The sequence below is a fragment of the Erpetoichthys calabaricus genome, chromosome 5 (assembly GCF_900747795.2).
Source record: "Erpetoichthys calabaricus chromosome 5, fErpCal1.3, whole genome shotgun sequence".
NCBI classification, from domain to species: Eukaryota; Metazoa; Chordata; class Cladistia; order Polypteriformes; family Polypteridae; genus Erpetoichthys; species Erpetoichthys calabaricus.
In genome coordinates this window covers 174,917,642-174,989,730 of record NC_041398.2, presented here as the reverse complement: position 1 = coordinate 174,989,730, position 72,089 = coordinate 174,917,642, and positions in this window count along the sequence as shown.

Here is a 72,089-nt window from a genome sequence, read left to right as displayed (position 1 = left end):
ATAAACTGTATTTCTTGTCCTTTATATAACCCCTTAAGAGAAGTGCTATATTTATGGCATAACATTTCTTTTATAATACTGTTTCCTGTTTTGTACCCAGCTGGATCATAATATATATATAGGACATTGTTTTTTTGTCTTTTACTTGAAATTCACACAGCTCCTCAAAATAAAAATGAAAAATATATATTCAAAAAAAGTCACGTACATCCTAAACAAACAGGACGATCAATCAAGTTGTGGTCATCTAAGGTATCAACATCTGCCATGTCCTGTTAGCAACTAGGTGTAACCAATCATGTTAAAAGTTTTCTGAATTAGTAATGAATTCCTTTTAAAGAATAGTGACCTAATCAATGGATTGTATAAATAGAGCGCAGAGGACACTTTTGTCTTTGCAAAAACACTGATATGATGCTTTTTGCTTCTTCTGAGATTTAGATAAAGAATAACGATTGACGCTTTCTCCTGCCTGTGTTTTATTGCTTAAATCGGGGCATTCCAGTGGGGGGTTTTTGTATTCAGATTTTTCTTCCACAAAGACTTTGCTCAAGGGCCCAACGGAGTAGGATCCATTCCAGGATTTGACCTTCCAGTTACCAGTGGAGATCCTCAGGATCAGACTCCTCATTACACCACATATGATGTTAGAAGTTTATTCAAACAGACACAATTAGAAAGAAATTAAATAAAAGGTTGCAATGTAATATGCACAAAAAGGTCAATACTTACTGACAGGTCGACAAACCAACATGGATAGCTAAACAATTTAAGGAAGTGGCTGGTGATGTTCAAAATTATGCATTGTTTTATACTATGGGTAACAAGACTAAAAATGCAGTCATGTCTTTTACTTTCAAGAAAAACAATAGAGGAAATCATACCACATCTTGCTAAATGTGGAAAATTGTTTGTCCCAAACAAAAATACCACACATGAAAGAAGTGTTTCTTTTATATTATCCAAAATCCTGTCAGAAATCTGTGGAGGACAAACTTATTGTGACAACAGAATAAAGAGCTTTCTAGGGATGCTACAGATGCATTATCTTGGAGATAACCGAGTAAATCTAGGAAATGTGTAGCACGTTGTACACAATGTAGCTGATGTTTCAGTTTCACTAAGGACATTTCATAACTGCACTGTTAATCGGGATAAGGTGACATTTCTTTTGATCTACCAGATGTTTGCAATCCTGAGGGGAGCTAGTGCTTATCCAGTCAATATCAGGCATAATTTGGGAAAGAACCTTGTTCTAAATACGTGTATATCTTACAAATACCCACACATTTTTTATACATGACTAATTTAGAGTTCTCAATCAACCTTACATGCTTGTCAATAAAATGTTAAAACATGCAAAAAGTCCCTAAACAGACACAAGGAATGGACATAGACAGATACCCAGTAGATAAATCCTCTGAGTTGCAAAACTGCAGTGGTAACCACTGTGCAACCATATCAACTTTATCTTAGCTGATCCTTTTAATGCTTACCAATGCAAACCATATGTAACTGAACACGATACAGTATATTTAAAAATGTATATTTGTGATTCTGAGGCTGTTCCCAATATTTATTTTAATATTTATGCTCCAAATGTATCTTTAGAGAAGATCATTATATAGTAGTGCATTGAATTAAACTGTTACTGTAAATTGGTGAACATGTAATTTTATGTCATTGGTCTCTTGATCAGATTTCTTACGACTAGCTATACCCAAATGGCCAATTCAATCCTATTAAAGGAAACAGGCCATCTTGTAGAAAACAGAGATATACTGACCCATATGGCCCTAGTGTATGTCATCTAATGTCATTGATGAAGTGCTTTGAATCACAACATGCTGTGATACATCTGTAGCTGTGAATAAAAATGTTCCCATACTATGTTTCACCAGATTCTCTAATGATTATTCACAGCAAACTGTCTAATGGTCTGTTACGTAGAAGTCATCTTTATTTGCTATTAAAATTTAATTAGTGTAGAAAAAAGAGTGTTTTATATAAGAATGGCTATCCCTAAAATTGAAAATGTGGTATACTTAACTTTATGACACATGTCCTTTATGTTGTCTTGCTCATTAAATCACCAGTGTATAGTAACTCCTTATTTTTCTGTTTTAACATGTAAAAAGCAGGTTGGGACTGTCACTTTCAGTTCCTGCAAACAAACCCTTATCTGCTCTCTTTCTAAACTATATATTACAAATCTATGAGCTTTCTGGAATTAATCCAGATTGTCATTTAAAATGCATGAAATACTTGGCGACTAATGACAAAATGGCAAGATCAACAACACATCATCAGTTTTATTAATGGTCTTGATTTAAAGACCCATTTTCATTGTTTTGTTTCCTGAACACAGGGCAGATGTACTTGGACATGCATAACCAACCATATTCTAATTATAGGACATGCTTGAACTTTAATGATTTGCCAGGGAATAAGCAGCCTACTGCAGGTTTTCACTAAGAAATGATGAGAAACATTTGCCTGGAGGAGAGTTTTCTTATTAAGGACAGCTATTTACTAGCTGGTCATATGGTATTTCAACTGCATAGGTCATTTTATAACACATTTGAAAACATTTAATTAACAAGTAAAGTGATCTTCTATTTTAAATGACCAAATATGCAACATATATCTGTGTTTAAAGAATAAACTGGCATAAGTTTCTACAAGCTTTAAACAAAAAAAACAGCAGCTTACCTCTCAATTTTGCAAGGCTGACGAGATTAGCTGAAAATCAGATTCTGAGCCTTGTAGTGTCTCTAGGAGATTAATAGCATACACTGAAAAAAATATGTTTCAATGCTTGAGTACCCCAACTTACAGTCGACAAAACAATAGGACATTGTAGTAAATATGTGCCTGTGGACCCTTTTAGACTGTATCACAGGTGAATAGTCCATGTGTTTTTCTTTTTACTTCAAATCAGATATGACAAATATCAACATGTCAGGCTCTAATTGGTGCTGGCCATTACAAGTACTTCACTGAGGTATCAAAAATGCCCTAAATCACCACAAATTAATTTAAAATACACACTCTATTAGCAATTGAAGCATATGCTACATGTGTATACTGTTTGAGTCAGGTAAATTCAGAGACATTGACAGTTTTCACTTCAGTGAAGGGATAAGTGAAGGTTTATAAAAGAATGGTAGCTTTAGAAAAATAAACACAGTATTAAAATACGAATGGAATTTAAATGTCTCTTTTTTAGGAATTGAGACAGCTTAAAGAATGTTTGTACTTGAACATTACATTGTATTTGACTGTCTTGCACAGGCCTACAGTAGTTATAGTGATATCAGGTTGGACACATTAGGACATTAGACCAATAATGATAAGAACAGGCTATTCACCTAATTTCTCTAAAATAACATTAAGTCAAATTCTGAACATCCATAAAGTCCTCCTGTCTTATTTTGTGCAGTAGTTCCCAGTGTGAGCAAAACGTTTCAGATGTTTGTGCAAAACTTCCCTTTAAGAAGGTCCCATTAGTAGCCTTGTGCTCTTGTTGAAGAGCTCAAGTTAAAATAACAGTTTGGATCCATTGTACCGATTACTTTGATACTTCAGACATGTCACATCTTACCTCCTTTAGCTTAAACTGAAAAAATTAAACTCATTTAGTCTGCCTTCATAGCTCATGCTTTGTGGTCTTGGTCACATAGTATGGTAGGTAGACTTAGTTGAAATTTCACTGTGCTTTATTTTTATACAAGACCACAAAATGGGACACCTTAAGGTGTCTTTTTAAAATATAAAGAAACATTTGTACTAATTTATTTACTGACATGTATATCCTTCACTGGTAAATTCCCAGCAGAACTACTTAGCCCTTTGCATCCTGCAGCTATATATATCAAAAAGGCCTTGCAGAGCGAGTGTAGATGCCATTAGGATTAAAACTTTTTAATATATTTTCATTAATGCCATTCATATATGTTAGCTATTTTATGCCATGTACTTTATGAAATCTTTTTTGAGAGAGCTGAGGAATGATATAATTTAGCATTAATGTAATCCATTTTCTATATTATGTTGTTTATGTTTGGTTATACCATCCAAATACAGTGCATCCGGAAAGTATTCACAGTGCATCACTTTTTCCACATTTTGTTATGTTACAGCCTTATTCCAAAATGGATTAAATTCATTTTTTCCTCAGAATTCTACACACAACACCCCATAATGACAATGTGAAAAAAGTTTACTTGAGGTTTTTGCAAATTTACTAAAAATAAAAAAACTGAGAAATCCCATGTACATAAGTATTCACAGCCTTTAATTAATACTTTGTCGATGCACCTTTGGCAGCAATTTCAGCCTGAAGTCTTTTTGAATATGATGCCACAAGTTTGGCACACCTCTCCTTGGCCAGTTTCGCCCATTCCTCTTTGCAGCACCTCTCAAGCTCCATCAGGTTGGATGGGAAGCGTCGGTGCACAGCCATTTTAAGATCCCTCCAGAGATGTTCAATCGGATTCAAGTCTGGGCTCTGGCTGGGCCACTCAAGGACATTCACAGAGTTGTCCTGAAGCCACTCCTTTGATACCTTGGCTGTGTGCTTAGGGTCGTTGTCCTGCTGAAAGATGAACCGTCGCCCCAGTCTGAGGTCAAGAGCGCTCTGGAACAGGTTTTCATCCAGGATTTCCTGACTAGTCTCCTAGTTCCTGCCGCTGAAAAACATCCCCACAGCATGATGCTGCCACCACCATGCTTCACCGTATGGATGGTGACAGGTTTTTCCCCAAATGTGACGCCTGGCATTCACACCAAAGAGTTCAATTTTTGTCTCATCAGACCAGAGAATTTTCTTTCTCATGGTCTGAGAGTCCTTCAGGTGCCTTTTGGCAAACTCCAGGCGGGCTGCCATGTGCCTTTTACTAAGGAGTGGCTTCCGTCTGGCCACTCTATCATACAGGCCTGATTGGTGGATTGCTGCAGAGATGGTTGTCCTTCTGGAAGGTTCTCCTCTCTCCACGGAGGACCTCTGGAGCTCTGACAGAGTGACCATCGGGTTCTTGGTCACCTCCCTGACTAAGGCCCTTCTCCCCCGATCGCTCAGTTTAAATGGCCGGCCAGCTCTAGGAAGAGTCCTGGTGGTTTCGAACTTCTTCCACTTACAGATGATGGAGGCCACTGTGCTCATTGGGACCTTCAAAGCAGCAGAAATTTTTCTGTAACCTTCCCCAGATTTGTGCCTCGAGACAATCCTGTCTCGGAGGTCTACAGACAATTCCTTTGACTTCATGCTTGGTTTGTGCTCTGACATGAACTGTCAACTGTGGGACCTTATATAGACAGGTGTGCGCCTTTCCAAATCATGTCCAATCGACTGAATTTACCACAGGTGGACTCCAATTAAGCTGCTGAAACATCTCAAGGATGATCAGGGGAAACAGGATGCACCTGAGCTCAATTTTGAGCTTCATGGCAAAGGCTGTGAATACTTATGTACATGTGATTTCTCAATTTTTGTATTTTTAATAAATTTGCAAAAATCTCAAGTAAACTTATTTCATGTTGTCATTATGTGGTGTTGTGTGTAGAATTCTGAGGAAAAAAATGAATTTAATCCATTTTGGAATAAGACTGTAACATAACAAAATGTGGAAAAAGTGATGCGCTGTGAATACTTTCCGGATGCACTGTATATTAATTAAATTATTCCTGGTGTATTATGAAGCAGTTGTTGCAAGAAAGTTGAAGTGATTTCTATCACCCTGCGGCAGAATATTATGGCAGTCTCTTTTCATTAGCAATGCTGATCACTTGTATTACAAGTAATGTTATAAGTTTAAGAACATTGGTTTGCTCAATTGAAAACATGTGAGAAGTTAATGATGATACATTCTGCCTTGACATGGACACTTCATCAAGAAAAAGCAATACTGGTCTTCAGTTGGATGTTCGTCGTCATTAAACATTTTCCACATCCGATCTCAAACTGCCTCTGTAGAAGAGGTGCTAAAAATCATGAAACACTACAACTCTTTCAAGTAAGTTTTGCAAACTTCTGCATGGGTGATACAGAAAATGAGTAGTCGAACATTTTTAGGGTGAAACCATTTGCAACACTATCTATCATTGTTCCTTTCTCTTAGGACAAATGACCCTAGATAAATCTGATTGCAAAAAGAAGGCAATGCTATATTGTTGTACACACTAGTGTTTCTTGTTAATTTTTGCAATTCAGAAACTAGTGCATGCAGAGATAGTTTTTATTTGCTGTTCAAATATTCTGAGAGTGAGAGAGATGCCAATAAAACTATTCCCATAAAATGAATGTGTTTGCAACTAGATGTTCCTGAAAATACACCTTACAACTTACACCATGCCCTCTGAAGATTGTTCACCCTGCATGTAGCAAGGATAATGAGTGAAATATATTCCTTACAGCGTATGAAAAAAATGAAATGACAGACCTGTTAATTAAAAAGAAATAGCTAATCTTTCATGCACTGTTACTCCTGTAAAATGTTCTCAACAAAAGTGAAAATCAAGGTCCATTTTATTATTTAATTTTCCCAGTACAATACTTTCATGTAACAGTGATAGTACCAAGGACACATGCAGTACGGTACTTTTACAGAATGTAAAAATATAGCTCTCTCCTGGACGTAGAGTACAGTAATCCCTCCTCCATCGTGGGGGTTGCGTTCCAGAGCCACCCGCGAAATAAGAAAATCCGCGAAGTAGAAACCATATGTTTATATGGTTATTTTTATATTGTCATGCTTGGGTCACAGATTTGTGCAGAAACACAGGAGGTTGTAGAGAGACAGGAACGTTATTCAAACACTGCAAACATACATTTGTCTCTTTTTCAAAAGTTTAAACTGTGCTCCATGACAAGACAGAGATGACAGTTCTGTCTCACAATTAAAAAAATGCAAACATATCTTCCTCTTCAAAGGAGTGTGTGTCAGGAGCACAGAATGTCACATAGATAGAGAAAACAATCTCTAGCAAACAAATCAATAGGGCTGTTTGGCTTTTAAGTATGCGAAGCACCGCAGCACAAAGCTGTTGAAGGCGGCAGCTCACACCCCCTCTGTCAGGAGCAGGGAGAGAGAGAGAGAGAGAGAGAGAGAGAGAGAGAGAGAGAGAGACAGAGTTTGTTTTTCAACCACAAATCAATACGTGCCCTTCGAGCTTTTAAGTAGGCGAAGCACCAGTGCAGCATGTCGTTTCAGGAAGCAGCTGCACAAAAGATAGCAACGTGAAGATAATCTTTCAGCATTTTTAGACAAGCGTCCGTATCGTCTAGGTGTGCGAACAGCCCCCCTGCTCAATCCCCATACGTCAGGATCACAGATAGTCAGCGCAAGAGAGAGAGAAAAGTAAGCAATCTAGCTTCTCAGCCATCTGCCAATAGCGTCCCTTGTATGAAATCAACTGGGCAAACCAACTGAGGAAGCATGTACCAGAAATTAAAAGACCCATTGTCCGCAGAAATCCGCGAACCAGCAAAAAATCCGCGATATATATTTAAATATGCTTACTTATAAAATCCGCGATGGAGTGAAGCCGCGAAAGGCGAAGCGCGATATAGCGAGGGATCACTGTATATCCATGTCCTGAAATGATGTGGTTCAATCACAACAATATGTATCTATAAAATCACAGTGTGGGAAGAATCTGTACAAATTAAACAGCTGCTTCAAAAGTTTAGAAAGAAAACATTACGTCTCTGAAAATCACAGTTCAGTCAAACATGACTTTTATTATCCATGAAGCAAAAAAGGCAAACTAAATGCTACACATTCCCTAGATTTACTTAGCTATCACCAAGATAAGGTTTATCATCTGTGGCACCCCTAGATAGCTCTTTATTCAATTTTCGCAAAAATCTTGTTCTCCACAGTTTCCTGACAGGTTTTTGGAAAATATAATAGAAGCACTTCTTTCATATGTGGTATTTTTGCTTGGTAAGGAAATTGGTTGAAATTGTAAAGAGGATCTTGAGAAAGAACAGACAAACCCTTAAGTAGTTGTTAGTATGAAGTTGTTTGGTGTACTGTAAGTAAAACATAATTATTCCATTTGTTCTAGGTTTGTCTTACCTAAAATAATCAACCTCTACGAAATATTCTTAAAACCTGATGCCCTATCTATGAATAAAGAGCTGTAGAGAGAAGAAGATGCAAGTCTACCACCACTTTGAATGTGTCCTGACTCCAAAACACATCTCTCTCAATCTAGAAAGACAAGGACCAAATGACACCATAGCAGCCGCCCCAGAGCCTTACACTTTTACACTCGTCTTACACTTTTAAAAGGTACACAGTCTTAAGCCCACTTCAAGTCTTCAAAAAATTCAAAAATCTGCAACAACAAAGAGTTGGTCCATTGTTCTTAAACTAGGAGAAGAACCCACGTTGGTACCTGAAATTCAGCTATCCGTATGCATGTCATCCCAGGGAGAATGAGCAGTGTAATCCCTCAGTTGGTGAAACACATTTCCACCTTTCTAAAATTTCTTAAAATCTGAAGGCACTGTTCCTGGTTTCTCTGCAATAATAGAGAACATGTGTTGAAAAAGTTACTCCCACAATATAAAATTGATTTTTTTAGCATTTCCAGTATTATCTCACTTTTTTCTAATGCAGTCCTAACAAGAGTTTTTGACACTGCCTCCTCCAAGGACTTCCTTAACGTTCTACATTCATCTCTCCAAAATATCCTCAGTTGAAGTTAATATTTTCCCAGTACTGCTTAAAACTGCTACGGTACTCCTATACTGCCTGATATTCTACACTGTATACCCTCCCTCTTTTCTATCATTTTATTTCAAAACACCTCTGAAGTCTTCTTACCTATAGTTTGCTCTTTACTTTGAGATTAACTGACAGCTGAAATTTTAAAGAATAGGGTTGTTTTAGTCTGATATACATGTGAAGTGAAATTGGTCATACCAGCACTAATTTACAATTCTTATTTGATCTTCACAGTTACCTAACTGATTCTTGTATATTTTATGTAAAATGATTCTATGTCCAAATTCATTTTCTGATTTTTGATAACTTTTACATTATATTGTGTCAAACATTTTTAGACAGACTTTGGTCACTGTTATATAATAATGATGTCTTATTAGTAATCTGGCACCTCCTTACATTATGGTATAGAAGATAGTTCTAAAAGGAGGGCTTAGACAGGAAAAATAGTCCAAAAATAAGATATCCATGATTTTTCTGCATAAATCCAAGACCAAGATTCACTACTCAACCAAGGCGTGGAGCTGGTATCCACAGGGGACCCTTTGTTGGTTTGATAACCCACATAGCCTGTTGGGGTTTAGCCCAACAAAGAAGATGGTGACCTAACATGTAGTTAAACACCTGTAGGACGAAGGGTATAAGTCAGGTGTGATGCCAGTTGCATTATTCAGAATGTGTTGAACATTTCCACACTTAATAGACTTTGGCAACCATATATCAGGATTGACAAAATGTTTTCATTAACTTGGTTCTGTTCAAGTTTATTTTTTATTAAAGGATTGCACAATCTCAGTCCTCATGAGATGCAAGGGCTATAGGTTTTCTTTCCAACCAGTTAATGACTTTAATACCAGTCTTCTTCCTAAACTCCTAGTTTAATCAGACGGCTTATTCTAGCTCCATCTGCTGTTTCAGAATTAATACTAATGTGACTTTTACTCTTTGACATTTAGAAAAATGTTTATGGCTGTTTCAACTTTTAGTGCACAGGAGTCTCTTTGTTTTCTCTTTTTCATGTTAATTTTCTTGCTTGTCGAAAATTTTAAGGACTTTATTGTTTCTTTTTATTACCCATAAGGCAATTATTCATGAGTTGCAAGTAACAAGGGAGACAACAGCGAATCAGCTAAATTAGGGCCATCCTGGTCTGTTTGTGTATTCACTGTTAAGTAGCTGAATTTATTAAAATACTAGAAACAAAAAGATGAAGGAATAAGGGGGATTGCAACCCCTTACTCATCTACTTACTTCATTATAAATTAAATATAAGCTTGATTTGTTAGCATTTCTGAAACAGAAAAATAACAGGTGTAGTGTGTGCAAACATCTCATTAAATTAAATGTTCCGTAAACCAAAAAACTGGTTTGTAATTGTAAAGTTGATTGTAATAAAAACCTGCAGCCACTTTAGGACAAGAGTTGATCAACACTGCTTTAGAACCAACACCACAAAATGCAGAGGGTTCATTCACGTGCAGTCTTGAAACCCAAAGAGGACATGCATTTATTCTGAAGGATGCACTTTTGTCTGTGTTGATCCTTTAGTTATATATACCCGTATATGTCTATTACTGATGAAGGCATAATTTTCTTATTAAATAATGAAGACTCAAAAGTAGAAAAAGACTAGGAAGTATGTAGGCAAATGTTTATCTTTCATAGGTCAACTTATCATCTTGCCTTTTAATGACATTGCTCAGGTTAATTTGTATGTTTGTCTGTTAGACTATTGAGCAATTACATCAAGGAAAAAATCAAGAATGTACTAGTTTTTAGGTCAATGTTTGCAATAAAGATTAAGCGAAGCCCTGACTTAGCCAACAACCATAACAAAGTTAAAAAAGTTTTAAGTAGTTTTGTTTCATTTATATTGTAATGAAGTCTAGTGCTTTTCAGACTGGTAAAAGACTGACACTAAATTCAACTGAACATGTGCTTAATTATAATTATAGCCCTCACTTACAAATGGCAAGCTCTTTTCTCAATATTCATTATCTGTGGAAGACAGTTTTCTCTACTGACACATCTGTTGTGCAAAGTAGTCAACACTACAGAATGCAAAATGAAGCCTTTTTTGCCAAAAATACCCTACCAAGAACAAACATTACTGAAAATATTTGAATAGTTCACACCACAACCCACATTTCGATATGTTTATTGAGGTAGTGGGCAGTATTTTTGGAATGTGATACCTAAAGAGCATTCCAGATTTTTCTGTTAGAATTAAGGAGCACTTAATTATGTCATTCTCAAATGATTTTCTGTCAAAACAACAACAAAAAAATCTTCCATACTTGTCATACTCTTCTGATTATGTCCTGTGTCATTGAATAGGAAATGGAAAACAATTCTTGATCTTGCATTACCACACTAACTGCTCCCCATATGGCCCAAACACAGGGAAAAAAATGGAACAAAATGTGAGGAAGTATATAGGAATATAAAGTATATGGTGCTAGTTTACAATTACAAATTAAAATTACAATAAAAAGCTCAGCGGTGCTGGTTATTAAAGATTGGCCGATAAAGATTTCCATCTGATTTAAAGACATATACATATAAATCTTGTAATACTCTGTAATTATATATTTTTATTATTCTACAAATTAATTATTGTTTATATTAGTCCTTCTACTTTAGAGTGTCACTAAATTGTTTTTCTTGCTATGTGTTATACTATTGCTCAGATATCACAAAAAATGATATTATGTTTAGTGATAAAAAATAAGTCATGTGGAGAGTCTGATTTTTTTTATATTTTACATACTGGTGATTTTAAATGCTGGCACATGGTAAGGAGCAGAACAGCTCAGTGTATCCATCATAATTTGGTGTCATACTTACACCTAAGTTAATATGAGGCATTGACTAAGCATCTGCTTAAATATGCAGTTCCTTCAAAGGAGTTACAGAATTACATTTTTAAAACTTAATTACAGAGAACCAATAGAATGCTTAATAATAATAATAATAATTCATTACATTTATATAGCTCTTTTCTCAGTACTCAAAGCGCTACCAACACAGGGAGGAACCGGGAAGCAAACCCACAATCTTACACTGTCTCCTTACTGCAAAGCAGCTTAAAGCCATTAGTTAAGTGAAACTAAAGCATATTCTAGGTTTAGAGCAGAGCACACATACAGTAGTTGCATACTAGCATCTCTGGTACAGCATGTCAGGGATCTGTAATGGTTCATGGTTTTTATTTAGGATTAGGATCTATAGATGTGGATGCGTGCTGGTAGAACGCACTGTTCAATGGGGAAGTTGGCTGATTGCTTGTTCAGGTGCAAACACAATCAGCTCAGTCATTCCTCATTGACACTCCTTATGTTATTATTGAAAGCACCCACATCCACAAAGTATAAAAAGGATCTGAGTAGGAGAGAAGGATAAAGAATGAAAGAAAAAGAAAGGTACTGCGGCCACAGGGTCATCTTAACAGCATCATAGGCCCCTGGGCAAGGTAGTGAGCTGGGGTTCCTGTTTTGACAGCAAAACAGAAACATACATAGGCATCACCAACATTATGGGCCCCAGTGTTCCTGGGGGCCTTGGCCAGTGCCCATTGTGCCCATATATTAAGAAAGCCCTGTCTGAGGGCAATGACAGGAATGGCGCTCCAGGGTCAGGTCACTCTTGAAAAGCATTCATAGGAGAAGGAGTGATTGTGTGCATTCAGGATCATCTTAATGATGCCACAAGATGGTGGTAGGATGAAAGGGCTGGATTTGAATGTCCCAGCTGTGACCAGCTGAGGTGGAATGAAGGCTGACCGTACTTGCCGGCAGCCTGAAAGACTGAGCTTGTACTAAGGAACTCTACATAAAGACACACTGAGTTGAATTGATAGCAGACTAAAACTACTAAATATAACATTAGGGTTATGCTACCTTTCTTAAAGACAAATGGGTGTGCAAGTACAAATTCTAACACAGAGCATTGCTTTGATGTTGCAGATTTTGCCATTACACTACCTTATCTTTTATTTGCCTTATATTGCTGTGTTTATGATTGAAATTCAAGGTTTGCTAGAGCCTAAGAAAATCATATTTAAGGATGTTAAGATTATTTAATAAAAGAAGTTTTTTTTATAATATTGCAGTAAATGCAAAAGTAGGCTCAGTCTTGTTAATGACTTTGCCCTTATCCCTTCAGAAATATTTTAATTCAGTATTGCACAGTATGGCAGGAGTTCATGCCTGCCTAAATGAGTGCATGCCATATTCTATGTTCAACTTGTAGAAACAGAGCAGATTATTCTTAATATGCATGTTGCTTCCCAAGACAGCAATCCACCGAGGCTTAAACCAGCCGGTAAACTTCAATGATATATACTGCCTGAGGCTTAATAGCTTACAGCCGTCCCCAGACATCATCCATAGCTGAAGCAGTACTGCACTGTACAAGTCAAAAATAAGTGCCTTTAGTTTTCTGCTAGAAAGCACAATAGATAGCTTGGTCAGGTGAAAAAAAAAACATTTTTTTACTTCAAAAATAATTAAGAGCACAGTTAAAATAACAACACAAAATCACAATTTTGTACCAGTCAACCAGATTATGGTGTCACTATTTTCTCACACTTCTCCAGTATAGGTATACCTGAAGTTTTGATGTTATTTCTCATTTTAATATTGCAATTATGTGAATAGAAGCTGTCAGTAGTTCATTCACTTTTTATGTGTCAGCTTACTATTTAAAAATACTGAGATGCTCAGGTGACAGAAGCAGAGAGGCAGTGAAGGTCAAATAAAATGAACCATTTTTTCATTTGCCCGTCCATTTTTTTTTTAAGGTCTTAAACAGCTCATATCATTTTATTTTCAAACCAACCTAATTCATTTCAGGGTTGCAGAGAAATGGATCCCATCCTGGCAGCACCAGGTGCAAAAAAGCTCAGTATAGGAAGCCAGTGATACTCACAGACGCATATACAGGCATAACACAGAATTTGACATTACCAAGTAACGTAACCTGTGTATCTTTTGAGCTTTGGGACGAAAGTCAGGACAGATAAAGGGAGAACACACAGGCAACATCCATGCATGGGATTCAAACTCAAAATGCTTGACCTGTGATGTGGCTAAGTTACTTACTTTCCCATTCATGCCATTTGACATGAAAAGCTACAATCCATAATCATAATCTGATTACATTATACATAATTGTTTATGTTTAATTTAAAAAGTAATAGATAATTCATTGTGGAGTATATGTCAGTTTTATTCGTGGTTTTGTCTAGTTTGGAGTTCATATGGTGGAAATTAATTAATTAGCCTTAACTTTAGGTTTTGTTTTGTGGATGTTGTTTTTCATGCTATTTTCTTCACATGTTGTCATGTTCCAATTTGCATTATCACAGGAGCCCACAATTAGTAACGTTACCAGTAGTTGGGTATTACTTTAGATATTGTATCTAATATATCCTGGTTGATATATCTGACCACAAAATTCTTAGTGGTAGCTTGTTTTCCCCCAATTATGATATACATCCATGTCCTCGTCCTTTGGTTTTGTACATTTGGTCTTGAGTCATTTCACGGTTAATTCTCTGCTCTCAATAATCCCCTGGTACCTGTATCATGTCCTTAACACATTGTAAAGAAAATATTACAATATAAACAGTTATTGTATTTTGTAGAGGGCACATGCTGTCTGGAAATGAGTTTTTGTTTTGTTATCTTACAGCTTAATCCTAACTCAAAAACATCTACATGTGATCTTCAAAATAGCTGGCAGAAGTAAACAATAGAACATTACAGAAAAAAAATTGCATTTGGCTTGAATTTCAAAGGAATAATCAGTGAAAACTAAGTTTTTTTTTTCAAATCTATTTCTTACCCCATACAACAAAAATGTTTAATCTCATGTTTCACAGAGAATGAAAATCACAAAATTTATGATACAATGGGCATCAATTAGGGTCAGCAATGCACAAAAAGGAAATGATATTAAAACATACAATGACAAATTTCAAATTACTCATGTCAAATAATTCATATGGAAGTTATCAAGTCATATGTTTTACAATGTGTTTTGGTAACATATTGTTAAATAAATACCATAAAACTGGAGAAGTACACGAAGAGGTAGAATGCCCATACAGGATTCCTGTTCTTGGAGGTCATTTCAGCGCATTGTTTTTTCAATAATTATGGTACCATCCTTACATCCTTGTACAGTCAACTTCAAGACAGTGTACATGAACTCTAATTGATGTTATATATTTGTTGTGGTGTGAAATTTTGCATACAAGTTGATAAATATTTTGTATGTCTTTATTTGTAACTTAGGCAAAGCAATGTAATATTAGTATTTCATTAGTGAGAAGCATTCCTGTTTACCCCCTAGGACTAAGTCAAGATAGTGAATTTTACAACAGGGTTGGGGGAAGTGCCTCAAACAAGTTTGGCAAGTGATTCTCTGCAGAACTCTCTCAATCCACCCCCACAGAAAAGCCAGACTGCCTAGCTGGCAAACTTCAGCTCTACAAATGGTTTTGGGGGCAGGTGTGAAAGGTATTCTCTGCCCCATTGATCTAAAGTATGGCTGTTCGGAATTGGCTTGTATGAGAAGACTTTAAGTACCACAACACCTTATTGGCTATAGGGGCTGGACAGAAAATCTATACATTTGCATGCTTTACCCCTCTCTCTCTTTTACAAATATCAATGAAGAAGCATCTCTCTGTCACACCATGAACTGAAAAGGACAACACAATGAAGAGCACAGCTCGGCAGTCATGTTGAGACAGGCATGCGGCCTGTTCTGAAGAAAGCTGACCACATATGGTGCCTTAACTAGTGACATTTTAAGTAACTAATAAGTCTGTGTGCCACCTGACACTACACGTCACCATTCATCAGGTTGTATGGTTGCCAATATTCAAATGCACATTGCATATTGTTATTATTTATGAATATTACCAATAATACATTATTTAAATTATATCTTAACCCCTGCTTGTCTTTTACTACACCTAATTGCCTGAGGTTATACATGTAAAAGGGAAGGTGGGGAGAAGTTATATGGTACAGTACCTTACAAACAGTGGTAAGTCTGTGAGATTTGAGGCATTCTGACAAAGGCTACATATTAATAATACAAAAGGGGTAAGTAGAGTAATATATCACTCTATCAAGACAAAACAATATTTTATCAATTATATTAAGTTACTGTTTACCAAAAAGGTTTGTGATCATTCTTCTTGTCACTATAGTTATTTTTGTAGCACACTATGCACAGTTAAATTTATTTTGGAAACACTTAGATCAGACACTTTCTTGGTGCATTTATTAGTTTATTACTTTGATATAAAAAGACTTTACTCGTTGCTAAGACTGCAATGACAACTTTAATACTGGGGCTACTTACAGTCACTTACTTCTGTGTAACAAATTCTAAGGTAAGTCTTTTTTCAAGTTCAAATAAACGATTAACGTTATGGCTATATTGTCTATTCTAAATTTTTACATTTATTTTTGACTGGACTATATTAGTAAGCAATATATTATTCTTGTGATTCCTGGCCTAAGTAACATCAAGAAATGTTAACACTTCAAAAAAAGAAAAAAAAAAACACACACACACAAAAAAGAGAGGGAGACCATAAAACAGGTGGTCCAAAATAACACTGCACTGATAGGAATTTTAATGTAGTTTGTCAAAGAATAAAAGAACTCAGAACAGGAAAGCCTAAAATAATCTTAATAAAGTAATGTCCAAAATAAAAATAAAACTAAATCAAATACTTAATACAAAGTCAAAATAGAAAAATCAAAAACAAGCAAACAAACAAGAAATCCAAAAGCATAAACATGATAAGGGAAACAGCAACCTGTCTAGGACATGCTTAGCTCTCAAATGGTCATCTGGTAGCTTCCCCATTATTTGATAACTGTGGTGCTGGGGAAGCTCCATTCCCCTGGGCACAACAAAAAAAAAAGGAAATAATACAATAAAATAAATATACAGTATATTTGTAAAGCAACTAGAAAATGTATTGAAAAACAATTACATAACTAAAGGAGATAATTAACAAAATAAGCAAAACAATTCACAAAAAACGACAAACATAATTATACAAAACTTAAGCCAGAAATGCAGCCCAAATAAAACTATAACCTTTTTTAGCTATTTATTTTTATTTAAATAATGTACAGTGCAGACTGTTTAGCTTTCTGTCTAAACATGCAAATACTGAATATCTAATTAATATTTTACACTCTGATCATAGTTTAAAATCTGATAGATATGTCACTTAACATTTATCTTCATTTCAAACTATATAACTTGTATACATTTACATTTCAGAAATACAAATAAATATCTGTAAAGTGCTACCTAAAGGATACCAAGATTTCCTCCTGCACACAATCACACTCAGTGAGGAGTTTGTATGTTCTCTCTCTGCCTTTGTAGGTTTTTCTCACACATCCCCTCAGACTCAAGTATGTTAGGTGAATTGGTAACAATTATAAATTGGGGTAAATGTGTTCTGTGTTTGGGTCTGTGATTAACACTGATGAATAAAATTAACATTTTTGTGAATACAATTTCTGCAGATAGGAAAATATAGTCAAGGCAAATTAAGGAATTAGATAAGAAAGGATTTCCTTCATTTTTATCAATTTATTCAATGTTTTTGGTGCTTTAAAGGAACTTTTTAATTGCAGCACCTCCTACTTATCTTTACAGAGTTTGGTCTGCTCTTTTGTTGTACTGTATGTGTGAATTTATTTATTTACAGTTTATGATGATTTACTATAATGTTATAATATAAACACAGTTTCTCGTGTTTTCTTTCTCAGTGAGGAGGATGGCTCCTTTAAGGTTTGTTTCAACCCATAAGGGCAACACATGGCTAATTATATGCGGTGTTGCGCTGCCAGTTCATAGGGCTCAGCATTATAAATCTGGTGGCAATACTTAGAATATTCTCATTATGGTCAGCTAATGTTCTCCTCAAATGAAAATACTGCAAGTGTGTAAATTTCAAGGAAAATCTTCAATCTCTTTGGGGAATTTGGGTCAGATATACATATATCAGATATATGTAGATATAAATATGCCTTATAAAAGTACTTGCCCATTTCTGGTTGCCTCTATTATAGCAATTTTTTACATTGAATGTTTCAGGTCTTCAACTAAAATTTAATAAATGAGAAAATAACATATTAATTTTACTTGTTTTCATCCATTGTGATGTGGGCTTGCTTTTGTATTTTGGTCATTGTCTTGCTAATTATGTTTCAGCTTCAGCTTATGGACTGATGACTAGATATTCCCTTTAAAAATTTCCTGATACAGAACAAAATACGTGTTCACTTCATTTCATGGTTACTACAAACCATACTATCACCACCATGTTTAACTTTTGGTATGAGATTCCTTTTTTCAGAATTCTGTGTTTCCTTACAGCAGGCAAAATAGGACCCATGTTCTCCAAAAAGTTTTACTTTTTTCTTATCTGTCCAAAAATGATTCTCCCAAAAACCTTGAGAATTAATGAGGCGCTTCCCTAGCAAATGAGATTTCACCTTTCTACTCTCCAGTGCTCTGATTGTCATGAACACTAACTTTCACTGAGGCAAAATAAGCCTGTAATTCCTTTTTTTTCTAGAATCATTTCTGGTTTTCCAGTTTTTGTTTTTGCTCTTGGATTGCTCTGCTTTTGGCAGGCCCATCATTCCTTGGAAAATTCACTTCTGTTGTAACTTTATGCCTTTAAGATATGATTATGGCTTTTGTAATGTTTTGATGGACTCACAGAGCTTTAAAAGATAGATAGATAGATAGATAGATAGATAGATAGATAGATAGATAGATAGATAGATAGATAGATAGATAGATAGATAGATAGATAGATAGATAGATAGATAGATAGATAGATAGATAGATACTTTATTAATCCCAATGGGAAATTCACATTTTCCAGAAGCAGCATACTGATACAATAAATAATATTAAATTAAAGATTGATAATAATGCAGGTGAAAAAAAGACAATAACTTTGTATAATGTTAAATGTTAACGTTTACCCCCCCGGGTGGAATTGAAGAGTCGCATAGTTTGGGGGAGGAACGATCTCCTCAATCTGTCAGTGGAGCAGGACAGTGACAGCAGTCTGTCGCTGAAGCTGCTCTACTGTCTGGAGATGATACTATTTAGTGGATGCAGTGGATTCTCCATAATTGATAGGAGCCTGCTGAGTGCCCTTCGCTCTGCCACAGATGTTAAACTGTCCAGCTCCATGCCAACAATAGAGCCTGCCTTCCTCACCAGTTTGTCCAGGCGTGAGGCGTCTTTCCTCTTAATGCTGCCTCCCCAGCACACCACCGCGTAGAAGAGGGCGCTCGCCACAACTGTCTGATAGAACATCTGCAGCATCTTATTGCAGATGTTGAAGGACGCCAGCCTTCTAAGGAAGTATAGTCGGCTCTGTCCTTTCTTGCACAGCGCATCAGTATTGGCAGTCCAGTCTAATTTATCATCCAGCTGCACTCCCAGGTATTTATAGGTCTGCACCATCTGCACACAGTCACCTTTGATGATCACGGGGTCCATGAGGGGTCTGGGCCTCCTAAAATCCACCACCAGCTCCTTGGTTTTGCTGGTCTTCAGTTGTAGGTGGTTTGAGTCGCACCATTTAACAAAGTCATTGATTAGGTCCCTGTACTCATCCTCCAGCCCATTCCTGATGCAGCTCATGATAGCAGTGTCATCAGCGAACTTTTGCACATGGCAGGACTCCGAGTTGTATTGGAAGTCCGATGTATATAGGCTGAACAGGACCGGAGAAAGTACAGTCCCTTGTGGCGCTCCTGTGTTGCTGACCACAATGTCAGACGTGCATTTCCCAAGACGCACATACTGAGGTCTATCTTTAAGATAGTCCACGATCCATGCCACTAGGTATGAATCTAATCCCATCTCTGTCAGCTTGTCCCTAAGGAGCAGAGGTTGGATTGTGTTGAAGGCACTAGAGAAGTCTAGAAACATAATTCTTACAGCACCACTGCCTCTGTCCAAGTGGGAGAGGGATTGGTGTAGCATATAGATGATGGCATCCTCCGCTCCCACCTTCTCCTGATATGCAAACTGCAGAGGGTCAAGGGCGTGTTGAACCTGTGGCCTAAGGTGGTGAAGCAGCAGCCTCTCAATGGTCTTCATCACATGTGATGTCAGAGCAACAGGCCGAAAGTCATTCAGCTCACTAGGATGTGATACCTTTGGGACTGGGGTGATACAAGATGTTTTCCAAAGCCTCGGGACTCTCCCCTGTTCCAGGCTCAGGTTGAAGATGCGCTGTAGAGGACCCCCCAGCTCCGATGCACAGACCTTCAGCAGTCGTGGCGATACTCCATCTGGACCGGCTGCTTTGCTGGCACGAAGTCTCCTCAGCTCTCTGCTCACTTGCGCTGTTGTAATTATGGCTGGGGATGTCTCTCCTATGCTGGTATCAGCAGAAGGATGTGTGGAGGGTGCAGTACCCCGAGGTGAGAGTGAGAGTGGGTTAGGGTGGTCAAACCTGTTAAAGAAGTTGTTCATTTGGTTTGCTCTCTTCACGTCTCTCTCGATGGTGGTACCCCGCTTTGAGCTGCAGCCAGTGATGATCTTCATCCCATCCCATACTTCCTTCATGCTGTTATTCTGCAACTTCTGCTCCAGCTTTCTCCTGCACTGCTCCTTCGCCACCCTGAGCTGGACTCGGAGTTCCTTCTGCACGCGCTTGGGCTCATGCTGATCACCGTCTTTAAAAGCCCTTTTCTTCTGGTTCAAAAGGCCCTTGATGTCACTTGTAATCCATGGCTTGATGATAGCATAGCAGCGTACTGTTCTTACTGGAACTACAATGTCCATACAGAAGTTGATGTAGTCAGTAGTGCAGTCAACAACTTCCTCAATGTTCTCACTATGAGATCCCTGCAGGATATCCCAGTCTGTAGTTCCAAAACATTCTCTCAGAGAATTCTCAGCCTCAGGAGATCACTTCCTGAATGATCATGTGGTTACAGGGAGGACTCTCACTTTTGGTTTGTAGTGAGGCTGAAGCAGAACCAGGTTATGATCTGCTTTCCCAAGCGCAGGTAGCGGGGTGGCGCTGTATGCGTCTTTAACGTTTGCATACAGTAAATCAATAGTCTTATTTCCCCGGGTGTTACAGTCCACATACTGGGAGAAGGCAGGTAATGTTTTGTCCAGCGTCACATGGTTAAAGTCTCCAGCGATTAGCACAAGCGCCTCAGGGTGCTGCGTTTGTAACTTAGCAACAGCAGAATGGATGATGTCACTCGCTGACTCCACGTCCGCCCGAGGAGGTATGTACACGATGACAACAATGACGTGTCCAAACTCTCTGGGCAAGTAATAGGGACGTAAACTTACGGCCAACAGTTCGATGTCCCTGCAGCAAGTGGATATTTTGACGTTAACATGTCCCGAGTTACACCACCGTGTATTAACATAGAGAGCGAGTCCTCCTCCTTTGTGCTTCCCACAGGTACTTGCATCTCTGTCCGCTCTAACTGTGCTAAACCCGGGTAGCTCCACGTTAGCATCTGGGATGTTAGTTGTGAGCCACGTTTCACAAAAACACAACAAACTGCATTCTTTGTAGGTTCTGACATTTTTCACCAGTGCAGCCAGTTCGTCAATCTTATTTGAGATTGAGTTCACATTCCCTAGAATCATAGAAGGCAACGAAGGCTTAAAACGCCACTTTCTCACAAGCCGCTTCATTTTTAGCTTAGTGCCCGCTCTGCTGCCACGATACTGCCTTCTTACCTCGTCGGGTAAATAGGGAACCACACTGGCACTGGCATTTGTTCTCAGCGCTCGAAGTTGAGTACTTGAATAGGCAAGTCTCGGCGTGTAAAAATCCATGCCCATGTTGTAAAAGTAAGTGTGTCCAGTAAACAAATCCACATAAAACAGTGATAGGAGTGATCAATAAATAAAAATAGAAAAATAAAAGTAGAAAAGTACACATACACATACAGTCGTACATGGAGCTGCTGAAAAGGCTGCCACTCTCGGCGACGCCGGATATAAAAGTAGCGTTGTAGCTTTTCAGACATAGATTTCAACATTTCTTTTATGCTTTGACTGACATTATGACATTTTTATATACAGGATGGCCCATATTTATGTGATTGAAAAGGTGTTATTGTTAGGAAATTACCAATGTTATTATCAAGTAACATAATGGAACATGAACATTAAGAACCTTAAATATTTTTTCATCGCATGTTCTCCATGGTGTGGTCCACCAATGCACCATCAATACACACCTGAAGACGAAGAGCAAAGATGTCACAGGCAGCCTGACACATCTGTACTGGTATCCTCTGAAATTTCTCTGTGACAGCTCCACGTAGCTCAGCCACATTGTGGATGTGATGTTGATACATCTTGTCTTTTAGGTATTCCCACAGGAAAAAGTCTGGTGGGGTCAAATCGGGAGACCGAGCCAGCCATTCCACAGGCCCGTGTTGGCCAATCCAGCGTTGCGGAAACGTTTTGTTCAACCATTGTCACACTGGTATGGCATTGTGTGGCAGAGCCCCATCTTGCTGCCACCACAGATCATCAATGTTCGTTCATCATAACTCTCATTCTCAGGCTACATAGTGATGCCATTTTCAATACTTTTCGCGCTGTACTTAAATGCTACAGCCTGTGAAACATCATAAACATAAATATGGGCCACCCTGTATATTATTTTTGAATGTAAAACTATACCGCTTACCTAATCCAATTATGATCAAATTATTATTATTCTTGCATAAAGGTGGATTAGTACAATACAGTATAATAAAATGCATTGGCTTACTCTGGAAACTCCTTTTTCCTTCACATTCACATTGTGGTGCTGATTAGACTGAATTAAATTAGTTTTAAGTGAGCATGGATGTGTGTGACATGTGCCCAGCAAAAGACTAACTCTCTGTCTAGAGATGTTTGCTGCTTTGACTCTCTGTTACCCTTTATCGGAATATATGGGGTTAAGAAAATGAATAAACTCATTGTGTTATATTAAAGTAGTATGCATTATGAAAACTTCTCAAATTATACATTTTATTACACACATATAACAATACTTAAGACCTAGAATGTAATAAAACACAATTTCTATTTAAGCTTAATATAGCATAGATACATGGAGATAGAATTGTCTGGTCATGATGCGTGCAATGTCTGGCTTAAAAAACATTAGGACGTATCAAATTCAATCACAAAATACAATTACTGACAAAAGACAGGATGAATGAATACTGTGCAGGTTAAATTTAAAACAATATTACTGGTGCATTTCACATGAAACAGGTTTATTACATCAATTGCTGAAGCCATACAAAACTCACTTTTAAAAAGTGATTGTTGAAAGACAAATATGGCATTCAAGCAATAATTCACTAAAGCTTTTTCAGCATGTCATGAACTGAAAAGATGAGACTATTAACACACTAAAAGATACTTTTTACACTTGTACCTAGTGATTTATTTGGATTTCTTCTACCTAAAATATTAATTTACAAAGGACAAAATGACAGTTATCATCTGAAACGTTGAGATGTGTGAAATGTTGCAAAGCAAAGTATTGTACATTGCACTGTGAGTCATACTATACAGTGTACTTGCCTCTTGTCTCTCAGCAGGATGTAAGGTTAACAAACTACTGCATTATACATTTTGACCAGTACCATTTGAGATTTTGTTTTCTTACATTTCTTTCTTGTAAGGTACTTGCAAAGAAAATAAAAGTAGTGGTGCCCATGAGTGACTGCCAATACTTATTAATGCAACTGAAATCTTGTAATGGCTAAAATTGACTTGTGCACTAATAATGCTTTGCTGCTGATAAGAACAAAAGCCTTTTGTAAACATTTTTCCTATAATGGACATTTTTTTCTACTATGTGAAACATAATCTTGACCATTTCACATCAACCAAAAGAAATTAAAAGTAGCAATTTTGATTATAATCTGAATAAACATAAGATGTACATTGTGCCTTAAAATGGTAAATGAAAATTTTTAAAAAAGTCTGTGGAGTTATGAATTTTTTAAAACAGCTACATAAAGGTTTAATTACTTGCCAACCACTGAAATTGAATTTAGCCAAATGCCAGCCCTGAAGATTACCAGTTATTGTAATTATCGAGAACCTGAAACTCACAGCACATATATACTGTATAAAGTAACATAATACGTGTACATGAAAGCTGAGTGAAATCATCAAAATGAAATTTCTTTAACCAGAAAGTTTTAAAGCAATGAAATTCTGCACTTGAAAATCAGTGAACAACTGTACACGTTACCAAATTTAAAGCAACCAATAGGAGAGAATATCTTGTTATGTTTGAACCTGTCTGTGACTGAGCTTGATTGTCTTCACAGCTCTAGTAATCCAACAAACATTACATTTTGTGAGCTTTTCTCTACTTCACAGCACTGATGCATTGGCTTGAATCATTTCACATAAGGAAACTCATCTTGTTATTCGCAAATACCGATATAGCAGCTTTCACAGCAATCAAATTGCAAAAACATTTTCTTGGGTTTTCAAAATTCATTCCTATATGATAGGAATAGGAATTAGTATGAACTAATATAATAATAACATAGCAGGTCCGTCCCACCGTACAAAACATTTCCCATTTTTTTCTAATTAACATGCATGATAATAAAGTTATGTGAAAAAGTCAAATTCAGTTTCTACCAAACATGTAGTTTTATGAAGAGGATTGTGATCAACAACACGCTTGGGTGGGCCAGGATGGAGCGTGGCTCCCTAAGTGGATGGGAGGCCAGCCCTATGCCATGACAAGGATTAGGGCAGAGATGCCAAAGCCAGAGTGGGTACACTGGCATTCCAGCTGGGTTCGACCCCAGGATAATACCCAGCCAACAGGCAACATAAAGGAACGATGGGGGAGAAAACCGGGCAGGAAGATGGGCTTCCCCGACACAATGGGAGACAACTCCTTAGGGCAATGTTACCCCAGCAGATACCCGCAAGCCACTCTGGATATTGTAGTTCCCTAGAACATACTTGTTAGGTTCCATAGGGGCTGCCAGGGGGTACCACAGAGATTCTACATCCCTGCTTTGTGGGACTTCAGTGTGACCTAGAAGTGCTTCCGTCTTAAATAAAAGAAGCCACTTGATCTCATCCAGGTGAGTCACAGTTGGGTGGAAGTGGGCAAAGCTTGCCTGGGAGGCAGAGACGAGGAGAGAAGAATTGAGACATTATGTGCAGATTTGTATTTATTGCACATCTGGAGCCTTGGTGGAAGGTATCTATGATAATAAACCATCTTTAGTTTAATGGGTCTTATGTCTGTGTTGTTGTATCTAGGGTTTTTGGGGGCTCACTGGTGCCCTCTGTTGTCCACAGAATATAACAGGCAATCCGTTAGTTCTCATCATGTCCTAAAATAAGATAGATCTAGCCTCAGGTGACAAAAAACATGAAATATTTTACTTTGTTATTATTTATTCAACAAATAAGTCAATGTGCCAAACCCATTTCTATAAACTAAGCAATCCCATCATTCAGCAGCCTGTATAAAAACATTGATAAAGCATATGTTGAAATGATCATTTTCTATTTAGTTCTAGTCTCTTGGGTCAATTCGGAAGAACTTTGAAATGCTCCTTCTTACAACATTGCTTTAGTTCCTTGATGCAGTGGTCATTTCTATATGTTAAAACGTTCCAGAATGAAGTGCATCTAAGAAAATTAAAATTCACTTTGAACTCAGCATTGTCTGTAAACACTGCTGCGCATTGTAAACCTGTGGGGATAAAAATCATTTCAAAAAACTTGATTTACTAAGTAACTTTGTGGTAACAGAACCTCTGTAATGAAAAGCCAAAAACACTTCTGTCCCATGTGGTTCTCTTCTGTTGGCCCCTGTTGACTTGAGAAGCCCACGTTTGATCTTTGATAGACTCCCCTGGTCTGAATCACTTCATCTTCTTCTTTGTTCATTTTAACTTTTTCTTAAAAGAAACACTGAATCCAAAAATGATTTTTTATATGTTACTTACTCCACATGGTTTGTAGTGATGTGTGAGAAAATATTTTATCTTATGTTTTCATGGTGAACGGAGATAATGTTTTTGATAAAACAGCAAACAATATCAAAAATGTTCATGAAAAACTTTCACGTTACTCATGTCCACATGTCAAGTTGTTCAGTCATATGCTCACAATGTGCAAAACACATGCATTTCTTATTGAAATAGTGTTAAACAAATTACTCTGGAAAATGAAGGTAGTGCACATATATGAAGTCCCTTCACACAAGGTCATGCTTTTAAATGGAAGACGGGTGCTTTTGACAAATGAATGAGGAGAAAAGAATGTTGTTACCACCATTCTCCACAAAATGATGAGATTAAAGTTTTTTATTGGTCATTGCTACAAACTACAAAGGGTAAATAACATATAAAAAAATCACATTTGGGTGGAGTATTCCTTTAAGGCCATCCTGTCTTCTGATTGTCTGAAATGAATAGCATGTGCTCCAGCTTTCTGTGGGTTCTTATTTCCCTACATCGTCTTGTGCTTACATTGTGCTTGTGTTCCCCTAAATGATCTATTGTGAAGGTTTTGTTCTTACATTATCTCCAACCAGTGGTTTAACTGGAGCCAACTTCCCAAAGAACGACTTTACTTTGAAATGAATCAATTGCAATGAATGGACAATGTATTCTGAAACCCACACATTGAAACATGACTCAGATCACTTTGACAGCAATTAATTTATTAGATAAATTTCCAGAGATTGCTGGATAATAACTTCAATGTTTTTTTAACATTAGCATAGTGACAGTAGCAGCAATATTTTGAACTAGCCACCTCTCAAATCAGGTGTCTGTGGAAATATTTCATGCTAATAAAATGATGCTGACCTTTAAAAAATAGACGCAAAGACATATTATAAGAACAGGAAAATCTTGATATCTGTATTTTGCATGAGCATACATTTTGATTACATTTTGAAATAAATGACACTAGGTCAACTGATGTTGCTAATACCCTGTTTGTGGTTATGTGGTTGTGTGAGGCAGAGAATGTGCTGTGGTAGCTAAAGCTTCAATCTACACCTCTGACTGCAGCTTTGAACGAGTTATTTAACCTGCCAACGATTCTGTTGCAGAAACATGGAAACAACTGTACTGTACCTGCAAAGCATCTCGGTTTGACATTCACTACAAATCAATGTGGATTAAAGTGTCAGATAAATAAATATATATTTGAGTATGAATTGACATTTTACCTAGGGCTGGTTTCTTCTTGTACACTTTGTGCAGGGTTATGCAACCAGCTTCCGAAAACAGATTGATTGATGATAGTGACAGAGTTGTGAACTCACACATAAAATTGAGCTTTTCAAGGTCATTTACATTAATTAATCCCAGCATCACATAAACTAATGAAACAAGATTTTACCAATTATGAGCCATATACATGCATAACATGTTCTTATCACTTGTTGCTTGAGTACACACTACAATGGACCTCAGTAACACTTGTTTATATGTACAACATATACAAAAGGCAGTCTTAAAGTAATATTACATATAGAAAACACTTTCTTATATGATTTAAAATGTATTAACCTAGGATAAACAATTTAAATAAAAATGTTGGAATTGTGCTGCATATTGTCTGTTTAACAGCTACATATATAATTCATATATTTACTTGGTGTTTTAAAATGTTTAGATCAAAGAGTAAAATTTAAATAATTAACAACATAGCATTCGTGTGCTATAAGTTAGTATAAACATAATATAACTCAATCTAGTAGGCCATAAGAATGTTGTAATGGCAAAAAACCAAACAGGGAACATTAATATTTCTTCTTCTAATGTCAGAGCCCATGCTTTCTTATTACATTTAATAAGACTGCTTTCTATCAGATGTGCCCAATAGAGGGCATCCTAGAGCCCCAAACTTCAGACACAAGTGCACAAACACAGTCAAGGGTACAAATGTATGTGCATTTTATTTCACAGGCTCTCCCTCCAACACCAATAATCACAAGTATAATCCAATACAGTATTCCCTCTACTCCCCTTCAGGCAAGCCTTGTTCTCTATCTCCCGAATACAACTCCCCAAGTGGGGCAAGACACTTGCTTTTATTTTGGACCCTGGAGCACTTCCATTGCTGCAGCACCGCATAACGGAAGCACTTTCGGGTCACATGGATGCTGCCCATAAACAGGGAGGTTGTCTCCTGACAGCATCTCCTGGCAGCACCCAAGGACCCTGACAGGGTTGCCCTTCCATATTATATATCATAGGCAACCCTGCGGGTGTCCAAACCACAACCTGGTCAGAGGAACACTGCCACTTCCCATTCTGGGGGTTGAATTGCCTGTTCATTAATTCTTCCCATTATGGAAAGGAAATGTAAGGTTTTCTCAGCCGGGTGGAGGCTCCATTCTTGCACTCTTTCCCAGTCATTAGGGGCTTTTCCTTAAACCCAGTTGGAACCCCAGTCCATCCACTCCTGCACTTACACAGCCAAAATGTTTAGGCCTTAACCACAGAGGAAAAACAACAAAACACAGGATGGCTTCAGCCTTTTTGCAATTCTTCTTGCTTAGTTTCTGCTGTGCTGTGACTTTTTTCTTTTAGATTTCTTTCAGTCACTCCTCCGTTGTCTTCCCTTTGTGTTCCTCAGGTGCTGCCACCTTTCCTTTTTTATCATATTCCATTCCTTCACAAACTTTGTTCATAATAACAGCACCTGCATTATGTCAGAAGGTATGAGGGACAGAACAACATTGCAGCGAGCTAGAAGGTGTCTTTAAATAATATCAACTTAAAATTCTTAAATTGTTTCAATCATCACAACAGAAACATATTCCTGATAATTAATGTTATAGGAATGTAGCCTGCAGGAATAAACACATTCATACTACTTACCCCATTACCTGAATATTTACTTATATTTCAACAAAAATGTATTTCTATAGGGTTGATTTTTGACCAAACTTATTAAAGGTATAAGCACATAAGCTAAGGGATTCAGTTCAATTTGAGCTTTTGGTAGGATGGGATTCACAAGCATTTATTTTTTTTGCTCTTTCACTGTGTTTTAAACAAACAACTAGAATTGTTATATTTACTGTATCTCACATGTATACTATTTCTTAGAATCCTGTCAATAGTTTAGACAGGAATCAAGTTTTAAACACTCCAAAACTTAAAAACTGAAACTATTACCTTCAATATTAGTGTTTTTTGTTTGTTTTTTAAGTTGGTCACAGTGGTTAACAATACTGCCTCATGGTTACAATATATTGGAATATGATCCTGAACATAGCAGTTGCCTTTTTGGATTTTACACATTCTCCCTGTGTGTGTGTGCAGATTTTTCTAATGTACTGTAGTTTTCCTGTCATATTCCCAAAAACAAGTATGATATATTACTTGGCAATTCGGAATTGTCCCCATCTGGGTGTGCGTGCGCATGTGTGATAAAGGTCCACAGCTGACGGCCATCATCCTAACCCCTTTGATCCTGGACTGGGTTAAGAACTGAGAATATTATGCTATTTTGCTTTGTTTTTCTTAAAAGTTAGCATAACCATGCATTTGCATACTCTGCACTTCACCATACTTTCCATGCAGCCACTTCAAAGCATTGTGATTGCAATCAATTTCCATCTATAAGTGTGCTACACAAAATGATTATCATATGTGCATTCAGTGATTTTAATCACATTAAAGAAATGAATGAAAGACTTGATAGGGCTGCCCTTTGAATATCTCTGACACTGGGGCTCTGAACAAGAGCAGTAAAGGTCCCAGATTTCATCAAACGTCCTATAGACACTATAGCAAATTCTAACTACAAAGGATTACTGAGGGAATGTTGCTAAAGTTTCCATTACCCAATTTGCTGTCAAAAAAATAATGACTAAATTATTATTGATATGTTTCAGCTAGAGTTCATCCCCTGCCTGGGGTTTATAATTCTTGTTTTACATCTTTTTTGTTCATTTCTGAGTCTTTTATTTATGTTACAGATGTTCTTGTTAATTATTTGCTTTATTTCCTGTGCCTTTGTTATGTTCCATGTATTTTGTAGGTGGTGCCTCTAAGAGGCGGAGCTGCCTGCCCATGACCACAAGGGACTGCCCTTAGCCATGTAAAGGCTGAGATAATCCCACAGTCCTTTGTGGTTCATTTGAATGTGCTTGATGAGTTCTTCTTTTCATTATTTGCTTTATGTTTACTGGTTTTTTGAGACTTCTGCTACTGTTTTGATGATTATGATTTCAGTTTTTTGCATTGGGACTTGTTTACTGAAGATTGCCTTTTAGGCAATACATTTTTTGCAGTTTTTGTTTAATAGATTCTCTTTAATAAAGAATACGTACTCCCTCTTGTGAGACATATTTTAAGATATTTGAGTTTGTGTTTTGTATTTTGGACTTTACAATTCTCCATTTTGAAGCCTAGCAGGCCTGAAACCTCCCAAGTTTCCTGGGGTCAGGCTTCCCTAGGGCAAGACCTGTTTTTTTTGCAAGCCAGTTAGGTTTTTGGGTTGTTTTCTGTGGGCCTCAGCTATTATTACTCTTTTGTTGTCAGAATTATAACAAATAAATAAATACTAACCTCCATAAAAGTAAACGTGAAGATACTGATTTACAAGCTTACTAGGTTGGGACCGTGCACTGATTACAGTATGGTGCAGCACCCACCACACGACGCACCACCTGGATTGAGACTCGAGTGCAGCCATGCAACTGGTGACATCTCAGCACCACACTGAAGAGTGTGAGGTTTTTTGTTTTTTTTTTACAGTGGCTGAAGTGCCATTCCTGCCACCAACTACAAGGTTTCCCCTGCAAGTTGGAGGACCTACTTGCAGGGCTGGATGCAGAATTACTTCATACCCAGGACGGAGCAATTGCAGGTTAAGGGCCTTACTCAAGTCACTTCGGGTATTTTACAGGATTCGAACCTTCTGATTGCCAGTGCAAATCCCTAGGCTCAGAGCCACCACTCCACCTGCAAGCTTACTGGAAAAACAATTGTCTGCTCTTGTGTATAAATAAATATAATAAATAAAAAATAAAGATAATTAAAAAAATAAATCTGTGTAGAACTTTTTCAATTTAAAAATTATGTAGAACTTCAATTTAGAAATATATTTTTCATATTTTTTATTTAGTACTAAGATTTTTTTAATACATATGAAAGGGTTAGAAATTTTATTTTACATGAGATATTGTAGTTCAATAAAAAGCTGACACATTTTCCAATTGACTAATTTTAAGTTGTGAATAAATAACCAAATAAAAAAAAAGAATCTCAGTATTTCTGGCACGTATGCTCTATCCTATATAAGCATGAACAGCAGAAAGCTTGTGTTCAAAGTACAGCTCCTGTATAGACAAGTGTTATCTTGCAGTCAGAGCTATCTCTAGGGGTAAGCAGAGCACAGGTCCAGTTTGGGGGGTTTGGCAGGATTTTGATGGATGATTATGAATAAGAACCTACATAACTGAACTGCACGGTTTGTTGATAATGCAGTCAGAAACTTCAGGTGGCTCACTTGCATCCTTCTTTTCAAGGTCACCATCTTCTTACAAACAGTGCAGTAATCATGACACTTTTGCATCTCAGTAACCATTTTGTACATGGTTTTAGGTTTTGTACTTTCTGTGTAAATAAGTGGCTATTAAACAATGATATATTTCATTATACACCATTTAAATATGCTGATTGGATACACATAATGCTGATGAAAATTAATCAGTAATCATCATCAATGTTTTAAAATTAAGAGGAGAAAAAACTAAGGTCAAAATATTTAAATGAACATGTGATGAGAAAAAAAAAAACATGTAACTAGCTAACATTTTTTTTAATATTGCAGAAAGTTTCAGATGGCTGGTTAGTAATTTGATTAATGAACCTTTCAAAGTGAGTATTGGAGGAAAAGCTGAATTATCAGCCACAATTTCTTTGGTCAAAAATGTTACTGGTAGAAGCATAATTTGCTATTTCAGTTATTAGTGACAAATACACAGCATTTTATTACTACAGATGTTTGTGATGCTCCATCTGTTGGAATGACAGAGACTTAGTAACCAGACGAACACACTGATACACAGATTCTTAAATGTTTTATCAAAGTGTTATTACATTATCATTACATTATCCATTACATGCAACATACCCATTCCCTTCTGAAACATGGGCAATATGGAGTCCACCTAACTGATATGCCTTTTGAAAGTGGTAGGAAAACTGGAGTACAGGGAAAAAAGATGCAAAGAGAGTGGACACAAAGAGAATAAGCAAATCCCACAAAGACAGTGATGGGCCTGAGTTTCAAACCCTATTTTAAAGAGCTCTGAAGCAGCCTTAACCACTCCATTACAGCAGTAAATATTTGTTGACAATAATAGGTAGCAATACTGTTTCAAATAAATGTAATACAAATCATAGCACTTACTTCATATGTTATGTATGCCTTAGGGTTAAATTTAGAATTGTACACAATCTACTACAATTAAAATAATCCAAATATGTACTGCAAATTTCCAAGTATTCACTATTTATTATGATATGTACATAGTACAGTGACTTTGTTATTTGCATGTCTGCTCAGATCACTTGACAGCAATAGGATACCATCAATATATATAGTGAATGAAGCATAAATGAAAGATAAAGATTTCGGGCACCCTCAGGCAAACCCTATCTATACTAATAAAAGGCAAAGCCCTCACTGTCTCACTGACTGACTGACTGACTGACTCATCACTAATTCTCCAACTTCCCGTGTAGATAGAAGGCTGAAATTTGGCAGGCTCATTCCTTACAGCTTACTTACAAAAGTTAGGCAGGTTTCATTTCGAAATTCAAAGTGTAACGGTCATAACTGGAACCTCTTTTTTGTCCATATACTGTAATGGACTGCAGCTCGCTGGCCGTGGGAGGCGGAGTTGCGTATCACGTCATCACGCCTCCCACGTAATCACGTGAACTGACTGTGAATGCAGTACGTACCCAAAGAACGCTGAAGAAAACATTCATTACACAATTGAGAAGGCAGCGAAACAATAAGAAGCGAAGCACAATGTAAACCTTAAGTTTAAATTAAGTTTATAGAAACGCTCCCGCTGCCGTTTGCAATACCATATTCGCGAGATACAAGTTTAATGAGAAGACACGAGGTATAAACGAGATTTGGATCACTTTGTAACGGAGTTAAAATTGCTGTAGCGAGAAACTTTGAAGTGCCAGGTCTTAGCTAACATTAAGATAAAGCCGTGGACATCGCAACATCACACAAGAGAGCAGCTCACGTGAACTGACTGAACGCAGCAGGAGTGATCACTTCGCTACTGTGTAAACAAAGCACGGTGTAAACTGTAAGTTTAAATTAAGTTTATAGAAACGCTCCCGCTGGCGTTTGCAATACCATATTCGCGAGATACAAGTTTAATGAGAAGACACGAGGTATAAACGAGACTTTGGATGACTTTGTAACGGAGTTACAGTAAAATTGCTGTAGCGAGAAACTTTTAAGTGCCGGGTCTTAGCTAACATTAAATAAAGCCGTGGGCATCGCAACATCACACAAGAGAGCGGCTCACGTGAACTGACTGAACGCAGCACGTCGGAAACAAAGCACCGTGTAAACCTAAAGTTTAAATTAAGTTCATAGACCTACAAAGGGTTGCCATTGATTTGAGGCAAAATTGCTTTTCTCCTAGACAACTATACGTTGCATTCTCAAGAGTGTGCTTGCACGGCTTGGTCATATTACAACCGGAGTTCTGAACTGACAACGTGGTATACAAAGAGAACTATAACAATCATAATATATATATATATATATATATATATATAAAATATATATGAAGATATGTATATATATGTGTATATATATATATATAGATATGTATATATATATATGTGTATATCTATGTAGATATGTATATATATATATGTAGATATGTAAATATATATGTATATATATGTGTCTGTGTGTATATATATATGTATGTGTATGTATGTATGTGTATATGTATATATATATATATATATGTATATATGTTTATGTGTGTCTGTGTGTGTATATATATATATATATATATATATATATATATATATATATATATATATATATATATGACAGCAACACTCATAACAATGACAACACAATTACATTGACAATCATGTTACGTTATTTTTAAAATGTTTCCTTTTCTTTTTCATACCCTCTTTAACACACTACTTCTCCGCTGCGAAGCGCGGGTATTTTGCTATATATTATAAAGCAAATCAACAACATGTGGCGTCAGAAACGTCTTTCCAGAAGTGAATCTATCATCAGACTGAAAAAAGATGGCGGTGCTGTCAGTTATGAAGGTGGTGAAGTGGAATAAGTGGATCCAGTGCCGGATTAACCAATAGGCACATGTAGCATATGCTACGGGCCCCGCAATTTCGGGGGCCCCCAAATGGTGGACCCAATATTTAATGAAAAAGTGTAGCACTGAAAAACTGGTCTTAAAAAATATTATCTTTACTTTTTTAAACTGTAAATTTCTTACACAACAAAACTTTAGGGGCCCAACACATAAAATTCACATAAATATTATAAGATTCTTATTATAATCGAGAGTAAAATAATTATTTAGTCTGGTTTGAACTGTTCAGAATCTAAACTTCAGATGATACAGACCAAAAGGGCCCCCAAATTTGAAATGTGCTACGGGCCCCCAAAGCTCTTAATCCGGCCCTGAGTGGGTCCAAGTTATATTGCAGTGCCAACCCGTGGTTTAGGGTGGAATTACAAATCAACAAACCCTGAAATTGTCTCCCAGGCATGTGGTAGTGATGATATATATATAAGACAAGTGACATCACTTCCTTGTTCCAGTCCTCTGAGCCCACCTCCACCACCTTGCTTGCCTCTTAACCAGCTCCATTGCCATCTTGACTTCATTCTAGGAGTAGACTTGCATCTGAAAAGACGAACCCCAAATCACATGTTAATTTGTGTTTGTTGTTTTGCTTTCAGTTATATGGGGCTTGCTCAGGAGTGCCCCAAACCATTATCTTTGCTTTGCCTTTCATTTACAATATATATGTATCGTGAGCAATCAGGCTGCAAGCTTGCTTTTTAGAGCTCATTCAATTATAAAGAAAACACACTTTCAGACAGATTGCAATTTAACAAATGCAGGAGGAGCTGCAAATTTGTACAAGTATCACATCTCATAGTAACAAAAACTTTAAAACTTGTTAATTCCATACACAATCAGTTCATTACCTAGTTGAGTTTTCTCAATTACAGACTGTGTATGGCATTTGTGACCCTACTACCTCCACAAACTTGATAGCACTGATGGAGACATCTTTGAATTTTTTTTAATTTCCAGGAACAGATGACAAGAGTCCAATGAGAGAACAACTTAGGTTTGCTGTGTGCCTTTAGTGCCCCCTCAAGTTAAAGAATAAAGTGTGTTTGAAGGCACTTTTCTATCCAATGTGCAAAGTAAATTTTCTAATGTAGTAGAGTTGCCACCAGGTTGGAGATTGCTTGGCCAGTTAACATTCTGTAGAGTTAATTTATTCTCTGCCATTTTAATGTGATTCTTCACAAAGGTATTTTCTACACATTTTAAAGAGTGTCCCTTATGTGTAGTTTAAATGATTGAAATATGATGTAAAGGTTACAAAAATGTTAAGAAATATTTCTTCATACAAAGAACCATAACAATATTAGTAAGCCTGTTGGGTTGAATAGCCTGTTCTTGTCAAAGTTGTTGCAACATTGGAACAGCTTGCCTATCACGGTCATGCACTTGCTGATCAGCAAATCTAAATAGGCCCATTGTGAGTGTGTGAGTTAGTTTGACCTACGATGGACTAGAGACCCATTTAGTCTTTAGTTTTTCGATCTGAATGACAATCATGGTATATACCAAAAAGACATTAAGGCATCTGCAGCTCTTCTAGGGGTCCTAATGCAATACAATGCAAACAGAATTAATTTAATATGCATACCACAAGTTTTTTCCCTCTTTGTGTATGGTGCTGCCTCCATGCTGTCTTTCTCCTTTGCCAGCCCCATACCACAACTGACACCACCACAGAGACAGGAAGTCTCTGAAACGGCTTTGCAGCCGGCTACTGATTTTGACAATTTCACTATATTTTCAGGTGCTGCAACACTCAGTTACAGTTCTGTTTATGTCCCTCAGTTTTCCTATGTTTTTTTCTATTAACGTTTGTTGTGTATGTTCTCATAAGTAGTTTGATTATTGTTTGAAGCTTTGTAAAAAGCTGCACTGATTCTTTGAAGTGGTTTGTAGCATGCTGTTGATTTGCTTATTTTCCGTTACCCTTTAATCTTGTTGTAGCCCATGAAAGAGAAATAAAGCTAACGAAATTAGGCTTGCAGTGTGGGGTAAGCTTTCCTCAAATGGATCAATCATTTGCTCAACGTGGAATACACTACTTCTTTGCCTGAAATGACTTGCACTTGCTGCCCATTCCAGTCTAATGCCGAGGGGGTGCCTGACCTGTGAAACTAGGGTTATATACGCTTAAGCAAGAAAACTTTTCTTTGAACATTAACAGCTAGCAAAAAGGAAAATTAAAAAGCTACAAATGCAGCAGCATTGAAATCCACGAAAAATCCTGCAATATGCTGAGGGAGGCAGTAAGCTGTGGCCGTTTTAGCTTGTCATTTGAAAATGAAAAAAGCAGCTTTCATTCATGACTAAAGGTGAATTCAGGACAGTGAATACCTTAACACTGTATTACATAAAGTAGGCTCAATTATTAAATGACACTATATGCAAAATAAAGTGATCCTAAAATAAAATAAACAATGCATCAGCACCAACTTGACATAGGTGTTTCATGTGCCCAATTCCTCCCAGGATAGACTCTGGTGTCCTGTGACCATGAATGCAGGCAGAAAAATTGGGTTGATGAAAAATTGTTTACGATTTGCAACTTTAAGACTATGTGAAGTTTCCAATGTCTTGATCTTTGTGTTAATGTTATATTTTAATTGTACTGTATTGATCTAAACTGGCCATGGTACACTTACAAACAGTATATTGCCTTGAAATTAGCAAGTGAATTCTGAATCGGACCAATACAAGAAATTGGAGCTCAAGTTCTGCCAAGTAAATCTCAACCAGTGCACTTTTCAACTAGCTTAAAAATTAATGTTCCTTTTACATTTAGTACTATTCACTTTTAATGGTTTGAAATTTGTTAATTGAGGCTGAAGTGGGCTACATGGTAGGAACCAGTTTGGGTTGAATAGCGACATCAGTGCACTTTTGAATATATGACAGGTTAACCTTATCAAATGTTACATGGTTTTTCACAAATGTAGAATTTTGTTCCCTTAAAAAGATTTTAAGTTGTGCCCTAAATCATTTGAGATGCCTTCACATAAAATGAATATTTCCTACAAACGCCCTGATTAGACCCTGGTCGTCATCATCACCAGTAACTTTCTTGCTTCCCACAGCAGCATGTTACCTCTTTTACTGCTTTCCCTCTGTAATTCTGCAGTGTTTTGCCCAGAATGTTGTCCACCTAAGAACACTTTGACCTTAATGTGCTCTAATTTTTAACATGCCTCTGTACTTGCTAATTAGTCAGGTTAATAAATTCAGTGTTTGCATTACTGCATTTTAACACATGTAACCTCCTGATAGTTTATATAGAAAATGAGATGTATTATAATATATAGTATATGAAAGGTCACCATTCAAGTAGAAATTTATGTTTAATCAGTGTAGAAATGCTACAGCTAATAGGAGTACCCTAGCATTTTCTCAAAATAACTTACAAATTGACTGTTAAATAGTCAAAGAGGAATCTAAAGAAATAGGTGCAGTTAGGAAGATTTTTTTGAAACATACATTAATATTTCAAGCAGAATAACAGCCAAAAAGAAAAGCTAATCATTTCTTTAGTTTTCTCACATTTTTAAAAATAGAGAGGGCTTCATGAATGAGAAAAGTTGTGTGAGACCAATTATTCTGAGATTTTCAACTGTTAATTTGTAGTAAAATGGGTAACTCCATTCTATTGTTTCACCGCAGACATGCCAGCAGGAATAATAGAATGTACGAGGTAATGCTGCGAGGTTTCAAAGAGAAGGAAAAAATCAATTTATTCAGAAATCTGTTGTAATTGGTTTAATGCATCGTGTTAGTGCAATCCTACTTCAAAAACGTATAAACAGGTCAAAAGAAAATAATCCATGCATTAAAATTTGAAAGTCTGCTGTCTTAAATTCATGTGCTTAACATGTGTCTTTTCAATTGATGTCAACCCTCTTTAAAAGTATACAGCATAATATATGGATTGCAGATAAAGTGAAGTTTGTCTGTTAGGGCTACTAGAATAACAGCAAAAAAAATTTTTCTAAAAATTAAATTTAACAACCTGAGTCCAAAATGTTACGAAAGCACAGAATTTCTTCATAAAAACAATATACGTAATTAATGGAGTTATTAGTATGAAAATTCTGGTGGGGCCATGCAGACCTAAGTGAGAGTTGGACGCTGTCATAACAGCCCGAGCCATCCTGAGAAGCCATGCAGACGTTGTGTACGTTGAGTGAGATAGGCAGACAGAGAGAAATGATCAAGCTCAGCTTTTGAGACCTGCTTCTCAGCCTAAACCCATTGGCTTTCAACATGGTCACTGTCAACCTTGCTCAGCTCACAGAGTTGGGGAAAGTGACCTCAGGTGGTGTTTCCCGGTGAATGTGTTGGAAGGGGATGTAACAGAAAAAGATCATTGGAACCAAATGGACATTGCTGTGGAAGAATGGTTATGTGAGGGACTGAGGGAAAACATGTCACTTTATAATGTATTAGGCAAGTGGCACCAGTGATAATAACATGTCAAAATCATACACAACTAAGATCTTTCAATGTATTTTCATATGGTACAACCACCATAGGACAGTTTTAAAAGATACTGTATCTTAACATCATAAAATACTCAACACATAAAACAGAGATGCAAATGAATATTCTTAAATTTCTAATGTTTGTTCAATGGGCAAACTGCTAAATCATACTGTAAGTAATCAAACATGATTCATAATAAAAAAAACAACTAACTCAAACTAGTGAGATATGCAAGCATCACAAAAAAAAAGAAAATCAATCAATGGTTTACTTAACAGGCTTCTACCCTTCTAGCCCCAAGGCTCATCTAAAAGGTCAAGCTGCAGATGTAAAGGTATGCCAAGAGCTCTGTAACATACATGAGTCTGCCCAAACAATCTTAAAACAGGCTAACGACCCCAGACACAAAGAAAATTTCACATACTTCAAAGAGAAATATTTTTCTAAACAAGAAATTGAGCATAACATGTCGACTAAGTTCAGTTTGCTGAAAACATTTTAACAATGTATTAAATTATTGAGGCAAGTTTACTACTTATTTAATTTTAGCACAACATAACCATCTGCTACGTGGATGTGGAAGACAGTTCCTCACTTACGCCAAGTTCAGAGATGCCTTTTTATATAATGCAGAATTAACAGATTCAGAATTTGCACAGACAAATTGTCCACATTGTCATGTATGCTCAATGAAGATTCCATAATAGTATTGTGATATCTTGTAATTAATGTGTAGGATGTTTACTATTTACTGTGTTTAGAGGAGCACACACCTCTTCGGGGTGGGTTGCTTATGACTACATAGGAACTATATGGGGAGACAGGAGGTGCGCATGCAGGAGGGGTAGAGACAGGAAGGAAGAAAGAAAGGGAGGGAGGAGTGTGGATATGTGTGGATGAGGACAGAGGATGAAGCTTGTAGAGTTAACAGGAAAAGTAATGAAAAGTGCAGTGTAAAAAAGGGTGTACAAATGGCATAGTGGCTTTTGTTGTTTTAGAGGTGTGCCTAGCGATCCAAACAGCGGGCGCTGGGGAAGGGTTTTCACCATTTTCTTGTTATTCAATAAGATTTCAGGCAGCTCTTTGTGTCTAACCCTTCTTAGTCACTACAATATGTATCTCTATTAACATTCTCAAAAATCAAGGTAAAAAACATGCTGCTCGTTGAGATTTGTTTTTCTTTTTCATAGAATCTGATCACTTCTTCTGATTCATTCATGTACTTTCATGATGAATACTTGTTCATTTATAGACAATTAACAAAAGCATTTTGTTCATTTTTTTTTAGAATAACACAACATGTACTGGTCTAAGGGCTATGTTCCTGACTGCCTAATTAATGTTATTAGAAATGTTAAGACAGGCAGTTTATTGTAGATAACATCATAACCTTAGCATTAAAGCAGTATTTCTTTAAAGATTCATCTAAAAGTACAAGATGGCGATTTTGTCAAATTTTAATGAATGAATATAGCATTTCTGCTTATTAAAAGCAGCCTCTCAGAAAAAGTTATTAAAACAGCTTTCTTCCCTTTGATTATTTTTTCCTCTGTTCATTAAAAACTTCATCCAGCTCACTCAAGCACAGTAGCTTTGATTGTTAAACAGTTTCGATTTAGCACTCTTACCCTTCTTTGCCTCATTTGGAAAATGCAGCCGGACATAAAACCAATCATTCCACAGCAGACAATAAGCAACGCTCTTGGACACAACCGCGGAGCTCTTTGAAAAGGTCAGACACTCCAGAGATGATACTTGGAAATACTGTTTTCTCTTTTTACTCATTTTTATTTTATGTGGAGCTTATAATGGAACTAACTACATGTCTAAAACAAAATTCTAGCTGGTTACAAAATATGTTTTTAACTTTACATGATCTTTAGCTTCTGAAATAAATTTACTCAGTGCCCTCTCTTTGTTCTCTACTTCACCTGTTCTCACAGAGCTGGGGAAGCTGGGGGATGCTAATAGTGGGTTTGCCTTTTATTGTTTTTATCTTTACCTTGTTGTAATTCTTAAAATGCATTATATTTAATAAAATATTCATCACAAAATATATTCAGTGTTGTATATAGTATGAAAAAAGAGCATTTGCACACATTGCATATTTCCAAAATAAGAATTTAAAGCAAAGCATATTTTACTCCTTTCAAAATTTAATATTTCCACATTTCTGGTTTCCTGTTAGATTATATTTTTAATTTAGTAAAATTTTATAGATAAAGTTAAGAATCTCCTACTAATTTCCTACTTATTTCAAATTTAGCTCTGTACCTGTCCTGCATTATATGGAAAACGTTTTAAAACCTGTTCCACTGCTCCTCGACTGTCTCCGCACTTAAAGGATTTTCCCAGTCTATCCTCTTTAGACTTTGCTGCATCTGCTCAAAATTTGCCTTGCCAAAGTTAAACGTAACAGTTTTAGTCTTTAAATCCACACTCTTCCAAAACACAGAGAATTGTATTATATTATGGCCACTTGGTCTTAATGGTTCAATCACCTCTACACTCTCAGTTCCATCCTGATTATTACAAAATATAAAATCCAGAATGGCTTTCCCCTTTGTTGATGTAATAACGTACTGTGTTAAAAACCAGTTACTGATTACTTCTAAAAACACCTGCTTTTGTGCTCCGCTATTTATAAGGTTATCCTAGTTAATATTTGGGTAGTTAAAGTCCCTCATGACTATGATATCTGCCCATAAACTTGACTTTTTAATATTACCGAAAAGGTGTGCATCGAAATTATTGTCTGCATTGGGCAGTCTATAACACACTCCTAAAATAAAGCATCTTTCACTAATGTTTTCCAGACAAAGCCACACGTCCTCACTAAGATGGGGAACATCGTCCAACTGAAGAGGACTTGCATTTAAATTCTGTGTGACAAAAACAACAACTCCACCTCCTTTTCTGTTTGGTCTATCCTTCCTTAAATGACTGTCCCTCTATGTTATATCATTTGTAAGGTTTCCGTTACTGCTATAATACCATAATTATATTAACATCAACTCGCTTTTGATACTTCTAGCATTAAAGCAAATTATTTTTAATGTGTTACTCATTTTATGGAAATGGAATTTTTCCATTCAAATGTTGGGCTTGAATTTACATTACTATGCATTTTTATTTTAACACTATTGTTTGCTCCTTCATGAACAGTTCCAAACCTGGCTTGTCCTAAACACCTCCACTCTAGTTTGGACTATCTTCAACTAACCAGCTCAGATGTAACCGGTCATGTTCCAAAAGAAGTTCCAATGCCCCATAAACACATACACTACTACCCTACACCAAGATGTGAGCCACAAATTAAGCCTTCTAATCTCCTCAGTCTTACCTGGACTGGCATATGTCACAGGCAGAACTTCGGAGAAGACTGTCTTGTCAGTTCTATTCCACAGCCTGGCAACAATGTCTTTAAATTTGGATTGTAGAACTGACAGACTACCCTTATGTATGCCATTTGTTCTAACATGGACAATGACAACTAGATCCACCCCCGCTCTGGCCCCGCTCCCACCTGTGCACCCAAAAGGCAACACATGTTGCAAGATTCTCTGTCTCTGGAACAAATCTGCACTTCAGTCTCACTAATGATTCAATCCCCATCTATCACTGCCTCTCTCTTTATAGGAATTGGTTTTGTGGTGGCCAATTGGGGCTCCTCATGCCTGCCTACCACCTCAGAATCTTCAGAGACACCATCCAACTCTGCAGGAACCTGAAAATGGTTTGACACTTCCAGTTCTGGGGTTGATGCCCCAAGACAGTGTGCACCCTTTATCTTATACTTTGTGACTGTGACCCATCTATCTCTAACTGTCTGGTCTGGAATCTCCTCCCACGCCACCTTAAGGGTGCACTCTATCTCTCTAAAGGACTTGTGGGTCAGGTCTGCCAATTCTCTACTACAATGCAGGTCAGTACAGACGACCCTGAGCTCGAGGTGCTTGATCAGCTGGGATCTCCTGCAGATGTAGCCCTTATAGAAGACTGGCTCGTCCAAGCCATACTCTAAAAAGTTCAACATCCAACAGAACTTGCATTGAACTGACCTCATTTATAAAATTTGACTTTAGATTACTAAAAGTGCTTGTTTTAAAAGTTTTTTTTAATTAAAATTAAATGATTTAACTTAAATCGTAAAAAAGTTTAAGCCAACAAAATGAAAGAACTGCTATAGTTATTTTACACCTTTTGACCACTTACTTCTGATGTAATATTCTCTGCCTCGACTGCCTGCTGTTTGTCATTCAGTTAAGTAAACTTTACTTTTCTTTGACTCCTCTCTTTAACTTTGTACTCCTCTTATTCCTTACTTAAAAGCTCTCTACTCGCACCATTTGTTTTTATTCATTATAATTAACCCCCATGCTGCCGCCGTCATTAACTGCTCTACTTTCCTGACTGCTAAGAACTGTTCAATCAAAAAAAACTCTCTTACTGAATATCTGCTGCTAGTGAATTTCTTACTGTCTTGTCTGCTCCCACTACCACTTGTGTTTGATCGGCACCTTCACAATAGCTGCCTGCCTATGTGCCGTTGAGCCCTTTCTCTTTTAAAGTCAGCCACTGCTCTTTTTTCCCTACTAAGGAGTCATAGTTTCTGTTACTTACTGTGATAGCTGTTATTTACTTACAGAGATGCCAGTGTCAGCTACAGCTGCTTACTGCCCTGCCTCGCCAACGCTAGTTTCAATACAAATAACAAGTAACTTTATCAAAGTTTCCCAAACTTCCCCAAACTCTCAGCTGCTTTTGCTCCTGTGTGGGTGAAAAAAACAAGTAAAAAAACGTTCTAAAGAGAAAAATTGCTTTAAAAATTCCAACAAGGCTCCTTACAGGGAAAAAATACAAAGTTTTTGAAAGCAAAAAGTTTTGTTTAATTAATCCTCACACCACAGAACACAAAACTCTCAGCCGCTTATCCTTCATTTCCAAGGATGATGTCAGCACCCCAGTATGAGTAGCCATGAGTAGTTACTTCCTACTTCTTGATGCTCCACAATTCATGAGTGCAGTAGCATAGAAAGATTTTCTGAGAAAAAAGTACTATACTGCTGATTGAGAAAAACAGCATATCATTGTCATTTATTTGTCGCTGTAATACATTATTCTGTTTCCTTGTTTATTTGAAGGAGTCTAATTAGATTTTGGCATGTACTCAAAAGCAGAGTATATAAAGGTGATGGAGCAGACAAATGACAAGCCAAATGTATATTATAATTGTTAACATGACATGTTGCAAAAAGAGGATCCTAATGTCCAAAATACTCATTGATAATACTGAAGAAAAGTGACACGCAGTCATGGGTATGCAACTGGAATGCATAACCAGAAGAAGACAATGAATTACTAAAGAAGAAATGAAATATATCTTTTGGGTTTTTTTTAACAATTCCCTACAGCACTAAAACCCACAGATTCATGTTTTAAGCTTATTTTCAGCTGAACATACAACTTTCTGGCTTAAGTATGACATTCTGCTTGGCATTACTGTGACAAAAAGCATTTAAAAAATGAATCACAATTCAGTGTTTCACTCTGAAAAAGTTGCTAAAAATAAATCACAACTTAGACAACCTCGTTTAAAAAAATCTAGTTAATGCTTTAGTAAAATGAATAGAAATTATCAACTTAGTCATTTTTGTTTATACACTTATCCATTGTTTTACAGTCTATGTAAAGCTTTAGAGCCCCATTTCGTGTATCTTTGAATGAGTGCACAAAACCATCAATATTCAGGGATGATGGACAGAGATAGAGAGAAAGAGAGAGAATCTTGTCTGTAGAATAATGTTTTAATTGACAAGCCTACGATTCATCCACTACAATTCTTCTGACAGTTCTACCTTCCTGCTAATTCAATTTCTGCTTCTATTTGCTTCTTGACTGAAAAAATATGAAAGGGAAAGACAATAAAAACCCACCTTGCCATAATCATTAATCAATGAGTTCTGTTAAAACAGGTCCCTATGGTAGCCCAAGACATCCCCATATTTCCTACACTCATTTAAACAGCCTGACCCAATACTGATCCTCAGCTACTGTACATCTCCTAGGCAGCAGTCTGCTTATTCCATAAGGCTTCCTCCAATTAAATAATCTGGTGGGATGTACATGATGTCCGACAAGTTACCCTGAAACTGCTCTGAGACAATTTCCTTTGGGACTCTACCTTCAAGTAATACTCTACAGAGGCTTTTATTCTCTGTCTACTCACTGTACACACAGTGGCTCATCAATAACCACTGTCCTATTGAGATATCCCTGTTCTTTACTTCCTCCATCCTTTCCCACTTTAAAACTAAAGTGGTGTTTATCACACCAATGAAAGTTGTGTTTTTAAATTTTTCATTATTTGCAGTTTGCCTATTGAACAAAAATTGGAATGAGAGATGCGATTATCTGTCTGTTTCACAAGCCTTATTCCCACCTGGTATAAAGCTCACAGTTATGTTTTTCTTGATGTTTTTTGATTTCTGCAGTGCCTTCAATACTATCCAGGCATTTCGTTTAAGGGGTAAGTTGAGGGATATGCAGGTGGATGAGTCTATGGGTTCTTGGATAATGGACTATCTGTTGGAGAGACTGCAGTTTGTCAGGCTCAAGGATTGTGTCTGATACAGATTTGATCAACACTTGAGCACCTGAAGGAACAGTGCTGTCTCCTTGTCTCTTCAGCTTGAACTATAATTATAACACCAGGTCATGTCACTTGCACAAATTCTCTGATGATTCTGCACTGATGGGGTGTATTAACAAGGGAATGAGACAGAGTATAGGGGTCAGGTGGAGAACTTTGTTTCTTGGTGCAGAAAAAAATGTCTGCAACTTAACATAAGCTAAACCAAGAAAGTGGTTATTGGCTTTCGTTGCACCAAAGGTGCCTCTATGTCCAGTCACTGTTCAGGCTGTGTGCACACCTAGAAGTACTTGAGGGTCCACATCAGTCACAGGCTGGACTGGTCTCATAACACAAAGAAATTGAGGAGACTGTATGCCTTGAGTGTGGGTAGGGACATCCTTTACATGTTCTACACCTTTTGTGATTTTCTTCACTGAGGTGTGCTGGACTGGTAACATCACTCAAGAGAGGCCCAACAAATCAAAAAGCTAATTCAGTTGTTGCATGAACTTTTAAAACCTTGGAGGTAGGAAAGAAGGAGAAAACAAGAATGAAAACAAAACTGAGTACAATAATGAACAATACTGGACATCCTCCCTCTGTCACACTAACACTGATTACTTTCAGTCAACAAATTAATCAGTAGAAGTGTGTAAATAAACAGTATTGGAGCTTCTTTATACCAACAGCAATATACCTTTATAATGCTTCACTGTGGCAGTGACTGTTTTCTTGTCTTCAGAAAGTTTATCTTTTTTAGTCATTCTGGTGTGTGATTTGTATTTATTATAATATATTGATTAATTTCTTTATTTATTGAGCTTCAATAAAAAGCCAGATTTCACTGTGGGCAAATAAAATGCTATCAGAGTGGAGAGAGCAACACACAGGCAAAGAGCACAATTCTAAAAACTGTCAACTTCACAGACGCGACAAACAATGTATGACATTGTGAAAAAAACTATTTGTTTTCTTTGCCTGTGTAATATGAAGATGTTCATACACATCTGAGATTGTGCTGTAATGAAAACTGGGGGACCAATTCAATGTTGAACTTAATTGTGTATAAGTTGCCATTAAGGGTGAAAAAAGAAAAATTGCACATATTAATTCATTTACATACAGGGGAGAATTGTCACTATTGACAATATTTAATTTTTCCCTGGTGAACAAACTTATCAAAAAGACATCCCTACTCACTACAGTGAATAAAGGAGATTGGAGGCGCTGCCAGGCCTCATAAAATGCAACGCAAGAACTATTGCTTGACCAAACACCATTTCATTCTGGGAAGGATTCTTTACATATGAAGCTGGTTCTTTGTGCTTTGAAAAAGTTCCTTATATGAAAAGAAAAAAAAACCTGAAAGCTTTAACATATGGCAAAGTACCTAGCAGGCCACAAACAGATTAAGAAAAACTGAACTTCGCCTGTGCTACATACGTATGCAGCAAGAGTCCTTTTAAAATCATGAATCTTTACTTTTTCACAAATCTATTACCATCTGTTCATGGTTATTTACTGTATGGAGCCTGTTATGGATCTAAATAAGTAAAAGTTTTTTTCTGGAATCATTATTTGGATGGGTTTTTTAGGAACCAAAAATGCTTCCTCTATGACATCACTCTGAAGAACCGCTCTGGCACCTTTATTTTTAAGAGTGTAGGACGATGAACATACAATAAAACAGCTGCATAAAGTACAGGAACTGCTCACAAAATAATTTAAAATCTGTGCTGACTGCTAATGTCTATTGTTTTAGGGCCAACAGACTTTTATAAATTTATGCTAAAGTGATTTTTTGCCAAGCAGCATTTCAACTCTGAAAAGTCTTTTTTTTTTTTTAATTGAAAACGTGTGCTATCATTTTAACACTAGAATCCCTGAAGCCTACAAAAAACTTCCTGGTCCACCTTAAATTCCTTCACAGCTCTCCTCCTCAGTTTCTTTTGTTTTGCAAATGTGTCAATCAGCACAAGCAGCAAGCAGCCTGCTATCCCATCCCCCACCGACAGAGCTCAACTCAGGGAAAGTGTGTTTATCTGCGTGTGAGGTGCCTGGAGTAGTATAGGGTAAGTAATATATTGTTATTTGAAAAACATGCATTTCATGTGTGTTCTGTCTACAACGATCTGTGTAAGTGTAGGATGAAAAGAAATGTGAGGCAAGAAATGCTGAACACATATCTAAAGCAAAAACTTTTTCCATGATATACTAATAATAATGACTAATAATGCCCAAATATCAAATAAACACGTAAGTTTGTATTCAAGAATATAATCAAAGTAAAAAAAAAAAAATCATACAATTTACATGTTGGTGTCAGTGAGTTAAAAACCCAACCTCAAATGTCAATCGATAGAAAGTTGATATGTATTCTTGGATGGTACAGAGATAAAAAGTTCTGCCTTATAACCAAAAGGTTCTGGGTTTGAGACCAGGTGCTCCCTGTTTTGAGTAGTGAGCTGCTATTATTATTACTATAATATAATAAAAACCCGTGCTGAATGTGTGAAAAATGACAGGTTTGCTGTGATTTTGGACATCTGGCAATGTTTTGTTGAGAGCTGTGTTTTGAGTTACAAGCCAAGGGCAAAGACTTTCCAAGTCTGTTCTCATAAAGCTTCCAGATCTAAGCACCAGCGTGGCGAATTTCATCGCGTACTAAAGTGACTATAGCTGCAGGTGGAAATCCTATTTTACTTATGGTGCCAAGCAGAGTTGTGTTGCGGTGCAGCAGTCTATTGGCCAGCAAAAGTGCTGTGAAGAAGCTACGGTTCTGCCTTTGTCCAGAAATGGCTCCATAAGCTTTGTGCCGCATGATAGTCTGATAGCAGTCACATGACATCACTGCTCTTGTAAAAAGAATGGAAATAAATGTCATCAACTCAGAGAGGGAGAGGCAAGTTCATTATACCACACGAACATCACTGACAGAATAAAACTGAATAATAATAAAAAAGCACTAACTTTTACAAGTAGCCAAAATTTACATGGTGTGTTACATACTTTAATCAAATGTATGTTTTTATTATATTATAGCAATAATAATAGCAGCTCACTACTCAAAACTGGGAACCCTATTTTTAGTTCAGCATTTACCACATTTATATGAAAATTGTTCCATGTATAATCATCAATACAAATCTGAACTATAATACATCATTAGATCTTTGACTTTCTGAGAAACAGATGTCAGAGAGCAAAGGTAGGTGGATATTAATCAAAGGGCACTGACCAGGAGCATATGGTCACCTAAAGAGTTTGTTCTGTCTCCTCTCCTTTTTTCTTTGAACACAAATGACTGCACCTGTAGTAAACCATCTATAAAACCACTGAATTCTTCCAATAGGATGAGGTTCCATATCTATTGCAGAATGATTAGCTGGACAGTTACTGCATCCTCAAAAATCTGGACCATGATACACTACAAAAAATAACAGATTTTAGAAGGTACTCTCTTTGTCCTACATCTCTGATTAAAAATGATTGCCGATTATTGGCAACACAATAACACTTACTGTTACTGAAGGAGCTCAACAGCATGTTTTTTCCTCAGCTACTGTAAGTTAAACAGTTTATTCTGGTACAGTCTGGATCAGTCCAAGTTTATAGAACAATCACTGGATGCTCTTTATTTTCTCCATAGCAGTCTAATTTGGCAGCACATCTGCTCATTCAAATATAAGTTGCAGGGGGCTATTTGAACTACATGAAGGACTATAGAGCTAAAACTGCGGTCTATTCAGGAACTACAGTATATAGCGCTTAGGTAAGGAAGTGAGAAAGCAGTATAATTAAATGCCACACTCACCCTGGCAATCATTTATTTTAGTTATTACCATCACAGAAACTGTTTGGCACATTAATTTTTTTTTTGTGAAATCTTGAAACACACTCAGTCAAACTAACATTGAAAGTTATTGACTAGATTTTATGAATATTTCCGAATATATGCTTCAACAAAGGTTTACAATGTTTTGATAAATTAAGTGGATTCTTATTCAAAATCTGTCAATATGGTTCTGAAATAACACTCATCTCTGAGGTATGACTGTCATCAGACAAAAAAACCCCCACTGCACTAGAACATTATTCCTTATTTCCCAAATTAACCACTTTGTGTTTGGTTTCTTGTTTCCAAGACTGAAAACTGCAGTACAGAAAACATCATTTAGACAATTACGTCCAAGGTTTAAGCAAAGTAGACAGGAAGGTAAACCACATGACATGCAAGCTTAGAATTGTCTGCTAAGAGGTATGTACTATGTCATTGAGCTAACCCTGGCCTGCTAGCATCTACAGTGCTACAACATCCACTTCCAGACAAACGTGTTTTCTATATGAATTCCTTTAACTTGAAAGTTAACAGAACCCTATATTTGGCTTGCCCAAACATCTGTACAATAATATATTTCAGAGACAAACTAGCAATAGGATTCGTTAGGATGTGATTATATGTGCTGTCTATGTTCCACTGTCACAGTCCTCACAGATAGATAGATACTAGTTTAGTTGTGCTAAGCAATTCACTCTCTGCTCTTAGCATTATTGGCAGAGGTTCTGCAGGGTTGTCCAGCCATTTACATTGTGGGTCAAGCCTGAATGGTCACAACAGCTGGCATGAGAGGTTCTCTGTGGATGGCCTCAGGAGTTCTAAGGAGCATTCCTGACCCCATGCTGCAAATATCTCAGGTCTGGGACGTACAAGTAGTCCCAGCAGGAAGTTTTAAAACCCCTACTAGTTCCATTTTAGTCAGAAGCAAAGTGATTGTCAAGGTCTCACCTTGTACAAGGAAGAAGAGACAGTTTTTGTTAGCAGAGAAAGTTAGGGAATAGAAAGGAGTGTGGTTGTCTTGGGCCTTTAAGTGAAAATGTGGGCCAGTCACCCCATAGATAGCTAGGGACCATAACTGTCTATAGTAAGATCCAGAGAGGATTTTTTTTTTTAGTTTCTATTGTTATATTTTTGTTTAACTCCCTCATTTTGAACCTACTCTTTATGTTTTTATATTTTGCTAATAAAACACTCCTTTTGTGTTTACTCCGATTTATTTTTTTTGCCTGTTATGGGTTTGGGGTCATCTGTAAAGGCCTCCAAAGGTCACAGCTTTGACACATTCCTAGCAACTATTTTGCCTAGCAATAAAGTTTAATTTAATTCAATTCAATTAATCTGAATTCTACTTTCATACAAGTTTAATCCAATTCAGATTCGTTCCCTAAATGGCACAGCAAGAAAATTGCATGACACTTACTACCCACATGTCCCAAAAGCAATCAACCTGGCATGTTTTCCCATGAGAGTATTTTTAATCATTTAAACATTTTTAATCAATGTCTTAAATTTTTTACACTTACATTTAATTCAAGGATATTTTATTTAGTGAGGGTACTGCTAATTCACTTGTGTTTTTCTCTTAACATGTCTATTTTTATCCCTCTGTTTATACTCCACGTTTCTTTTAAACTTTGTCATCATGATTGCACTGTATTTAAAAGCTTAATGGATTTTTCACTTCTATACATATCCTACATAAGACGAATTGTAGGTCAGGACCACAACTTAATTTTCTTGGTAGTTATTTTATTCTATGAATTGTAAATAACAGACTACATTTTTTTTTAAAGAATAACTGTTACAGTTTGAGTACTTGAAAAAAATGAATATGTATGGACTTTAAAAGATAATTTTAATTTTATATTTTTATGATACACATGTATCAGAGAAGGAACATTTTCATACAATGGGCATTTTTCTTTTTTTCTTAGACAAAAAACAGTTAAATCATAAATGTAAAAAGACATAAAGGGCAATAGGAACCCTGTATGGATACCAGGGTGAAAAGTGAAAAGGCAAATCTCCTGAATAATTCTGGTTGCAGGTTATTGTTGATGTCTGTCTACAGGACATAAATATTTACCTGTCTTGCAAAAGACTCAACTGCTTTGAAGATTAAACTGATTTGTATCTCATCAACATACAAAATTGTGATAACAGAACTGCCTGCTGCCTTGGAAAATGTTTATATATACCTAATTTGAAAATTAATATGTTCTGGCGACATTGGTTTATAATTAGCATACAGTGGATTATGCACTTCTTGATAGCTGGCCACAATACTATTTTTATTAACCAATGAAAAATGTTTTTACACTATTGATAACATAAGGAAATTGGTAAGTACTATTGTTTAATCAATTGTTTTGTTGATCCAGGTAGAGACTGAAGCAGTTATATACTTCTGAGCAGTGGGTGGTGTAGTGGAGCTGGTCCTCCTCTCATTGAGTGCAGGTACTCACAGGCAAATGAGGGTACATGGCTGACAAGATGCAAGGCACATGGACAGTGACACCTACCTCCAGGGAGGAAGAGACAGTTTCACCGGAGAGACGCCAGGTCCAGCAAGAAAGAGAAGACTCAAGAGAGGACCGAGTTAAGCCGGCGGACAAGAAGCAAGATTTCTGTTAGGAAATGAGCATTTGGCAAACAGACTATTTCAGTGGGACAATTTGAAGACTAATTGTTGTGTTAACAGAGCGTGAAACTTGGACTTCGCACCTTCACTGTTATATTTTAATGGACTTTAAGATTGTGAATTATGTGTTCTCTTTTTAAAAGATTTTTGTTCCTAATATTTTTAGATTCTTATGTTCTTTTATCTTCTTGGTCGACTTTATATTGTCTGGTATAATACAAGTTACTATTGTTTCTCTTGAAATTGCTGCCTTGTCTTTCATTATGTGTTTACTCACTGCCCAATTTAAAGAAACCTGTGTGCTGTTATTTTTTAATTTCAAGAGTTCCCAGAATGTTAATGAAGCTGGGTGGCGTAGGTGGAAATTTTGACTGTAGATTATCTATAAAAGTGACCTGGACACCTCTCAAACGTTTAGTAAACCAGAAAGATTAAAATTTTTGTTAATATTTTCAAAATTAGTTATCAGTCTTTTTTCTACAGTCTTCTGTTATGGAGTATCAGACAAATGCACCATTTTACTGCAGTGTCTGTTCTTGCCCACTCAGATAAAACAGTGTTTGCAAAGCTATATGGTCCGCATTGTGTTTTGCAGAGCTGCTTATAGAAAATCTCAAAATGCAAAAAATGAAAAGATATGAATATTTTTATGTTGACTCTAAAATATATGCTGATTATTTTGAAAAAAAGTATTGCACAATTAAGTTAAATATTTGGAAGGTACAAGTACAATATTTAATGTAAAGCATCTACATTATCAGCTTCATGGCACTATCGGCATTACCAGAAACAAGTGCATGTCAAATGTTCATCAAGCTACCCACTGAAATAGCACAGCTTAGCTATTTAACTTCATGTTATAGCTTATAGAATATCTCTTTTTCTTTATAATTAACTTTATAATTAACTTAATAAATAAGCTCCTCCGAAACCCCCTCTTAAACGGTGAGACAATGGGAAACAAATACAGTTTTTTTTACCTCCTCTTTGCTCGATCAGCGTGATGCACTTCTATCATATCACCTATATATATCCGTTCTCTTTTTGCTTTTACTTTTTCATCAATATTGCATTGAATTTTGATTACGTGTTTGGAATTAAATTGTGACAGCGCAACATATAACTGCCCGTGAGTGAAGATCGTTTCTTTCTCTCTACAAGAAATGTGTCTGACAATAGCATTCACACACATGAGAAATGATTTCTCTCCCGGGATTTCACTTTCACCAAATAACAAATCTTTTGATTCTTGCGGATATGCCTCTTCATTGGGAAGAAACACTACTTTTTTATCCCTGATGGCAACATGAATTAGATGATCTATAAGTCTCCGACTTAAAGTTTAATTCCGAACAATATATTCAGTCTCTTATCGCTGTTCCGTTATTTCACAGAGTAATAATTTCCGTTTGTTTGCGCTAATGCAATCTTTATTATCCTTTTTTTGAGACTTTCGAATTTTTGTACTTCATTTATCTCTAACCTGCTCTGCATGTGTACCGCACCAATGTTTTGGAATTCTTTACAATATTCTTCTTTGTCATCTACTCTTTGTTTTATTTCCAGCCCCGGGCATGGTTAAATCTCTTGACACAAAGTCAAGTCTCGTGGGACATGAAAGTGTCTCTCTGAGAAAATTACGGCTTGTCTCCTTCCAACCTTCCAAGATTTTTTTTTATAATATAGAGAGATGTCATCGGCCGAGTGCAACCAGTCCATTCCAAATCATACTAAATGTTTGGTCCACTAAAAATGGGACAAGTGCTTCAAAATTAGAATGTAAATGCCTGCTTCTGTTTAGTTTGGAGGTTGTCAACCCAGTTGAAAAAAAGTGACACACACTTTATATCCGCCTATCAGTCCCAGTTTAAAAGGCCTTTGTTTATAGTCAAGACCAGTTTGATGATCTGGGGGGTATTTTCCGTACGTCGCTTAAATCATCCGAGATCAGATGCCTCATCTTGGATGAGTTAATGCCAGTGAAACTCATCCGGGATAAGTCATTTTTTCAAACGCAGCCGTGTAGTAGTCTAGCTGAATCTAATCATCCGAGATGAATGCGCGCGCCCGTGCTGAGTGAAAAGCCCATATATATTGAGTCTAGAAAACATGATCAGCAAGTCTTTGATAGACTGTAACAAAAATGACGAAAGAACGGCCACATTTTTTTTTCACACAAGCGGAGCAAGACCTTTCATTCCAAGGACATGAAGAATTTCAAGATTTAATATGCACAAGGGGTAACACTACAAAAGCAACCCAAACCAGAAAAGACGGCTGGCAAAAAGTGGCCGACAAATTAAATGCGTGTGCATTGTACTTACTGAAAGCAGTGTTACATTTCATATGTGTCAGATTAATTATTATTTAATATGTCATAATTCCAGATCAAACGTAAGCACAAGGAGAACACGGGAACAGGTTAAAGTGAAGTACAAGAATATACTTCAAACTGGTAAATATTGGTATATAACTATTTAAAGAATTGATGACATAAAGAATCATATATAATGTAAAGAACATTAATTTTAAAGCTAATAAGAAGGCAGACAAGCAAAAAACAGGTGGAGGTCCACGCAGTCCAGACCTAACCCCTGCATAATAGTTGGCTCTCCAGCAAAATGCCCATCGCCCTGTTTCTGATGGCATTCCAGGGGGAAGCTCCTCCTCAGAACCAGTGGCAGGATGCAGTGGTCACTTCATTTCAGGTAAAGGATGGTCATTGCATATATTTGTCCTCAATGTGTGCCATAGGTATGTTCCATATAGTCCTCTTTTTTTGTTGGGTCAGTTGCGGGGAATGTCATATCCCTAGAACCTGTGTCTGACCAACGAGATATTGACAAAGGTCAAATATTTGATGAAGACACTATGTCTGATTATTCATCAGGAGGAGAGGTACATTTTCCAAATAATGTTTGATCAAACTCCACTGTGATCAGTCCCATGTGCCCCAATCACATTTGGAAATTCTGGGTAATGAGTATGTTAGGCTGATTGTGAGATTCTTTATGGAACTGTGGGTGTTTTTACCTGCAATGGCATGAAACGCCTCTTTTGTCTGCACACGCAGGTGTCCAGGAAACACAATGAAAACCCGAACAAAATCTTTCAGAGCCAAACAGACTTTACGAATTGCCTGGCAAACTGCACTTTTAGATAGATTTTCCGCATCGCCTACAGTATATAAAAAAAGTGCTGCTTGCAAAAAACCTCAAAGCAATGCATACTGTCTGTGTGGTTGCGAGAGCCCGACTTCACCGAGTTTGACTTCGAATATAAGGTCCTAATAAATTTTTGAGGTATAATATTTCCCCTCGGCTAAAGCGGTATCTTTCGAAAAGAATTTCCTCCGGGAGCAATAAAGGATCTTGCTGATCGCGCAAACCCCTCTCTATATGAAATTGTCTTCTTATAATTTGCGTACCGATATTAATTGGTCGCTCATTCATGAACGGCGAAGTCATGACTGAATGAATTCCACGCATGGACACTGATTAAGTGTGTGAGCTAATCCTTGTTTACACAGAACAAACCTGCTCTGAGCAGGTTTGAGGATTAGGATATGTTGCTATGACAACACTTCCAGCAAGAGTTTCGAAAAACCAACAGATCCGGGATCATGCCAAATCATCAACAATTACATCCGGCTAAACGAATAATCCACGTACGAAAAATATCCCCCTGAAGTGACTGGCATCTCTCTACATTTAAAGAGAGACAAAAGTGTGCCACAGATAGTGGATGCTAACAGTGTGCTCAAGAACCTACTTTTCCGTTCATTTTCAACAACTAATCAGGATTTTCCTTGTTTGGAACCTGAACCTCCATTTTGTCTTATTTTTACAATAGGTATTCCATTCATCTATTCATATCTGTACTTCCTCATATACTCACTCTTACTTACATTGAGACAAATTAGAGTGGGCAGTCAACCTGACTGGCATGTCTTTGGGATTTGGGAGGAAACCAAAGTGCAAAGAGTCAAACTAAATAAACAAAGAGAAAGTATAAATTATGTACAAAAATAAACTGAATAAATGAATAATATTACAGAAAGAAAATGGACAAAACAGGGCTTTAACCTTGGATTTCACAGCAGTGAGCCACCAAGACACGTAGTAGAATGCAATCCAGTAAAGCCGTGGTTCTCAACCCCACATATGACAACAGATCAGTTTGGTTTAAACAGTGGTATAAACAACAAAAGGAAGTTCATCGAGTGACATAGAGTGTCAGAGAATCTCAAAAGCTCAAGTTCACAAAGTCGCACAGTGCCCGAAATAAAAAAGAAGTTGTCAGATATTAAAGTCGCCGTGAAAAGGCGAGTCATAGCCCACCATCTGAGTGTCATATAAAAGCTTATTAGGGTACAGAGAAAAGAAAAAAAAAATAGGGACACAGTCAGAAAAAAGCTCAAAATGTCAACTTTAATCTCGAAATTTCCACTTAATCACGTAGTTTATTTTGTCATTAAAGTAGAACATCATAAACTTTATCTTTAAATCATTTAATTCACTAGTTTCTCAAATACCATTGTAACTAAAGTAGCACATTAAATGCTTTGTTTTGTATGTGTTCTTCTATGTGCTCTATGTGTGTGAATCACTATGTGCTTCTTAAACAGGCTTTCTCTTCCTCCGACTAGACACAGAATACATTACATTAGTGATATTACAGCTCTCTGAATAATTAAAATACTGAGATGTATACTTGATATCATTTTCATGATGATAGGAGTTAAAGCATGTTATTAAACATGGGAACACGGTGGCGCAGTGATAGTGATGAGCCAGTGCCCTGTCCAGAGATTGTTCATGCCCCCCTGCAAGATGCTTGCTGCACCATGCGCGAAACTTCAATGATATAATTTATTGTAGCAGTACTGTCTCTTTCAAACGTACTAACCTCCAATTCCTGTCCTTCCTTTTCTTTCTCCAAGTAACCAATCGCCACACAATCAGCTCTGTAATAGATGTTAAGCCATCTGTAAGCTTAGAATGGCAATTCTTCAGAACTTTTAAGGAACATTGAAATATCTTCGTAGTACATGTTTAATTATTCTATCCATCTATCCTTCCAGTGTTGCGCCAGCCCCAGCAAGAATACAGCGCGAGGCAGGCACAATCCCTGAACTAGCTAGCACTGCGACACAGTGTCCTCATGTGTTTAATTATTAACAATATAGATTATTTAAATGATGTTAACATTTTATCTGTATAATGTAATAAACATATTTCGCTGCATTTCATCTTAAAAATGATATCGTCATCTAATGTAAATACGTGCTTTATACAGTGGCTCAGGTTGTGCAATATTATAACTGTATCGCAAGTTTACAGTGAGGTAATTGTACTAATAAGTACAGCTACATGGAGCATTTGATGGACTGATTAAGTGCATTTATAGTTCTTGGGATGAAACTGTTTCTGAACCGCGAAGTCAGTACAGGAAAGGCTCTGAAGCATTTGCCATATGAGAACAGTTCTGTAGACAGAGCGCATGGCTGAGTCAGTGTGTGCTTGATGCTGTATACCGATAATTCTCTTTCCGATCAGCTGCTGAAGAGCTGTGATTCCACACTCAGATGCAGTGGGATAAATAGTCTGAGTGGTGCACTGAGAGGAACAATGCTAAAGCAGCTATGGTACTGGAATAGTTTGGCCATTCTGTGGACCATTATATTGTTACAGGTTAATTACAATCAGATGCCTTAAACAAATAAACAATATGCGGTCAATTTCAGTGTTTATAAAGCCACGTCAGGGATGTGCATCTAAAAAAGAAAGGGAAACCACACTTGAACAAAAGCACTGCTTTGACGCTGGGTGCCTCCAGTTTGCAAAACTGAGCAGAGAATTTGCGTACACCAGGGTTTGAGCTAGCGTGAAAATGTGCATGGCTTTACGCCAAGTTTAGGTTTTATACATCACAATTTGAGTATGGAAACAGGAGTATACAACATTTTTGTGCGTACTCACTGTTTATACATGAGGCCCCTCAAAGCACTGCACCACACAGAGTGCAGTCTTAGAAGGATGTGTACTGCGAATATAACATGTTTCTTTGTGCTTTCCACACTTATTGCACACAACACACTTTGTAGTTGGTGACTGCAGCTAGTGGGTGGCAGAATGTCCATGTGCTGCTATCCCGACAGTCATGACAGGTCTGAAGAAATGCCTTCAGGGCAACTTGCTACCTCGGTACCAGAGCCTGCAGGTTTCACATCATCCAATTGATTGTCACTATCTTGATCACTCATTGTCATCAAAATATTCATCTTGTAATAATTTGGTTGCTACAAAACATCAGCAGCTTATTACCTTTTTGTTATAATTAAGGACTGTCTATTTATAACACTCCTTTCCACAAGCTGTTGCCACCAAAAAAAAAAATATGGCCGTCCACTAGATGGCAGCACTATAGTGCATAACTGAGACATGGCAGATACGCTTACCAGCATAGTGGCTGTATGGAGATATGAGTTCTCTCATATGTCACGTTTTGACAGGCACATTATGTCTTAACTCATATCTTGCATTTAAAGTGTTAAAACTGTCAAAATAGCTAAACTTAATTAAAAACTACTCAACCAGTAAGTTTTTGTAAGCATCACAACCAACTCAGGCAAACTTTAGATGACAGAAACAAAATGGTCAATGTAAGGGTAGATGTTTGACCAGCACACAAGCATGTCCTCTCCAATCCTCAGTTTAAACCTGTATTTAATTTGGGTCATTCCATGCTAAATCAAACGATTTTCCAGAAATCACACACACTTCAGTCTCAAAATATTCTGAAAAAAATACTAGGTGTACCCATGGTATCCAGGAGACACCCTGAAAAATTGCTTTGATGTAAGATCAGTACTTTCCAAGATGCAGCCAATTTTGCAAGGGGAGAGGAGTTTCAAATTTGACACGGATTTATTTTATCATCAATTTCACAAGACCTTTCTCTCAAGAACTAAATCACCAAGCAGGCTCAAATTTTGAATGCTGATACCTTTACAGGTATAGTAAGTAATGAAGTCAAAATGTTTAGTCCAGATGACACGACTTGGTAAGATCAGACCTTCAAAAATGGAAAAAAAATATTTTGCGTCTTTGGCTGTACCATGTTTAGGCTTTCAGAAAGCTTACTTCTAAGTGATACAGCCTGCTGAAAATTTTTCCATGTTTAGATACCTACACAGGGTTTTTCCAAAGGTTATAAACAAACAAGAAACTGTATCAAGATTTGACCAGAACACCTCTCAAATGTTAAAAAAATAATTGTGGGTCTAATTTTCAGACCAGCAGAATGCATTGAGAATGTCTAGATATTTTAACAATTATTTTTCCTGTATCCTACATAGTCTCTTCTTTCTCAAAAAAAAATAACAAGTCTTACTTTTTTTATGTGAATCTTTCATTTTTATTTTACATTCAAAACATGAGTTAAATTCACCATTCATCAGTAATGATAACCATCAATCCACCGTTAAAAACCTCATACTCTTCCAGTGTGGTGCTGAGGTGTCACCCGCTGCACTCGGGTCCCAATCCAGGTGGTTTGTTGTGTGGTGGGTGCGGCAACACGCTATCAGCGCGTGCTCCCAACTTCTCTCTCTCTCTCTTACTTCATCACAAACGTGGGTATAGGATTAATGGAAAAAAATAAATCACCAAAGGCACATTAACCACAACACATGTAACAAAAGCTTCTTGATTTATCATTAATTACAGTAGAAGTTATAATAAAATGTTAATATCTTGGTATTGCAGTAGCAGGAATGTGACCCATTTCATTTTTTTTCAATTAAAGTGCAGAATGTAGGGCATCTTTGTCTTTGAGATCAAGATGGTACTGCCTCCTACTGACCGTTGCAGCTGCTCTAAGCAGTGCAATGACACACTGTAATGGTACCCAAAAAATATTGTCTCTAGTTGGCCAATGGAAATACTGTACAGGATAGTTTGGATGCACAAAACATATCAAGATGTCAGATTCTGCTTCACCCTTGTCACGAATCACACCAATCCAACATTTTTCATCATACATGCACCCAACATAGCCTCCAATAGGTCACTGGTCTAATGTGAGGAATGCATCTGATCCTTCAGGATTGTAACTGTGAGAGGGCAGGATTTCAGCTGCTGCTTTAATAGTGAATATTTGGGCAGTCAATTGACTGTCTTCACCAGACACTCGGCTGACTTTGAGTTTTCCATCTTCTGTAGGGATGTAACAGTGTTACTGTATTCTCGAATACCAGGTACTTTTTGGCCATGGAGAACTGCATTGTCTGATCAGCAACATGAGATAGGACATTGACTTATGATATGAAAAAAAGTTTGACATTTTTGATAACTTACTAACTGGAAACTCAATGATGACCATTATTGACAAATGGCACATTCAGTCTATGTTTAGGATGGAAAATAAACATGAAAGATTTGCATAAGAAAGGTAAGGTTTGTGTTTTGAGAAACTATATGGAATCAATGAAATATATATATTGCTGGGTGCTAGGAAAATTAAATCCAAAATGATTTTTTGCATTTGAGAAATTTGCTGTTCAAACCCTGCTACAGTTACTTTCCTGTTTATTGCTTTTTCAGAAAGCCTATAGAGTTATCTGAATAAGGAAGAAAAATCCAAAGTCTGTGTTGGTTACAAATATGTGTTTCTGAGGCCTAAACATAGCTAAGCCAAAAACTAAAATAAAATTTTGGTCAATTTCAAGTGGCTGCTTTGACCATGCAAGGGTCATCAGGAACAAATGTCTTAATTTCACTTAAAATTATACCAATTAATGAGAAAAAGGTCAGTGGAATGGTGAGTATGCAAGGAGTAGGCGAAGGTGGATGAGTTTAAATACTGGGGATCAACAGTACATAGTAATGGGGATTGTGGAAGAGAGGTGAAAAAGAGAGTGCAGGCAGGGTGGAATGGGTGGAGAAGAGTGTCAGGAGTAATTTGTAACAGATGGGTATCAGCAAGAGTGAAAGGGAAGGTCTAGTAATGAATTATTATTATTATTATTATTATTACAGGACGGTAGTGAGACCAGCTATGTTATATGGGTTGGAGACAGTAGCACTGACCAGAAAGCAGGAGATAGAGCTGGAGATAGTAGAGTTAAAGATGCTAAGATTTGCATTGGGTGTGACAAGGATGGATAGGATTAGAAATTAGTACATTAGAGGGTCAGCTCAAGTTGGATGATTGGGAGACAAAGTCAGAGAGGCAAGATTGCGTTGGTTTGGACATGTGCAGAGGAGAGATGCTGAGTATATTGGGAGAAGGATGCTAAGGATAGAGCTGCCAGGGAAGAGAAAAAGAGGAAGGCCCAAGAGAAGGTTTATGGATGTGGTGAGAGAGGACATGCAGGTGATGGGTGTAACATAGCAAGATGTAGAGGACAGGAAGATATGGAACAAGATGGTTCAGTATGGCAACCCCTAACAGGAGCAGCCAAAAGAAGAAGAAGAAGATTATACCAATTAATATACCAGTGTGCTAGATCTGAGCCTGCTCGGTGGTTTAGTTCTTGAGCTATGAACTTGTGAAATTTGATGAAAAAATTAGGCTGGATAAAATCAACAAACCATTCCCCACAGTAAACTGGCTATATATTGAAAAGTATTGATCTTACATTAGAAAAAATTTCAAGGTGTCTTCTGACTAACATGGATACACCTGGTAATTTTTCCAGAATTTTTTCAGTCTGAAGATGAAGTCCGTGACATGGAATGACCTATTTTCAAGGTGGTCACAGCTGAATAGCCTGACTCGTAAAGAAGGGTAGTGCTGAATGGTACCTTCACACACATTATGACATGTTTGATACCCAATGCCAAACTTGACCCAGCGTTCCTCCAACAACAACAAAAATATTTATTTTTATAGCACATTTTCATACAAATGATGTAGCTCAAAGTTCTTTACAGGATGAAGAAAGAGAAAAAAGACAAAATATAAAAATAAAATTAACATAGAATAAAAGTAAGGTCCAATGGGCAGGGAGGACAGAAAAAAACAAAATCTACAGGGGTTCCAAGCCATGAGACCGCCCAGCCCCCTGTAGGCATTCTACCTAACATAAATGATCTCAGTCAGTCCTCATGGTTTTCAGGCCTTTAATCCATCAATGTAGGGACAGCACGGTGCTTTGATCGGGTGGGGGTGGTACAGATCGCCACCACAGAAAACCGGAAAAAGAACAGCAGAGAAAGTGGGGGTTAGTAAGGAACACTGACTAAATTAAGCTCTCAATGTGCTATGAGAAGATAGGTCAATGAGTTATTCCAAGAGTTTGGTGGGAAAAGCAGCTGGAAGTTCTTTCTCATTACCGTCAAAGAAGGAGTTAGCAATCCACCAATAATCTGGTGTTTCCTATTCTGTCAGCTCAGGGAAATAAAAGTCAAACTTATTTATCAAAACTGACAAGTACACTGTAGTTTAGGGTATTAAAATTAATATTCCTTTACCGAATGAAAGAATGCATCTGCTCAAACATGCTTGTGGTTCCTGATGAAGTACACATTGCTTTGGAGTTTTAATTTTCTTTTGAAGGTGAAGTGGTGGCTGTGTGGCTAAGGATGTGCACAGGTATCTGGAAAGTGGCTGTTCATTCCTACTCCTTTGGGCCCTTGAGCAAAGCCCTTAACCTGAAAATTGCTTCCGGGGTACTGTACAATGGCTAACCTAGTACTCTGACCCCTAAAAGTCATTTGAAAAGACAATTTTCCCTTGGGGATTAATAAAGTATATAAAAATCAAAATGAAAAAAAAGGCCTCGACTTCATCATGTCTGCACCTTGCATCATTTTGTTTAGCTTGTTTCATTGAAAATGTCTGAAGGATAGCTTAGTAGCGCAGGCTAATTCTCATCTCTCAAAGACTGCGCTAGCTCAGGCTTTTTGTTTAAAAAGAAACAGCAAAATTACTCCCTCACACTACAAAGTTGAATTGTAGCATCCATCCATGTCACAATCACCATGTGCTTAAGCAAAGTGCAGTGTTCCACACTGATGTTTTCACAGAATGCCAAGAATAATTTTGTGTTTATGGTTGTAGCTTTGACAAACTTTACTATAGTCACAGTAATGTCAAAAATTTTGTGAAGCTTGGTGGCAAGAAGCAATAGATGGAAATCACACAGTGTACAATGGCTTTTATCACTTGCACTACACCAAGTGCTTTCAGATCATTGACATGGGTCCATCTGTGTATATACCAACACAATCAGCACAGTCTATTCTATTTAATATCATGAAATTGTCAAGTACATCTCTTCCTGTTGTTACATTTAACTCTTTACAAAACAGAAGATCTTATTTTCCCACTCATTGCGTACATATACAAGCAAGTGAGACATTTTAGATATGTCTGTTGACTCCAATTTACAGTACTTGAATTGCAAAGTCATCATACTGAAGAAGAGTAGTGCCCTGCACATCTACGTCCTTGGATATGAATGAGATGCAGCAATGAACGGTATTATTTGATGTAGGTATATTCTGTAGTTCCTTGGCCTTTTTCTCTCCAAATAATTCTCTGGCATTATGAAAGCCTCTGCAATTTTGTAAATCTCTTTTTGTTGTGCCATTTCTTGAAACACAATATATGATATGTTTAACAGTCCCTTATTCACAGTTGTGGTGGCTTTCATTTTGGCTTTGCACACCACTCAGTTATTTTCTCTTATGTCAAAAAATTCCTGTCAAGTTTTGTCTGTAAGTGTCTTATTAACTTTGAGGGCTTCAGACACCCATTTGATGAACATTGACAGCAGAGTACATACCATGGGTCAGGACAAAATATGAAACCATAGTTCAAGTAGATATCCTCATTTTTCAGACATTTTGCCAAGATTACAACAGTCAAGCATTTCTACCTTTCTTGCCAGTTGTTCTTGTGTGGTGATTCTCACACCTGCTCATTGAATTTGTAGTGGTTTCACCATCAGTATGTTGGTTTGTTTATTGATTTGGAGATTTTATTTCTTTATTACAGCATGGACATGTAGAAAATTTGTCCATTTCATTTTGTCATTTGCAAGGTGTGCACCAAACACACGCAGCATTTTCATGTATGCATAGTGTCACACACATGCGATTGGGAGGCAGTCAAAAAGCCCAAAGGTGAGTGAAACATCGCAAGATAAAGGATTATCACGTATTACTTACCTGAACCTCTTCTCCCAACAGGAAAACAGAAGAGAAATAATCGCGGCCATTTCTGGGTTTCAAAATGGCCGCCACAATGTCACTTCTGGCGACTCCATTTGGCATCACTTCCGGTTAACCACATGGACATCACTTCCGGTTCCTCAATAATGACGCTGTTTCCGGTTCCTGATTATGTCTTCGTTTCCTGCCAACCACTTCCTGTTACCATCAACCATTTTGTATAAAAACGCCATTTTGTCACAACACGTTTGTCAATTGTTACTCGGCTTTTTCAGTACTTTTGATCACTTTGCAACCTTTTGTCTGCAGGACAATATACGGGGGCGGTCCCCAAATCTTTATATTTTGTGGAGTTCTTTTTTATTAGTGAATACTTTCCACAATAGACTACATTGAATTTTATGACTGTTGATCTATACTGCCTAACCGCAGATGTGTGTCATTTTAGAATGTTAAAATATACACAAGATTCTGAAGAAAACTGAGTGTTGTCATTGACTGAGGAAACACAACGTCTACAAAAAGAAATTTTGATCTCCCCTTTCAATATTTACAGAGTCCCAAAATAAACAGGTGCCTCTTGAAGCAAATTAGTCAAGAAGGCTCAGGGTGGATCAAAGCTCTGTAGAGCAATCAATATTTTCAAATCCATTGTGGTGGTGTAGGGAGCCAAAACTATGAAAATTGTGTCATTGTCCAAATATGTATGGACCTAACTGTATATGCATATTAACAATGAATTAAAATGATTGATGCAACAAAGAGTAAGCATCAGGTGGTTATTATAAGTTTGTTATATTTGCAGCCTTTTCAAACTATACACAGTCTCTGTGTGGAATGTACACATTCTCCTTGTGTCTGTGTAGTTTTCTCAGGTATTTTGGTTTCTGATTGGACCTGGAGAAAACATGCATATTACTTTGACGGATATAAATTGGGCTTTGAGTAAAGGCTACACTGAAGAAAAGAGCATAAATCTAAATCTCAAACATAACACTGTCCACCCATTTAGGGCCAGTTCAAGGGTGAGCACATACGCACTGTATATGGCTGACTCATCCTGCAGGAGGTATGGAGATACAATACCAGCCTTTGCCTAAGCAATATATATTGTTAAAAATATAAATGGCTTGGAGTTTATACAACCAGTCACTTTAGACAGTAAACATTTATGAGCTGACCGCCACCCCTTCATTCTCACCACAATTTCAAGTTACAGCATTAAGTGATTACTAGTGTAAGCCAAGGCAGAGTGGCAGAAAGGAGCTTTAAAATGTATTTTGATGGTAACATTTTGGGAAGAGAAGTCCCAATGTCTACTTAATGCTACCCTTCTGCTGCCAACAAATGCATAACCAGTGTTAAAGTTTATTTAAGTTTTAATTACCTTAGAAATTTTTTTAAAATGCTTTTTTTTAATTAGTTAATTGAGCAGAATCAGGAAATTAATATTAAATGAAAAAATAAGAAATACAGAAAGTACTTAATGGAAATTTAGTTCTGAATGAACCTGCAAGTACTGTATATTTTTGCCATGCATTTCTTTTCATTTGTCATCAGGTTTTAAGATGGTTGCACACCAGAAGACAGTTCAATGATATCAGATATTTTATATGCATAATTTGAAATTTAGCCTCTGCTTGACTTTTTTGAAATTTGGGCATCATCCAGGAATGTTTAAATTGATTTTTATGTGCTCAGACAAAGTTGCAAAGAGTTACCTTTAATTATATAGTCTAAAAAATATTCAGTCTTAGACAAATATGTTTGAAGTAATGATTGGCAACAATTAAAACTAAATATACTGTAAATAAATGGAAGCACCACTTGTGCTACTTGTTCAAAACACATGCTTCTATAAATGTTTCCTAAATGCAAATGCAAGTAATGTTTGCTTACTACTGCTCAAAAGAAGGAGAGAAAAATGAAGTGGCCCTGCTGCAAATCATTTTTTGCATTGTCAACAGTAACACCATACTAGGTAATAATAGAGGAACAAAATCAAATTCGCGGCCCATCCATCACTGCATCCTCACATTCCCTTCAGAGATGACCTTTCCTCTCATACCTTGAGCCAAGAGCTGAGATATACAAACTGCAAGAAAATAGATTTCAACAGCTGCTACAGCATGAGATAACAAAAGCTGAAAGTCTGGTTATTAAGGAAAATAATTCACATTGTATTTGTAATATTGTTATTTTGTGAGCAAATAAGTCAAACTAATCAAACCAAAACACTGTTGGTTAATATTATAAATTGATAGCCATTAATTGAATGTGTCAGTTGAAATTCTTAGCTACTTTAGGTTTACATTAAGTAATCATTCATCCATCCATATTTAAAATAACAGCATACACTGTAATTAACCAATGAACATTGTAAGTTTATAAGAATGACAAGTATGCTTTGAAATCACTTTTTTTGGCCACCACCCCCTGTCTCACTGGTTTGAGAAAACCCCAACATATGATACCGTTTGACTTGTCTTGATGTCTAGTTATGAAAGGTGTTGAGCTTTTTTGGCCCTCTAGACCCCAAAACTCTCATTTTTAAACCATTGTAGGACCATATTTTGTGCAGGAAATTATGCCCTTATGATAAAAGAGAAAAGCAATATGTGTCTGCAGGAAAAATGATCAGAAATGTTTGAACTTGTGAATGTTGCATCAACCTACTCCAAGAGTTAATCCCCCTAATGTGATACGAGGGGTCAAGGTTATTCCTTTTCTCAAAACTTTGAAAAAATGGGCTTAGTAATACTGGCATATACTGTAGAATGTTGTTTTATGTTGTTTTGAGGTTGCTGATACTATTCTTGATATTTGATTCTTTACGAGTCCTAAGAAAATGACAAACATATGCATGTGGTTTATCATTTTAGACTATTTCAAAGTCAGTGATTAGGAATATGAGGCTATTTTTAATATTTTACTAGGGATCTAGACTGCTATGGATCTGATTCAGAGGGTGAAAAATGACAAATTTCTGTTACAATCTAGAATGTATAGATTTTAAACATTTAAATTGAAGCACCCATTTTAATATTTCAAATACTTGACACAACTGTTCTCGTTTATTATGTATTTCTACCTCATGAAGTAAATCATTACATTTCTTATGAACACCCCAATTGTAATTCAGACTTTTGTGCAGCTTGTGATAGCTTTCATAATGAACAAGACCCCAAAAACACCACAAAGGGTTTTACATGCAAAATTATACAAATGGCAAATGAGAGCAAATGATTTTTGAGCTAAGATAGCTGCTGTATTTTTTCAGAAGAATATTTAAAGGTATGAGTCAGATGGCTACAAGATGACAAAACATGGTCAGATAGACAAGGTTAATAAAGCCAACTGACATTATCAAACACCTCAAAGCAGATAGCAAGACTATCACTTTATAACAAAAACAAAGAAGAAGATGAAACATTCTTCAAAGCACAAGGAATCCTGTAAGTTAAAAGGTTAACCAAAAAAATAGTCAGAAAAAATGGTTCTAAACACAAGAAGCAACAAACAAAGTTCAACAACAACAACAACATTTATTTATATAGCACATTTTCATACAAAAAGTAGCTCAAAGTGCTACCTTTCACCTTTACAAGCAATCTACCTTTTAGCTCTCAAATATAAATACCGTACAAGTGGTTTTCAGTCCCATCTTGGGGGACCCCTGTGCTAAGTGAATTATTTTAACTATAATTGATCTCTTTCTTTAAATTTCTGGTCTTTTTTATTTTTCTTCTGTTATTCTGCATTTAGAAAAGAGCAGTATATAAGATTTACATTCATTAACCAATTTAGAAATATTTGTACTTTGCCAGGGCGGCACAGTGGCGCAGTGGGTAGCGCTGTTGCCTCGCAGTAAGGAGACCCGGGTTTGCTTCCCGGGTCCTCCCTGTGTGGAGTTTACATGTTCTCCCCGTGTCTGCGTGGGTTTCCTTTGGGTGTTCTGGTTTCCTCCCACAATCCAAAGACATGCAGGTTAGGTGCATTGGTGATTCTAAATTGTCCCTAGTGTGTGTTTGGTGTGTGGGTATGTGTGTGCGCACCCTGCGGTGGGCTGGCACCCTGCCCGGGGTTTGTTTCCTGCCTTGCACCCTGTATTGGCTGGGATTGGTTCCAGCAGACACCCCTGACCCTGTAGTTAGGATATAGCAGGTTGGATAATGGATGGATGTATTTTGCCATAATTTGCAGTTGTTAACACTAGTTTATCATGTTTCCAATAATTCACCTATTTTGTGGCATCTGCACCATTACAGTATATCTTAAAATTAACAATGACTAAAACAGAAATCAGGCCAAATGACACTGTATGATGAAACGCTTGAGACCTGGAATTTCCTAACTGGGTTTGCTAAGTATTTATGTATTTTTTCAAAGAGATAACATACTTTTTTTCATCTTGGCTTTTCAGATTTTCATCATCGTTATTGTGATTTTCATTCTGATATTCTGGTTATTTCAACTGTTATTTACTAATGACCATGCTTAGTAGGGCTGACATTGTAGCTGTAGCCTTTCACCATTCAATGATACTTGACCTGGTGTCTACTAAACTTGTTGTTATTTTTAGGATACAATTAAGAGAACAAACACCACATGAAAGAATGAAATAATAGGAAAATGACAAAAGGCAGTTAAAAAGTGAAAACTAAGGCAAGAAAAATTAATGTTATAAATGTAAATCTCACCCTACTGCTCTTTTCTAGATACATAGCAAGAGACAGAAAAGCAGCTAATTTAACACTGAGATCAATTAAAGATAAAATGACTCACTAATTGAGAAAGTATTTGGAACAAAAACCTGCAGCCACAGGGATTGCCCCCCAAAAGACTGTTTGTAAACTACTGCACTATCAAATAGCTCTTTTATCCAGTTAAGAAATATAGGGAAAGTAAGGTGATTTTTTTACAATGCAGAATACATGCATTTATTTGAAGCAGAATTGATTATTCTAGTGTTTTAGTCACCTGCTGTTTGAATCAGTCCCCATATTGCCTTCAGTTAATTCAAAATTCTAGTCCAAGAATCATCACTAGGAATTAAGACAAGTTAACGCCTAGGCTTTAAACTAAAGGAAAAAAAAGATAAGTATGACAGTGGTGAGGTCTGCGTTAGGAGTGACAGATACGTTTAAGGTGGTGGTGGGATTATATCAGGAATCGGCTCTGAGCCCTTTGTTATTTGCAGTGGTGAGGGACAGCTTGACAAATGAGATTAGATAGGATTCCCCATGGACTATGATGTTTGCGGATGACATTGTGATCTGTAACAAGAGTATGGCACAGGTTGAGGAAACCCTGGAGAGGTGGAGATACGGTCAAAAGAGGAGAGGAACTAAGGTCAGTAGGACCAAAGCAGAATACATGTATGTGTATGAGAGGGAGGTCAGTGGAATGGTGAGGATGCAGGGAATAGAGTTGGCAAAGGTGGGTGAGTTTAAAGATTTGGGATTAACAGTACAGAGTAACAGGGATTATGGAAGAGAGGTGAAGAAGAAAGTGTAGACAGTGTGGATTGGATGGAGAAGAGTGGAAATGTCAGAGTGGTTGGGAACATGACAATTTATTTGATACTGTTACAACGCTCATGATGTTATTTTACTTCAGTATATACATTGGTGAACTGTAAATTGTGCTTGTAAAAGTATAGAATGCCTAGGAAGGGGAGATGCCTTCAATTAGTAAAATGTTTACTTCACCTGTTGTAAATGAGTATAGACTGCTGCTTTGTATATTTATTTTTCATAAGAATGGCATTGACCAAAATTTTTCTTCTTCTCTCCACTGTTGTCAGTTGTGCTGTATCTCAGTTCCTATTTGAACATGACTTTGTTTATGTTTAGCCATTAAGATTAATATATATTGCCACAAGCTGGAACGACCACAGATCCAGTTTTGGGATATCTAATTGGTAAACCCTGTTTAATCTTGTGTGCAAAAAGTAAGAAAATAAAGAAAATGGTCACTGCTATGAATTAAAGAATTATAAAACTTCAGTGGAAAACACGATCTCTGCCTCTCTCTTCTCTCTTGCAGGTCCAAAAATGAACGGTCAATTCCTGTGACCAGCCGGAATGTATAGCACTGTCTTTAGAAGATGCTTAGGAGCCGTGGTCAGGCATCTTCCTGGTGCTGCCCTATAGAGCTGAGTATGGAGGAGAACAAGAAGGTAATGATAGTGCTCCTTTCCATCCCGGGCTGGGAATGCTTACCTCTCAGGGTGTTCTGTGTGTGATAACATCTTAATGCTATAAATTTTTGTACAATACTTTCATCTTATGATAGTTACAAATATGTGTAAGGAACAGTATTGTACAAGAATCAATTGAAATTGAGAGAAACTGCTGAAAGGCATAAAAACCTCCTTAAATGGTATATGTAATTAAATTAAAGCAACATTCAAATGAAAACTATGTAAAACTCCTTTGTAATTCCTATTGTCCCGCAATGCAAATATGAGATGCATCGATGGCTTAAAGCCATATGCATAGAAGGTTAAGGTTATGTACTATACAGGTGAAAAGTGTAACACAAATTAAATAGAAAGAAGTTAATATACTTAATTACGACTGCACAGTGAAGCACAGATAAGATCTGCCAAACTCTTTTAAAAATGAATCCACATTTACTCAGATTTCACTGAAAATCTGAAATTCCCTAGGTTTTGTTAAGCAGCTTGGCTCTGAGCTCTTTAGGACATGATCATTTCTGCCGCAGAGTCATGACTCACAATATTAAAAGATTTTATTCTCTTTTATAATTTTCTTTTTGGATTAAATGTAAAGCATATTGGCAACAGACTGTTAGGTGGTGGCTCCATTGCAGCATTCTGAACTGAATTTAAGAATCCCACAAAACATTCTTCATTTGCTTGGTTGCACTGCAACCTCACCAAAGCCATATCTAGCTAAAACAGACATGCACGTCAAAGGAGAGAACACAACAAGCTTACAGATTCCATTAGAGTGAAATTCAGAGTCCAGCTCAGTAATATCGCCTGATAAATTAGATGCTAATGTGTAATTATTGGAGTCCAGGCAGGTCCATCTCCCTGAGGTTAAACCTTGAGATACACCGCCCTGATTATGCCCCCTTATTAAACACTATGCTGTCAAGTTTATCTTTCTCAGTGGTTTTGTAGGTCTGTGTTACTATTTCTGCCAAGGAAAATCTACTCACTTTTAAAGTTTACAGGATAGATATTGTACATTTATTTTGCATAAATGGTCAAACTAAAAAAAATAGTATTTCTGCTAACTATAAAAATATAGACTGTATTATAAAATCAATAAAATGTCACCCTCCCTTGTTTGTTAGATATCCTAAAAATGAATTTAGTGAGAATGTTTAACATTTTAATTCTAATGAACATAGTAGCACAAAATGCTGTGTAACATTCAGTGACAGAGATTTTTGATTGTAAAGTCTATGGGTGATGACAAAATAAATTGTTTCTAAAAAGCATTCAAAAAATCTTTTATATACATTTTATGTTTTAACTAAAGTAATATGGAAAGTATAAAAGAATATTAAAGTGAAAGTAAATGTTATTGTCATCTCAACAACATACAAGCCTGGTATACAGAAAGAAGTGACAAAGATCAAGGTTCACAGTGTAAACATACTGCTTATAAGACAAGACAGTGTGAAAAACAGACAAAACCACACAACTTGTTTAAATTGGCAATATTCCAATATATTTACATGCAACAATTACCCATTTAATGCAAGATCCACAGATCAGTGCAGTGACTGATATTTTGACATGATAGATAAAATGACTTATGGATTGAAAAAGAGAGAGATTGTGATCAAAGATGTTGGGGTAAGGTGTAAGAAAAAGCTTTCACATAACATGACAGCTTTAGCTGTGATGCTGTAGTATTATTTTTCAGATGGCAAAAGATAGATAGATAGATAGATAGATAGATAGATAGATAGATAGATAGATAGATAGATAGATAGATAGATAGATAGATAGATAGATAGATAGATAGATTTTTCCCCATGGGGAAATTTGGCTTTTTACAAAAGTTAGGTAGATAAATAAATAAACACACACACTTTGGACTGAATAAAAAAGAAAAT